The sequence below is a fragment of the Camellia sinensis genome, chromosome 2 (genome assembly GCF_055761805.1).
Source record: "Camellia sinensis isolate YWXY chromosome 2, ASM5576180v1, whole genome shotgun sequence".
NCBI lineage: Eukaryota > Viridiplantae > Streptophyta > Magnoliopsida > Ericales > Theaceae > Camellia > Camellia sinensis.
This window is the reverse complement of record NC_138962.1, coordinates 105,176,430-105,248,518: the sequence shown is the minus strand read 5'-3', so window position 1 is coordinate 105,248,518 and position 72,089 is coordinate 105,176,430. Positions and strand designations below refer to the sequence as shown.

The window sequence follows — 72,089 nt, the reverse complement described above, 5'->3', positions numbered from 1 at the left end:
CCAGTCCCGGGCAAGGCTCCGCCAGCTTTTGATACAGCAAGCCAGATCAGGAGACCACAAGGGCACCACACTAAGAGGCAATGGGGACTCGAACACAGGTTGAAAGTATTTTCATACCCTATCCATTGAACCCACCCCCAGGGGCACCAAAGCAATTCTTATATATATATATATATATTTTCTTTTCAACCTAAAGAGGATGTGAAATGTGGGGGAAATGGGAGTAAATTTATTTTTAAAAAAAGATGAATAACAATTAGATGTTAGAATAGTAGAGAGAGGAAATAATATGTATTGTATTCCATGAAATTGATCCTATACAATAGAAGACATGTATATATATAGGCTGAGAATGACTATTCAACTGGAAACTTAACTATGATAATACAAATATATCTAGGAAATCAATACCTAAATATCTATGAAACTATACAAGATAGGAAATAACATCAAGGCCTAAACAATGGCCATAAAAAGGGTCTTATTCTAGAATATTTGTGTACTATGTTTCAATACTCCCCCTCAAGCTGGCGTGAAGATATTTGATAAACACAGTTTGGCAATGAATGACTGAAGCAAAGATGGTCCCACGAACTTGGTAAACATGTTCGCTAACTGTTGTAAAGAAGAGACAAAGAATGGACTCACAATACCAATCCGAACATTTTCTCTAATGAAATGTATGTCAACCTCAATATGCTTGGTATGCTCGTGAAGCATAGAATCAGATGATAATATAATGGCAGACTTGTTATCAAAAAATAAAAAGGAATAAGCAGTCTCAGTAAAACCCAACTCTATCAAAATAGAGTGAAGCTAAAGAAGCTCACATGTTCCTTGTGCCATAGCTCGAGACTCAGCCTTTGCAGAAGACCCAGACACAATTGCTTACTTCTTACTTTTCCATGATATAAGATGATTACTATAGAAAGTACAGAAGCCAGAAGTGTTGATTATGGAAGTGTTTAAATTGATTTGATATAGCACTAAAATGTATATCGTTATCAATTGTGAAGTATAGAAGTGTTTCTATGTTATGTTGATACAGCACCAAAATGTGTATCGTTCGTACAGTATGGAAGTGGTTTACGTGTTATTGATACAGCATCAAAATGTGTACCCCTCACGAACTTCAAAAGTGTTTTAAAGATGAGTATTAACCTCATTAAGTTACTTGGTAAGTTTTGAGCCTTGTTGTCAAACTCAAGGTTGAAAAAGAAATGAGAAAGGAAATGTAACATGGACTTAAATGTCATGAAACAGGAATGTGATATAAGTGAGTGTATCGGTGTTGACCATCTATAAACTGTTAATCTTTTAGTCATTGTTCATAGCTGGTTTAGTGTATTTCTGCTGGGCTGTGGCTCACCCTTTATGGGACATCATTTTCAGGTACAGGTAGCATGTCACCTCCAAGGACATAGCTTGGGAGGCTAGAGGCAAACAGACTTTTTGGTTGTTTTGTTTCCTTTGATGTATTACATGTAAATTCAAGCCAAGGGCTTAATATGTATTGGTGAGTTAGCACTCTTCTTTTTTTTGTAACCAAGTGTTAACTTGGAAAACTGTAAGCCCGTAGGGCATTTGCTTTTGTTGTTAACATGTAATACTTCTGTAAAAACTACTCGGATTAATGGAAAGGTGGTTATTTTCTTATATCATTGCATGTCTAAAATGATGGGTTTTACATATTATTTTGAGGTCGTTACAAGCCAGATGTGGAACGTCGATCAGTTCTAGATCTCGCATAATTGGTATCAGTGAAACAAGAGAGTCCAGATTGAAGACCAGCTGTGAAAAACAGTCCCAAGCCAAGGGAAGTCTTCAAATACCTCAAAATATGATGAGTTGTGTCAAAATGCTCTATACGAGGTGCATACACAACACTAGCCGCAAATCTCAAGTCAGGTCTACTATTGGTCAATAAATGAGATGCCCTACAAGATGTTGATACATATCAGGGTCGTCCAACAACTCACCAGACTCTGATGTGAGCTTGACATTAGGATCCATAGGAGTAGAAACAGGTTTACACCCTAACATACCAGTATCCTTAAGCAAGTCAAGAGTATAGTTTCTTTGAGACAAAGAAATTCCCCGTTTTGAGAATGCAACCTCAATTCCCAAAAAATACTTGAGACTTCCTAGGTCCTTGATATCAAGAGTCTGACCCAAGTTCTCCTTTACTTGACCAATGCCTGTAGAGTCATCACTTGTGAGAATAATGTCATCTACATAAACCAAGAAGATGATACATTGTCCCATAGAATTACGCTTGATGAAACAAGTATAATCTGAATGACACTAAACAAAACCCATGGAGATGATAACAGAACCGACCAAACTATGCTCATGAAGACTGTTTCAGACCATATAGTGATTTGCGTAACCAACATACTAACCAACATACTTTCCTCGAATACTTCCCCTCAGCACAAAAATCTGGTGAAGGATCCATATAAATCGTCTCAAGTAGATCCCCATGAAGGAATGCATTCTTTACATCAAGCTGAGGAAGAGGCCAGGAATGAGATGCTGCAAGAGAGATGAGGAGACGCACAGAAGTAAGCTTGGCAACAGGGGCAAAGGTGGAGGCAAAATCCTTGCCAGGAATCTGTGTGAAACCTTTGGCCACCAAGCGGGCCTTGTAACGGTCAACTAAGCCATCTGCAAGATACTTGATAGTGAATACCCATTTGCAACCAACGATGCTTTCCCCAGGAGGTAAAGGTACAAGATCCCAAGTATGGTTCTATTCTAAGGCTACCATCTCAGTCTGCATAGCCATTACCCATTTTGGATTCTAAATGGCCTCTGACATAGAACGAGGAATAGACTCTGAGTCAAGTTTGCTAAGGAAAGAGCGATAAGAGTTGAAAACCCTGACATAGGAAAGATACTGGAAATGGGGATGATTAGTACTACTCAAATAACTCAAACGAGCTGAAGGGTGTCAAGCCCAAGGTGGGTTATGAAGAGGAGGTGGAGGAGATGGAGAAGAGTTATCGGACCCAGAGATCAAAGAGGCGGCAAGGAGCAGCTGAGAGCGTAGGCAACGAGAGTATACCTGTAGTGGGGGGGAAGGTTGAGGAGAAGGAAAGGGAACAACCTCAGCCTCAACCTCATCCAAAATTGGCACCGGACGAACACTAAAAGAAACGGGTGTATGAGCCTGCGAATGAGGGTTAGTTCCAAAGTACTGAACATCTTCACAAAAAGTAACATCCAAAGTATGATGGAAATGATGAGACACGAGATCATAGAATTTATACCCCTTGGATATGGAAGACTTCCCTAAGACAATACATCAAATGGACGTGTCATCTAATTTAGTGCGAGTGGGACTCTAATTTTGAACAAAATAGGTACACCCAAAGACACAAGGTAATATAGAAAACAGAGTTGTAGTGGGCATAAGAATATGGAATGAAGTGAGACCATGCAACACACGACTGGGTGTCCTATTAATGAGGTAAATAGTAGTGAGGACAACCATATGTCAATAAGATTGGGAACATGCATTCCCCGAAGAAGACAATGGACAACAGACATAATGTAACGGTTTTTTCATTCAACAACACCATTTTGTTCAAGGGTTCCAGGACAAGTAAGTTGTTGAAGAATACTAGTTTGATTAAGATAGGAACGAAATTCATTAGAAATATATTCCCCACCATTATCAAAATGGATATTCCTAACAATTGTCCGAAATTGAGTTTTAATCATTTGAAAAAATTGAACGAAAATTAAGAACACTTCGGACTTATGACGAAGAAAATAGACCCAAGTGCACCGAGTGTAATCATCAATAAAAGTTACATAATATCTATAACCAGAAAATGTAGTAACCGGGGAAGGCCCCCACATATTAGAATGTATAAGGTCAAAGACAGCAGAAGCACAAGTCATGTGAGGGATATAGCTAGTACGAGTATGTTTAGACAACTCACAAACCACGCAATGACATTTAAAATCTTTGCAAGCCTTATGAAAAGGGGAAAAAAGTGGACATAAATATTAAAAATTAACATGACCTATACGAGTATGTCAAAGTTATAAATTTTGAATATTAAAAACACAACACAAAGAAGCAGGAAAAACAGAGGCCTGAAAACTAGTTAAAGAAGGAGTAGAAGGCTCGTCTAGTGTGTCCCCAAAGTAGTAAAGCTCATCACGCTCATAGCCCTTGCCAAAAATCCTTTTCAAACTCAGGTCCTATAAAAAACAAGAAGAGGGTAAGAAGATAACAGTACAATTAAACTGTTTGGAAAGACGACTAACAGATAAGAGATTATATGCAAAATTGGAGACATGTAAAACAGATGACAAAGTAATGGTAGTAGATAAAGACATGGCACCCTTATGATGAACAAAAACTGAAGAACCATCAGCGAGGCAAACAGATTGGGCTATGGTAGTAGGGACTGGAGAAGAAAGAAGGAAAACTCACCCATCATATGATCAATAGCCCCAGAATCCAGAACCCATGGCGGATTAGCAGGCCAAACATGGAAAGTAGTAGATGTACCTATAGCAAGGGTGGCAGCAGTGGAAGGTGATGGGCCATGAGAACTAGCAAGGGATCCAAGCTGAGCCTAAAGCTGACCAATCTGAGTCTATGACTTCTACAAGTTAGGGATAGCAGAATGAGCAAGAGCAGGAGTAGCTTCTACTAAAACAGTTGTGCGAGGGGTACCTAGACCACGAGGACAAGTAGAACGTTGCCTCAACTCAGGATGAAGTTTGAAGCAGCGCGCCTTGACATGCCCAAAAGCGCCACAATGATGGCAAGTAATGGAACCCCAAGAACCCTAAAAGCCAAATTTGGTAGTAAGGGCCATCTGATCAGATAAAACTGGAGAGACTGAAGGAGAGCTCAGCTGAACGAAATACCAGCGACGCTCATAACTATCAATGGTAGCAAATGCCTCATAGAGGGACAACATAGGAGAGGTGTTTAAAATATGAGTTCGAAGAGATTCAAAATCAGAGTTTAAACCTATCAAAAACTGGTAAATGTGCTAGCAAGCAAGACGTTTGGTCACAAGAGAAGCAGCAGCGACTATTAAGTCAGTCAAGGGTTCATATTGAGCCAATTCTTCCTAATGAGCCTGAAGGTATAAAAGCCCAAAGCAAACTAGAAGGCGCGAGCAATATCCTGATAAAGCTCAAAGATACGAGCATCATTATGAGCATGGGCATACATCTGGGACAAGGCACGCCAGAGGCTAGGGACTGTGTCATAATAAATAAATAAAAAACATATGATAGATACGATCCTCCATAAAAGTAAACATCCAACCCAAAATAGTGCAATTATCAATATCCCACTGGGTCTATTTAGGATCAATCTCATCAGTCTGGGTAGTAGAAGATAAGAGCCAATGAGCTTTGCCCTTGCCCCCTAAATAGAGTTTAAGGGAATGGCTCCAAGCGGAAAAATGTTTCCTATTCAGCACCACACTCGTAATGCGATCAAGAGTGTGGTGAGAAAGAGAAAAATCAGAACTCATGGGAATAGGTTTAGTGGTCTTAGCAGAAGGAGCAGCAGGAGGTGTCTCATCAGTCATAGTGATAGGTATGAAAGACACACAAAGTCACAACAACACAATCCAAAAAATGAAAGCAAGAGACCGAAAAAAAACTCAACGTCCTATCCAATTAAATGCTACCAAATAAAGCCAGTAGCCCACTCCACAAACAAGAGGGAAAAAAATGCTCAACACATTAATTTGAAGCGCCCAAACAAGGAAAAATGGTATAACAAACCCTAAGGACAGAACCGAACCAGTCTCACTCACTTAAGAGACTGGTCGTCACTGACATAGCCCTCGGCAAGTATGACGATCCCACCACGTATAATGACTAGCATTTAATTAATTAAGGAGAGAGAGGCTGTCGGCTGGTGGATGGAGGTTGGAAAGGGGTTTCGATGGTGGCTAGTGAAGAGAGAGAGGGTGGCTAGGGTTTTTTAGGTTCTAATACCATTTTAGAATAGTAGAGAGAGAGGAAATAATATGTATTTTATTTCATGAAATCGATCATATACAATAGAAGGGATGTATATATAGGCTGAGAAAGAGTATCCTACTAGAAACCTAACTATGAAAATACAAATATATCTAGGAAATCAATATATAATATATCTAGGAAATTGTACAAGATAGGAAATAACATCAAGGCCTAAATAATGGCCATAAAAAGGGTCCTATTCTAGAGTATTCTATGTACTACATGAGATAGATATAAAATAGATAAAATAAATATAAATAAATAAATTAGGTTATCGTCTAAAAATTTCACCACCAATAATAATCCACCAATACCTCTCACTAAAATATTAAATACCTCAAAAATATGGGATTTCACAGGGTTAGTCCGTCCATGATATATACGAGGCTTTGATCCAAAAAAATTGAATTCTTTATGTTAAGTTTATTTCATGGTTACATTGGATGATTACATGATTTTGATCAGTCCAAATGAGTCTTTGATTTCATTTTACAATATATACAATGTGTGTAACAACCCCGACCTGTGATTAGCTTAAGATCTTTGATTAAGAGGCCTAATCAATAATTAAAATGAAATTCTGAATTAACTGGATGTGTATTGCATTATTTGTGTTTATATCTGTCTACTATAGGAATATCTGTCTATGTTTCCAAATCGATATGCGAATTGAAGGCCTTATCGACATCTGATCATGAAATTGACTTGGTTTATGTGTTATTTGAAATTTTTAGAACATTATGATAAGTTCAATTGAAATTCGATACGAAACTAAATAATTAGAATAAAATAATACTAATAGATTAGCCTTAACTCAACTTAATTAACTAATACTAATCAAGCCTTATATAAGGCTTATACAATACTCTTTAATCATCTCATCTTCACCACTTGAGCATCAAAAATGTGAGAGAGAGGGAGAGAGAGAGAGAGAGGGAAGAATTGAGCTCAACTAAGGAAACTTGCTAGAGAATTGAGGGAAACTCAAGAGGATAGTTAAAGAATTGTTCAACTTTGAGAAGATTAAGCTTTTACACTTGAGAATTCAAAGCTTGAGGTAGGAATTCACTCCTTTAGTTGTGCAGTTGTAACACTTAATGCATGAATTCAAGAGAGTTAGACAATTAAGCCAATAAATGAGCCTAGAAAGAAGGGTTAGAAAGATAACCATACATGCATGCAAATTCTCTCACATTTGAAGTTTAATCTTGAAGAATTCTCACATGCATGCATTGATCATAGCTCGGTTTTGGAAATTCATCAAGTTTTATACCATTTTACCTTGTGTGATCATGTTTTGGAAGGTTGAAGTTCATGTCAACCCATGCATGTTATGTTTTCTACATTTCAAGTTTGGTTTTGTACAATTGGCAAACTTTTGGGCTTAATTTTGCGGAATGGTTTGTAATTCTTCACATACTGTGGGTTTCTCAATGTTTCCTCAGGTTTTGGGCCCAAAAGGATGTGTTTTGTTGGTTTGAAATTAAGTTTTGAACTTGTATCAGCAATCTAGAAATTCCAGAATTTGCACCCTCCGCTCGAGCGGTAGAGTCTGAGCTCGAGCGGGGAATGCGAGCTCCCAGTACTTTTGTAGAGTTCGGGGGTTGGCTCGAGCAGCATAATATATGCTCTAGTGGCCACCCTTATTTTTGACCTTCAGCTCGAGCGACCAAAGTTGTGTTCAAACGTAAAATGAAAGCTCTCAAAAGTTTTACAGACTTTACAAACCGCTCAAGCAACCGAAGTTGCACTCGAGCGGAGACCTTTTTTACTCAGTCTTGCGCTCGAGCGCCTGTCGAGCGAAAAAATCATACAACCAATACTTTTGCAGACTTTGTGGACTGCTCGAGCGACAAAAGTTGCGCTCGAGCAGACTGCCCTGTTTTGAAAATTTGACTAAGTGTTCTAAGGCATATGTTTGGCATCCTCATTGTATCTTAGGCATTCGTAAGCCTTAATTAAGACATAGTAGTGAGGATAAAGATTAGAAACAGACCCAAACAAGAAAGAATTGAATTAAATGAATTCTAAATGTGTGTTTCAATGTGCATCTGTTCTGTGTTTGTGTAGGTCACGCGTCGTAGGATATCCGGTTATCTACTCTGTTTGTCTGCTTTATGCTATTAGAGTCAACTGTGAGTAATAACTTTGTAAAGCTATGTTCAATTTATAAGTATTTTCTGAATGATATAAGATGATCTGTTTTCTGAAATATTATTTTCTGTATGAATGAATAGTTGTCCAATGTTTCCAAAATATACTCATGGCATCATTAGCTTCAGATGACATCTATTATCTGTTCTATTATGTCCCAATTATGGGCCAACTATACGTCTCATGAGCCAATTATTATGGATCCTTCTATATACGTCCCATTTATGGGCCAACTCTATGTCTCATGAGCCAACGGTACTATCTTCGTGCACGTGAGTCAACTGTATGCCTTTATGGCCATCCTTTTATGGGTCAACTGTTTATGTTAGTGCTAATGGATGTACCACGTACAATTGATTGTAAACTCTGATTATGAATATGTTTCTGATTTTATTTCTGTTATGAATACTGATTTCTAAAAAAGGATATGAATTAAATTCTATTTTATGTATCTATTATGGACAACATTCATAAAATCCTTTACTCTATTATTATTCACTGGGCTTCCGCTCACTCTATTATCTATGTATGTAGGTGATCCGGTGCGTGACCAGGCTCAGTAATGGCAGCCTAAAGATCTATTTTGTCGACCAACCTTTGTACCCCCTGAGGAGGTTCCAGAAAGAGTCAAGTGGTCGAGTTTTGTTAACTTAAGTTTAAACTTTGTTTTCTTTTATTGTAATATAAACAAGATTCTGTTTGTCTTTCTACTGAGACAGTCCCATTTTGGTTTTATCTGTACATGATGTGACGTAAGACTTTGTTAATATGGCGTCACATATGTGTGTAAATAAAGTTTTAAATTTCTGCTCCATGTATGTATGCATAGCTCTATGGACTATGTATGTTTATATATATATATATATATATATGCTTCTGCAGCCGCCTTATTATGTGTTGATCTGTTCAGAGGCCTTTGGTAATCCCAGAAGTACTAGCCGGTTACGGCACTAAACCTATAGGGGTGGGTTTGGGTCGTGACAATGTGTATGTGTATATGTATCTGTTTCTGTTTGGGAAAAAACCGAGAATAAAGAATAGAGAACATAAAATAAAGAAGAGTAAAATTTTTAATTTCATCTTTCTCATTTTAATTTATTTTTTCTGATTTTGTTTCTCTCATATTCACCTTTTTCTCTTTTTATTATTGTAGCCTATATATATATATATATAGGAAAAATTAGTGAAACATCCCTCTTCAACTTTGTGTAGTAAGAGAGGTCCAAGATGCTTTTTTTATTAGCCAAGGTCCTTCAACATTTTCACAGAAAAAAATTGACTGAGAGAAATTTTGCTCGACTTAGAGAAATTTCACCTGACTCAGAGAAATTTCGGCCCCGACTCAGAGAAATTTCGATTTTCACAAAGAAATATCTCTGATTTCACAGAGAAGTCTAATTTTCTCTATAAAAATGTTGAGGGACTTTAACTATTATGAAAATATTATATGTCCTTTATCTTATAAAATCTTAATATCAGGTACCCTAAAAAAAATTCCCATATATATATATATATATATATATATTGTGCGTATGGATGTATATATATGTATTTGTTTTTGTGCAAAATAATTAAATGAAAATTGGATTAAAAAGTCAGAAATTAAATAAATAATTATAGGGTTTTTTTTCCCCTTTTGATGGGTGACTATTATGTTATTTAATTGAATTAATGTTTTTTTTTTTATGAAAAATTATTGTTGCTGAAGTTAGAGATTATGTGTAGAAGAGAAAAAGAGGGAAATAAAATAAGAGAAGCAAAAATTAGGTAGAAGGACAAAGGGCATCAAGCTAATTTTACATTATTTTTTAATGGTTTTAGAGTTGCATTTTAATTCAAAATCATAAAAGGGTTGTTTGCCTATTTTTGAACAATAGGGATAAAGTTCCGACCTTAAACCAAACTGAATTTTGCCCAATCTTAAATTATAGATCTCCAACATTTCTTTTTGCATATACTCCATTTCTTGGGTTAATTGTGTTGTCTTCTATCAGCAATAATAAAGTAATCAATAATATTATTAAAAAAATGTTAACAGGGATGAATTTAGAATTCTAACAATGGGGTGAATACTAACCAAAATTTGAAAAAAAAAAAAAAAATTATTGACTAAAACATCAATTTCTATTAGGACTAGGCATGGGATTATCTAACCCGCACAACCCGCCCTACCTGAATCGACCCGCACACATATGGGCGGTTTTGCAAATACAATAGCATCGGGTGCAGTTTGGATTCTGACTAATTTTCAGGTTGCGGCAGATTGTGGGTTGTAACCACACCCACCACAACCCGCCTGCTTTAACAAATTTTTTTTTTTTTTTTTGAATCTGGACCGTTCAAACAAACCAAAGTTAAATGTTGGTTAAGCTGGTTCATAATACGCTCTTGCCTTTTTCCTATTAATTACTGTATGGCAGACTTTTGGGGATGGAGAAAAATATATAAATAAAATGTTCTTTAAGAAATGGAGAAGGAAGGTGTTGCTTGATAATTTATGTACTGTGGTTTTTAAAAATATTTGTATATGTAGTAGCGTCTTTCGATTTGCACCTTATGAAATGATGCAAATATTTTCAAATTATTTGCTGATTATCCCACTTCATTTGTCCAGTATCCATTTATTCCATGTAAATGAAATTAAATATTTTATTCAGTTTTCTATGAATTCAAATTGGTAATATATATACAATCTGCTATATGATGTACAATGAATGGGATTGATGATCTAGTTTAGAATTTTGAAATATTTGCTTGTGTCAGTTTATGATTTAAATTAAGATTTTGAATGATTTGTTTGTGTTACAAATTGATTTTGTTGTGTTTTTAATTTTCTAATTTTTAATTCAATAATTATTAATGTTGGAGCATTTTAGAAAATGGAGGGAAAAGGACCCAAAATAAATATTTACAAAATGGGAAAAAAAAAAAAAAAAAGAGGCTCAAAAATAAATTTTTGAAGAAAAAAGTCCAATCCGCAAACCGCCCGCAACTGCCCACACATCCGTGAACTCTATCCACACAAACCGCAAACTGCACTGTTGACAGTTGCGGGTTGACTTTTCTCCAAACCGTATAAATGCAAGCTGATCCAAACCGATCCGCAAACCGTTCAAATCCGAACCGCAAACACCCCTAATTTCTAACAAAAAGAAAAAAAGAGTAAAAAATAATATGAAAAACATATATAAATAAGTATTCTTTTTTTATATTTTTTTGTTGAATTACAAAAGATGGCAATTTTAAGACATTTTTTTAATACCAGTTGTGAGAAACAAAACTATTTTTTTTAAAGATGTTATCTTTAGCCCAAACTATTAACTTTTGTACTTTGAACGTTATGTTTCATAGATATAGAATGCATGGATTGTGCAACTAATTAATTTTCCTTAAAACCTAGAGAGGGTGAATTGGTATAATTTAAAAATAATTAATAACTAATACTAATATATAACTGAGTGAATTCGTAGGGGGCAATCACTTCTAGATCCATCATTAATGTCTGTATATTTCTTACCATCAGGGTCGGCCTTGGATATAGGCCCACCAGGCCATGGCCTAGGACCCTTTAAAATAGACCCAAAAAAAGGGGTCCCTTTTATTATAATTTAGTATAATATATTAAGTATGTTTTAAGTCCCAAAAAAAATTTAAAAAAGTCCAAACTAACTTAAAATAAATTGACCCATTCAAAAATTGAAAGACCTATTCAAAAAAATTAGCATTGTTATCCATTGACAATAAACCCAAAAAAGGGCGCCCTCCTATTATAGTTTAGTGTAATATATTAGGTATCTTTGAAGTCCAAAAAAATTAAGGAAAGCCCAAACTAATTTAAAATAAATTGACTCATTAAAAAAATTGAAAGGCCCATTTAAAATAATTAGCATTGTTATCCATTGAAAATGATTTTACAAAAAAAGTAGATTATGCAAGTATGATTTATTTATTTACTTATAAAAATGTAAGAAGAGCAAGAATCAAGCGATACTTATTAGTTGTTGTAATGTAATACTAAGTATTTTTTGTGATTTTGACACAAATCTTTTGTCCTTTACCTTCAATATTTTTTTTTTCATTTAATGAAAAAAAAATGTGAAGGGCCCAAAAAATTTATCAGTTAATTATCAGTTTCGGACCCTGGAAATCTCAGAGCTGGCCTTGCTTACCGTGTCTTACAAGGCGTTGAAACCCATATATTTGTGAATTCTATAGCTTGGGAGAGAGGTAATGAGAAATATAGTACTACAAGCGATGCTCTAGTATTTTTTTTTTTTTTTTTGAAAAGCGACGAAGAATATTATTAAGCTTAAGTAAGAAAAAAGAAAGAGGACAAGATGCTCTACCATTATTTATAATATTATATGCTCTTTTTCTTTTGTCAATTGAATTTATTATTTTTTTAACACTTTACACTTTATTATTTAAGCAATGAGAATTCAATTCCTAAAATAATCTTAGGGAGTTTGAAAATTGAATGCTAATTCAAATGGTCGCATTCCATTTCATTTTATTTTTAAAACAAACATAGATAATATATATTCAATCTTAAATATCAAGTTAACAAACATGAATTGGGAGATATATTATCTAATACATATATCTTATTCATTATATATCCTAACTAAATCTCACATCATATTATATCCTCCATTTTATATCCAGTGAAATAAACAAGGCCTATAAGTATAAAAGTTCACAACTAGATTAATAAATAACTCCCGTCTTTTCTTCTCCTTATATTTAATTTTATTTTGATCTACTTATACGGAGCCCTTTTTTTAATATTTTATTTACCAAACACAAGTACTTTAAAAATAAAATTCTCGTATCCAAATAATTTAATTTTTTTTTTTGAAATTTAAAATATTTATGAGGTATTTTCAAAACACTGACTTCAAAGTTAAAGTAATATTAAAAAAAAAAACTTTTTTTTTTATAATAAATTAGTTTAGAAAAAAGGACATTATGAAACAACTTGGGATATAAGTTTACAACTTGAATTTAAAATTTTTATTTAAAAAAAAAAAAAAAATTGGAGTTCGGTAAGAAACTCTAGATATTAAGTCATATTTGTAGTTTCATTTTCTTTTTTCAGGAGTAAATTACACTAACCTGTCTTATAGTTTAGAAAATATACATAGAGTTTCACAAGTTTAACATAATATTGTTAGACACTTTTAAAGTTCACATAATATTTTGTCTTATTTTCATCATTAATTTGTTAGTTGTATAATGAAAAAATAATATTGTAATTTATTTTACTTTGAAATGTGTATTTTATCTTATTTTCTTTTGTATCAGTTTCAGGCACTTTAAAAGTGTCCAGAATCATATACCCTGCTTGCTAGAGAACAGAGAGAACCATATGCCCTGCTTGCTAGAGAGGGAGCGAGGGAGGACGGGCCCTGCTTGCTTTATACCCTGCCTTTCACCAACCAAAAAAATTATACAAAACGTTTGTCCAGAATCATATACCTTGCTTGCTAGGTACGGAGAGAGGGAGGGAGGGCCTTACTTGCTTTATACCCTGCTTGGTAGAGAACACAGAGAACCATCTAAAATCATATTCTTCATTCAATTAACTACCTACCAAACTTGTTTGAAACAGAAACTTGCAGAGTTCCAAAAATTTGCTCTTAACTCTCTCTCTCTCTCTCTCTCTCTCTCTCTCTCTCTCATATTGCTTTGTTTCATACATTCCTTCCTGGGCTCTTTCACAACAAAGACGAGTAGACATGGATGTGGTGGGGATCTTTATCTCTCCATTGCTTCAAGCTGTGATTGACAAGTTGTTGTCCCCTGATTTAATCAACTTGGCGCGTCGTGAGGGTGTCAACACTTCCATCAAGAAGCTGAAGAAGTCATTTGAAGATATAAACGATGTTCTTGCTGATGCAGAGGATAAGCAGATATCCGACAGGGCTGTCAATAAGTGGCTGAAAGAGCTCCAGCATTTGGCTTATGATGCGGACGATGTGCTGGACGAGTTTGCCACTGAAGCTCTACACAAGAAGCTGATCAGGGCAGAGACTAATGCTGATGTTGATGTTGGTGAGGCCAACACATGTAGGAAGGTACGACGATTCCTCCTTTCTACTTGTTGCACTGGTTTTACTCCAAGTACAATTTAATTCAATTTTGCAATTGAGTCCAAGTTGAAGGAGATCAATGGTCAGTTAATTGAAAAATCTAGAAATCCCCTAGATGTTGATTTGTGATTATGTATCAATTTTAAGCAGAATATAACAATCCCAATCAAACAATCAAGACAAAGAGACACAATGATTTAACGTGGAAAAAACCACAATTGGACACCTCCAACTGTGATCAAAAAACCACGGGCAACAGCCACAAGACAATCCACTAAGAAGAATTAAAGGAATTACACAGGTATACTCTCAATTACCTAGCGAATCCACAACGCCAAATTGAACCAACCTCTATGTGCCTCTTCCAACCCCATCTTCACCACGGAATTGTCTTTCTGATGAGCCACTCTAGATTCCACCACAGCTTCAGGCTCGAATTCTTCAGAATACACAACTGAAGAACAACACTCTCTTTTGTAGAACAAAACACAACCTTTGATGTACTCTCTTTAGAACATGAGTTGAATACTCAATAAAACATCAAAGAAAACTCACAAAGTATCCCCAGATATAAACCCTAGAAACCAAAAAGAAGATCTGGAGTAGTAATCCTAAAATCTGACCCAACACGCGAATTTATAGAATCTGTCCCGCGATCTCCGCTCGAGCGTCCAACAGCCCGCTCGAGCGTCTTCAGTAAAATCTGTGCGTGATATAACAGAGGTCTGCTCGAGCGCCAGAACGCCCGCTCGAGCGCAAAATCACACATCTCAGTATTTTTGCAGGCGACCAAAACTGCTGGAACCAGGGATTCTCTGCTCGAGCGCGGGTATGTCCGCTCGAGCGGACAGGCAATTTTGAATGCATTTTTGCATTTTGCTTCGGGGGCGCTGCCCCGGACCCGCCAAGGGGCGCTGCCCCCTGGACCCCCGTCATAATCAGCGAAGTGGCAATCTTGAAAGCATTAGCATCACAAACTTCTCTGAAAAACACAATTTGGGTTGGATTCGCATCTAAACAGTCATAGCCTCACTGAAATAAAAGTGCGAATAAAATTACAACTCAAAGGAGTTTTGTCAAACGGGATTGCCAAGAAATAAAACCTAACAAGTTACAAGATGTTACTACAAGAATTAAGGAACTTGGTTTGGTCAAAAAGGCTATTGGGGGGATGAAGTCTACAAATGTGTGGCAGAGACCAGAAACTACATATTTGGTGAAAGAGCCTTGTGTTTATGGCAGAGAAGAAAAGAAAAAACAGATTATTGAATTGCTTCTCAGAGATGCAGCAACTCAAAACAAAGTCGATGTCATTCCCATCGTGGGCATGGGTGGGGTTGGCAAGACTACTCTGGCTCAACTCATTTGCGATGATAATGGTGTCAAAAGCCATTTCGATCTGAAAGCGTGGGTTTGTGTATCTGACGAGTTTGACGTTAAGAGAATAACAAAGGCAATTTTGGATGAATTCAATCTTGATTCATGCAATTCGACAGAGTTAAATACCCTTCAACGTAAACTTGAGGACAAACTGGCAGGAAAAAAGTTTTTGCTTGTCCTAGATGATGTATGGAACTATAGAGATGAAGAGTGGAGTTCACTACAATCTCCGTTTCGAGCTGTAGCACATGGAAGTAAAATCATTGTGACAACGCGAATCACGACTGTTGCACGACAGGTGGGTACAATTGAACACCGCGATTTGAAAGAGTTATCACCTGATGATTGCTGGTCAATCTTTGCCCAACATGCATTCAAGAATATAAATATTAGTGAACATCCAGAATTGGAATCAATTGGTAGGCAAATTGTTGCTAAGTGCGGAGGCTTGCCACTGGCAGCAAGGGCTCTCGGTGGCTTATTACAATGTAACCAAAATGAGCATGAATGGAAAATGGTACTAACTAGCAATATATGGGATAAACCATACGAGGAAAGCCACATTCTCCCATCACTAAAATTGAGCTATCATCATCTCCCTTCCCATTTGAAGAGGTGCTTTGGTTATTGTGCAATTGTCCCAAAGGATTACGAATTTGGGAAGGATGAATTAGTCTTGTTATGGATGGCAGAAGGTTTAATTGAACACCCAGAAGGTGGAGAACAAATAGAAGATGTAGGCCGCAGGTATTTTCACGAATTGGTGTCTAGGTCATTTTTCCAATTGTCAAGGCATAATAAATTGCTATTCATAATGCATGACCTCATCAATGATTTGGCTCAAGCAGTTGCAGGGGACATCTGTTTTAGGTTGGAGAATAATTTAGAGGGCGGCAAGCAGAACAAGATTTCAAATAAAGCTCGACATTCATCTTATGTTGGTAGTGCATATGAAGGAATCAGAAAATTCAAAGCTTTCGATGATGCCAGATGCTTACGAACCTTCTTAAGGTTTTCGGCAATTGCATTCCACTACACAACAAGGTACTTGATTCATGATTTGTTGCCAATGTTAAAGTGCTTACGTGAGTTGCGTTTGTGTTGTTATGGGATTGATGAACTACCAGATTCCATTGGAGATCTAAAGCATCTACGGTACCTTGATGTATCCCATTCTCGAATTAGGATGTTACCTGATTCGGTGGTAACTCTCTACAATTTACAAGTCTTGTTTTTGAAATTTTGTGTTAAACTTGAGAAGTTGCCTCTAAACATGGGGAGGTTAGTGAACTTGCGCCACTTTGACATGACTGGCGTGCATATTCCATCATCAGAAGAGATGTCACTACACATAGGTAAATTAACTAATCTCCGAACATTGTCAAATTTTATGGTGGGTAAAGATCGTGGGCGTAAAATAGGAGAGTTGAAAAACCTATCACATATTCAAGGGGCAATACACATATCAAGAATGGAGAATGTCAGTGGTGTTAAGGATGCAGTGGATGCCAATTTAATGTCTAAGGAGGAGTTAAAAGAGTTATCACTAGAATGGAATGAATCTCATAGTTTACAGAATGACATAGTTGAGAGGGATGTGCTTGACGTGATGAGGCCTTTCAAATTTTTGGAACGACTCATCATCAGTGGGTATGGTAGTACAAAATTTCCAAACTGGGTTGGAGATGTTTCATTCTCTAAAATGGTATTCATGCGATTAGAAGGTAGTAAATATTGCACATCATTGCCACCACTTGGACAACTGCCCGTGCTTAAAGACCTTTACATTGAAGGAATGAGTACAATAAAGTACCTTGGTTGTGAGTTCTATGGGCAGCAGTGTGGTGCCAAACCTTTCCCCTCTCTAGAGAGACTGAGCTTTGAGTTTATGACAGAATGGGAGGATTGGTCTGCTTTTGAAACAGAGGGAGTTCAGCCGTTCAGTCATCTCAGTGAGCTTTCCATCATAAATTGTCCCAAACTTGTTGGAAGATTACCAAATGATCTTCCTTGTCTCAATTCTCTCAAAATTGATGGTTGTCCGCAGTTGTTGATTGATGTTTCGAGCCTCGTTCAGCCACCACTTGCATCCTTGTCAATGAATAATGTTATGCTCCCAAGCCTTCCAGCACTCTTAGGGATGAACACGATTGAACTTGGTTCCCTCACCTTGGATATTAGCCATGTTACAGTTCCCGACTCCCTCTGCGATCCAAGCACAATTGATGAAGAGTTACTGGCTACTGAAATGTCTAAGCATTTGACTTCAATAACTGCTTTTAGCATTTCTCATGTTGAAAAATTGGCATTCCTACCGACATGGTTTACTCGAGATTTGATGGGACTCGAGAAATTGGGCATTAGTAACTGCGAAGAACTCATAACATTGTGGCAGAATAAGGTGAGAACACAAGTATGTCTCCCCTCCCTCTGCCATTTGTAGATTTCTGATTGTCCCAAACTCGTTTGCTTGTTTGAAGAAGAGCAAGAAAAAGGAGGAGAAGGTTCGAAAGAGCAGCAACATGAGGGGCTGCCTTGCATGACGAGACTCGAGTATTTAACAATTGAAGAGTGTGGAATGCTGAAGAAACTGCCACAAGATCTGCACACATACACATCTCTTAGGGTGCTTAGAATCCGCAATTGTGCAAGTCTGATCTCTTTTCCAATGAAAGGTTTGCCATCTATGCTGAGAGAACTTGGGGTTTCAAGGTGTGATGCTTTGGAGTCCCTACCTGAGTTGATGACACTCAATAATCTGCAAGAGTTGGACGTTTCTGACTGTGCATCACTCACATATTTATTGTCAAGAGGTGGGCTACCATCCACACTAAAACAACTTGGGATTGGGTCGTGTAAAAATCTGGAGTCACTTTTTGCAGAGGAAGGGATCAAAATTGATTGTCCATCTCTTGAAACTATTCAAATTGGTGGTTGCAGGAGTCTCAAATCTTTACCAGAAGCCAATAATCTCAGGAATCTCAGTGAATTGCGGATAAGATGTTGTCCTAATCTGGAGCCCCTGTCACTTGGTGGTCGTGATGAGAACAACAACATCAACCAAGCCACTTCGCTTCAAAAGCTGTGTTTAGTTTATTGCAGAGCAGGAATGGTCTCCTACTTTGTGAAGGAAGGGAGTTTCCCCACCAACATCACTTCACTTGAAATCGGGAATTTGAGAGTGGGTCAACTTCCAGTTCCGCCTCCATCTCCATTAGAGTGGGGTTTGCACAAACTCTCTTCTCTTACAACACTCACACTTGATGGCGGAGGTTGGCCGTGGGGAGATACGGTGTCCTTTCCAGAAGAAGGGATGTTCCTGCCCACCTCTCTCATCAATTTGAACATCTGGAACTTCCCAAATCTGGAAAGACTCTCTTATGAGGAGTTTCAAAACCTCACCTCTCTTGAAAGACTTGAAATCTGGAGTTGCCCTAGGCTCGCGTCCTTTCCAGAACAAGGATTCCCTCCCTCGCTTTTGTTACTGTGGATCGTAGATTGTAATCCAATACTGAAACAGAAGTGTGAAAAGGGGAAAGAATATTGGTCCATCATCCAATACATTCCTTATGTAGAATTCTTCGAACTATAAGCAGCCACCTGCAAGGTACAAACAAACAAACACAAAATTTGTCCTACCATTTTTATTTATTTATTTGTATTCTCATTACCAATTTCAGATTTTTATCACAAATGTGGATTTATTTATATTTGCATCCTCTACTATCACAATATAAAAATTAAAAAAAGTAGAATTAAAAATAATAAATTTTAAATTTAAACTTTGAATTTTAAATTTGATCTTATACCTATCAAATAATTTATTTTAGTTTAACATTTAAATTTTTATCAAACAATTTTTCAACTTACAAACAAGCAAACACAAAATCTGTCATACCTATATTGGAGCATGTATATATTTTATATATTAAATTATTAAATAAATAATTATATTCTAAAAATTATTTTTTTCTATTTAGTTAGTTGTAATATATTTGTTAAAATATGAATTTTTGTTGGAGATTGATATCAACTACAAATTGTTTTTATTAAATATAAATAAATATTATGTAAATAGAAAGTACGATAATAAGTTTGAGTTGTTTTTCTTTTATTTCTTTAAGATTTGTATGCTTGAGAGATTCAATCTCACTTGAAAGGGAGTTTATTCCTAGAAATGAGCGAGTTTCTTGTTGGTTTCTTATTTGAAAGCGTGGAATTGCGTTTCTTAGTAAGCTATGAAGCATAGGTATTTCGAAAAGCATGTCGTACTTGTACCAAGTATTTACTGGCATATAGTATCTCGCATGATGCTTCTACATACGTACCAGGTACACAAAACATGTACCTAAAATTTTTCTTCTTAATTTTTGACATACCCAAGCGTACCTAGTATATACCCAAGCCGTACCGTACCTTAGTTGAAATAATATATTCTTTTACTACATAGATAAAACTCATTTCACTAGAATTCTTTTTTTATTTTTAGCTTTATGGTTGGTATGATTTTAAAATTAAACTATTGTTTGTAAATTATTTAATATATTGACACTTAATTTTGATTTATACGTTTATTTTTTGCATTAAATGTTAATTATATGTTGGATCTTAACAAATTAAACCATTTAATTAATTTCTACATTACTCTAAATTAAAAATAAATATTTTTTTTACAAGTGTACCAAGTCGTACCTGTACCTTACTTTCTTTGGATTTTACCATATCAACATACACGTATTGTACGAGTACCAGTATTCGTGCTCGTACCCGTGCGTCATACTTAGTAAGAAACATCACCAAATTAAGAGTTTCCTGCTACTATGGTTTGATCAACTCAAATTGATCATTTTGTGTCTTCGACTACATCTCCACATCAGCTCTAATAATTCTGATTTATAGCTTCTATTTTTCACCTGTATCAACACACAACAATGTTTTTACGTTCATTTCTTTTATTTTTCTTTCAAATATTTCCTTTTCCTTTTTTGTCTATATACCTCTGCTGCATGGATGAATTTCATTCTCATTTTTATTTTATTTTTACCCTGACTCTACTTACAGACATGTAGTTGTGACTTTGAATACTATGCTCTTTTCGTTGTTCAACTTGTAAAAGTGTATTTTTCTATATTTTCTCAGTTTTCTGTGAAAACAATATAGAAAATATGACTTGTTTGGTTTGTTTTGAAAACAATTTTTGAGAGCTCAAAACCCAAAATTTGTTGGGTTTACAATTTTCTCAAAATTATTTTCAATCACTTTTTCTATCTCTTCTCTCATCCTCTCACATCCTACACATCAATCAATCACTTTTTCTCTCACATCCATCTATGCAACTACAAAGAAATTTCAAATCATTCCAAACTACAAACCTACAAAACTAATTTCAAAATATACAACCAAATAAATTTTCAAATTTTGAAAACTCTTTTCAATCTTGTGTTTCAAAATTATTTTCAAAACTAAACCAAACGCAGCCTATGTGGACAGTTTAAATAGTGAATCCCACTAACTATTGTTGTTGTCACCCTTCTGCTCTCCAGGGCTTTGTTGTTGTGGAAACAAACTTTAGGATGTATTCATACTTACTGTCTAAGCTGCATTGTGAGATTTTGTGCCTCTTTTCAAGGTATGCCAAAATTATGCTTGATAAAAGACTTTGGCTGCTTTGATTTAACTCAATGCTTCTTGGCTTTGGGGAGAGCTACAATTTTGAATGCAATGGGTCGCTATTTTTTGAGTTTTAGAATTGTCATGAGTTTTTTTTTTTTTTTTTTTATAAATTTCTTTTCAGAATATATTCATATACTATTGTCCAGTCATGGCGAAAGCTCTCATAAGTAATAAAGGAGCAAGAGATATATGAAGAAAATTGAGAATAAAGTCCTTTCCTGAGACTACAATTGTAAACACCTCCCTATTGCACATTGTCATGTAAGACTTTTGATCATTAAGACTTCATTGCCATGCAAGAAGGGATTTTTTTCTTTTTTAGTATCAAGTTGTATTTTTAAACCATCCTGCTTGCATGCTGGATTACATTTGACAATTACAAAGCCACACGTAATCTTGTCAAAATCCATGTGGGCAATCTGTTCTAGTAGTTGGAGGGATTTAGGCTTCCTTTATTAAAGGGGAGTTGAGAAGCCATCTACCCTACTTGGAGTATTATTTAGAATTCAAATCCAAGGCAAATATTCAAAAAAATATAGGAAACTATTAGAAATTGGCATACCGTATAGAGTTTTTGTGTTTGTTTGTTTAAATTTACTTGTTGATTTGTTTAGACTTATCATGAAGTGGGCGATATGGAAAACAATAAGAAGAAAACATAAGGGGAAGTTCATCTAATAGTGACAAATAGTTCTCTAATCTTTGATAAAATCGGGTTCTTTTCCAGATGGGGTTGACCAAAGACTAAAGTATCTTAGCAGACACTAGCGAGAAATCCTCGCTACTTTGCCACTCCAAAAATCTTCCGACAAACTCCAAAACATGAAATATTAAAAATTGTTTGCAATGAGAGTCTTAGCTTTAGATATATTTATTCTACTAGATCATAGGCTCTTTAAAAAATAGTCGATTATTTATTCTACTAGATCATAGGCCAACTGCAAGGTACAAACAAACAAACACAACATCTGTCATACCATTTTTATTTATTTATTTTCTCATTACCAATATCATCTCAGATTTTATCACAACTCAGAGTTTAGTATCTACTTCTTTTGGATCGTAAGAGAGTTTTAGTTTGTTGTGAATGTTGAAATTACCAATACATTACTAATTAATTATTATTAAACACACTGCTCTGTTTTTCAATTCATTCTTTGTTTTTTCCTTTCAAATATTTCCTTTTCTCTTAATTTTCATTCTCATTTGTTATTTTATCTTGTATTATTCATAGGTGCTGATGGAAAAAGTGCCCTGTTCGTTTGGAAAAGAGTTTGGTTATGACTTTTGAAAAGAGGTTTGAATTGTGTGTTATGAATTTTAAAAATAGTTTTTGAATTGAGTTTTGAGTTGTGTGTTTAGTTATGAGTTTTGAATTTTTTTTATTAGAATCACAATTCCAAAAGTAAACCAAACGCAACCTATTTTTCTATAAAATGTTTTCTCTACAAAATGATCTCCTATGTTTGATTGCAACTTGAAACTAATGTACTAGTGGTTGCATTAGCAGTGGCATTAGTTGGAGTGGGGGGGTGGCGGCAACAATGGTGGTGGTGGTGGTAGTGTGGTAGTGTTGGCAAGACTTTAGACCAAAAAATGTTTTACACTCCGGGAAAAAATGTGACAAACATTTTTCCATAGAAAACATTTTTCCATAAAGGATTTTTCACTCAAAAGGCTTATTTTTTATTGACCATTGAAAACATTTTCCATTTAACTTTCATTTTCTATCATACTAACCGCCAAAAATGTGACAAACATTTTTCGAAAAAGCATTTTCGGCCAAAACAAACAAAGCATAAGAGATGAATTTTTTCTAGGTTTAGCAAATATTCTGTCAAAGGGGTGGCTATTGATGATTGTTTGGTTTCAAGTTTATGTATCAAGTTTGTTCCGCAGTTTTTACTCACCCTGAGCTCAATTCATGCATAATCAACTGCCATTTTTCTAAAATTCTACTTGTTCCCACATTAATTCATCCATGTTTAAGTAAACAATAGAATCCTTGCACTTTTGTTCTACAAGTACCTGAATGGAAGCAAAAATTTTACTTCTGCACCATGTTTCAGTCATATTTCGAGTTTGCATTTTTGTTAGGACCATAAGAGAATCTTTATTTTACTATTGTGCATTTAAAATGCATTCCATCTCATTCTGAAAAAAAAAAAAAAATGATGTACAAGCTTTGAACTTTATAAATCTGGTTTTTTGAAGTCTATTGAGAAGTATAGCATCACTTTTTGATACTCTTCACAACAGTAACTCACTCAAACATAATTCTTCTATTGTTACAATCATTATAATTTCGAGTTGTTTCAGGTTCTAGCTTTAGTAAATTTGAAATTTACTGATGATAAGCTTATGCATAAATTTTGAGTTTTAAATTTTAGGGTCGTGCTTAGAATGAATAGCTGGCAGATTAAAGAATTTTATTATCCTTAAAAGACAACAATGCTTCTCTCCCAAACCGTATAAGTGACAATCTCTAAAGATGTGGAGCTTATCAATCATCCAAAATCTTAGTCACTATGTTCATGGTCTTCCATGCTCACCTATGGATGACAATCAAAATCTACTCTGTAGGTTGTGATGGTTCACTTTTACTTTGGGAATACATTAGTTCTCTAATTCATCCTTGTCACCAACTCACGCAAAAATATTTTTTTTCCAGGTTCTTCATTCACAATCTGAGCTAGACACTGCCTTTTCTCTTGATCTTTCATTTTTCCTGTACTGCTGCTTCAATTCCAGGTAATTGGCAGACAAAATTTCCTTTGTCTTTAATTTCATTATGTTATCTATTTGTAGTCCATACCATGGCTTCTAGTTTAATTTCAATAGAGTTAGAATTATGTATTCCACTTTTACAATTTTTTGGACTTAGTTGGGACACGAAAATTTGGTGTGTCGCATTTATGCAGAACATATAGCAGTGCCAGAGACAGCATAATGTATCATATCCATGGCAGCATGGAATATATTTTGGGAAAATTAATCTATTACATCAACAATGGAAATGTGACATATGATTTATTAGCTAGCTTCATAATGTTTCCAATGGCTACAAAATAAATGGTTCAGCAATTTGTATTAGTTCAAGTTATTTGTTCTTTTTTGAAATTGCCAAGACAAGAGCTAATGAGTGGTTCCATTTCACTTGGAATGCTGATATTGTTTTTCATCTGCTTCATGAGTACGTTCGCCTACTCCACCAAATACAAATACACCTCCATGAGCGTCGAGAATATTTTTAACCCTAAAGAGGACAACTTCCTCAGTCTGTTAAAACCTGCAGTTGTAGCTTGTAAAACTGTGCTTTTCAGTATTTTTTCAATGTTTTGTTGAAAATTTAAATAGAAAAATGTACTGACTATTGTCATTACCTTTTTGTTCTCAGTGCTTTGTTGTTGTGGAAACAAACTTTAGGATGTATGCACGCTCATCATCTAAACTGCACTGCAAGTCTTTGTGCCTCTTCTCAAGGTATGCCAGAAATTTGCATCATAAGTACTTTGGATAATGTAGAAAACTCTCGTAGGTAATAAAGGAATAAGAGATAGGAAAAAAAAAATCAAAAAAGGAGATAATTGAGAAGAAGTCCTTTCCATGATTGAAAAAACCTCCCTCCAGCACACTCCTAGGCAAGACTTTTGATCATTTAAATTTCCAGACCTTACAAAAATCACTTTGTGTTTTTGAGCCTTTCTCCTTGCATGCTATTTTACATTAGACAGTTAGGAAGCCACCTTGTCTGGCCAAAATCCATGTGGGCAATCCATAGTTAATAGAGTAGCTAAGACTTTACAATAATAGTTAATAAAATGATGAAGTTTGGTCCTTTTTCCTTTAAGTGAGCTTGAGTTTGGTTGCTAATTTCAATTTATTTGTTATTAAGCAAATTCGCTTGGCTTCTCATCTCTACTACAATTGTGTTCATGTATATTACTTTGAACCTCTTATCAACTTATGGTTTTGTTTCCTTACATTGCAGGTAGCTGTTGAGGATGCTTGAGGCTCTGCACAACAATATGGAGGTTTGTCATGGGAAAACTTAAAAAAACAAAAAAATGCTAGTGCAGGCAGAAATACCCATGCACATCTAACAATTCCCTCGCCATCAAGGCAATAGATTTTGTGTGCAATCTCCAAGAAAGGGTTTGAAGGGATTTGAATGTCTGGTGTGTGATGATTTGGAAAGTTTGACGGATTCCACGCTGATGTAAAGTTTTCTCCCTTATTGATGAAAGCACTGGTGTCAGGAATGGAATGAAGCTCTCATCACATGGTGTTTTTTGGATTTTGAAGCTGAGTTGATATGTAAAATCCCTTTTTGCCCAAGACTTGCTAATGACATACTGTTTGGCACTTTACTAAAAATGGCCTTCTTTTTTTTCTCTTAATCAACATATTATTGGGAGATGGATTTGCAAAGAAGAGAAACACGGGTCAGTTCTTCAGATGGTAAGCAGCAGATCGTAGCCACCTAAAAAGGAATGAGTTTTTAATGGGCAATGAAAATGTTTGGGTGGAAAATCTATTTGAATATCCTTCATTTTCAATGAAACTTGAGTATGTGCAAAGTAATTCAATTTGATGACTGCTAACTTGTACATTAGTGGCAAATTAGAGATGTTTTTGGTGGTTTGAGTAAGCTTACAATGTGATTGACAATGTTAGCATTGTAGTCATTCACTTCCACACCCAACACAATTTGTGGATCAATGCAGTTCTTGGCCCTTTTTAAGTCTCTTGACACATCTTCATTTGTAGCTCTGCTTAGGTAGCTGATTTATTAGAATTTGACTTTCTTCTAGTCTTTGCCACAATGGACTCAGTGTTCACATGGTATTCACTTTTCAAGAGCATTCTTGAGAGACAAGTATGTTTTGTTACTTGCTCATATAAATGATGTAGAAGCACAATTACTTGAACAAAGTTCTGATCCTGTATTCAATTTAGTTGATGTTCTGAGGCAAAATGCTAGTTTGGCACTTGGAACATAATACCTACTTGCCCCCCCTCCCTCCCCAAAAAAATAAAAAATAAAAAAAATTCCTATTGAATGAAGTATAAAATTGTCTAAAGGAAAAAGACGAAATATGTATACGTGGACATACATAATATATATGTGTGTGTGTGTGTGTATTCAAAGCCTTAATCTCATTTATCTCTTCTAATTTCTTCCCATTATTGTCATAATGGCTGATAATATTATTCCTCAGTCTATGGCTATCAACTTTAATTTTATTTTGGCATTGTAGTTGTGGAATGATTCTTTTGCAACATACGGATTAATATAATGTTGAAGTGCCTCTTGTTTTCCTATGGCTATATGGAGAGTTAAAACACGTGGATCTAATTTAGTTTCTCTTTGGTTCTAATGACTCTCAAACTAAAGTTAAAGTTAGAGTAGTGTTTTTTGTTCAATTTCCCGAGTCGAGTCTTTTAATTTTAATATTCATTCTCAACACTCAGAGAATCTAATACTTGTTGAATTTTGAAAAATCTTCTTGATATACCATGCTTCATCCAAAAATTCATGAATTTGATAAGTTTTCTCAATTTAATTTCGGGCATTTAAAGTAACGACGGGAAACATTAGGACAATGATATTTAAAAACTTTAACGCACTAGGTATTATTAACTAGTATACTCGTTAACTTGCTGGTTTTTTTTCTTTTTTCTTGTTTTTTAGTCCAAGTAAATCAAAACCCTTTGGCATTAAGGTCTTCCGTATGTAGTTCAACAAGGCAACCATTGAACTCATGTATTGCAGCTCATCAAGATTGCTATTTCCAGCGTTTCACTTTGAAACTTTAAGGTTGTGTTTAAATTAAGAATTCTAAGATTATGTGGATGGGGAGAAAAATAGATAGGGAAGGGAAAAAATTTAGCTTCTATTTCATACATTTTTTCCCTTATTTTTTTTCTTTCCTTCCACAAGTCTCCCAAAAATCCTTGATCCAAACGCACTCTAAGAATATCCTCATCCCAAGTTGGGGTAGCAATCATGTCATGTCATGTCGTGTCATCACGGGTTCGTGTCTAAAACACCCAACACTAACATGATACACTAAAATGATCCATTTAATTAAACGTGTCAAATATCATAACATTGACCTAACCTACTTGAGGTCGTGTCAATCCGAACATGACACGGCTAACATGATTAGTATTAGAATTTATTTTAGATTATAAGCAGTTAGTACAACCTAATTCAAGCAAACTTGTTTTAAATCACATACAAGGGTAACTTATTTAAATATTTACACCCACAACATAATATATAGAAGAAAATACATTAAAGTGTGAATAACTTAAAGTAATTGCACTTATATGGAGATCCAAGTTAGAGCAATGTGAGAAGTGTATCCCATGCCACATATTTCACGTGCAGCTCGTTACTCTTGTATCACTTTCATTGGTTTTGTATGTTGGTAAGGTGATTGTGGGGGGAGCCATCACATTTGTCTTGATTTATGCAGTTTATGCATTTGTTGTTGCTGCGAATGAGATTTTGAGGAAACATGCTCGGAGGTTGAAATTGGTTGTTGTTACATTGTTGTTTCTTGTCAAAGGAAGTGCATTCTCTCAAGGGAACCAAGAGGATGACTCTATCTATAGTACGTTGCTTGACATGGACATAGAAAGTGATACAATCGTGTCCCGTAATGCATTGCTTCAGTAGATGTGGGTGTCAAATGTCGCAATATATTCAAATCAGTCAGCTAAGGTCTCTGACAATGAAAGTCTTGTGTGGGGTTGGATTGATGATGGCATAGAAACTGAGCACTCGTCATTCTCATGTTCTAAACTAAGTTCGATAACGGAGTTGCCTTTAAAAGTGCCACGCCGGTTGACAATTCCTCTAGTTGAGGAGGAATCTTAGTCAAAGGTCTCTACATTGTAGGCAGTGCTTCACTTGCTCCCATTCTTTTGGTATTTCTCTGGAGGACTCAAGACTCTAGGTTCTAAAAGCAGAAAGGTTGCTTATATGCTTAGTGTTTCCATTGGTTGTGCACTCAGTTTTCTTGCATTTCGGTACGCTAGATCACACCGCCCACCTTAGAAGTTTTTACTTCCATTGGTTTTGGGTGGATTTTTGATGAGTAGTGTTTGGTTCTACATGATTGCAAATGAGTTTGTTGCTCTGTTGGTAGGATTGGGTGTAATTCTAGGGGTTAATCCATCAATCCTTGGATTAACTGTATTGGCATAGGGCAACTCGATGGGTGATTTAGTGTCAAATGTTTCATTGGCAATGAATGGTGGGGATGGTATGTAGATCGCCTTGTCTGGATGCTATGCAAGTCTGATGTTCAACACACTTGGTTTGGGGATCTCAATGTTGCTTGGAGCCTGATCAGAGAAACCTGGCTTGTACATTGTTCCACAAGACAGAAGCCTCTTCTATACTATGAGATTTCTCATCTCAGGACCTATCTGGGCACTTGTTGTTTTACCAAGGAATGATATGCGTCCTACCCGGAAGCTTGGAATGGGCCTCATTGCCCTGTACTTGATATTTCTCCCTATTAGGGTAATCAGGGCCATAAGAATCATATCATCGGCTGGTCTAAGTTAACATTTGATGTAGTGAATATTTAGGAAAAGCAGGTTAACTACAAATATTTTTGAAGAAGATGATGTGTATTTTGTCTTATCTATTATTGTCATCTTGAAGTTGTTTCTCACCAAGGACTAGGAGGAGAAAAAAAACTCATGATCATGATCAGTTACTGTACCTGCAAGTTGGAAATGAGTAATCAATTGTTGTACAGTTAAATTCACTACAAGAAAAAAAAGGGTATGGCAACGCTTTTGTATGCTTTATTCTGATTTATAATTGCTTGTTTTGTACAAAGATAAGGTGATATATTTTGAATTTACAATCATCTGCTTTTATTTTGTGATTTCCCTGTTTTAGTATAATTTGAAAATCAAACCAAACATGAAATTTGAAAATCAAATTTGAACATTAGAGGTAAGTAGTGTTCTGTTAAAATTCTGTTAGTTTCACTAAAATTGCAAGTGCAATCTTTCTCTACTTTTAGGATTTTTGTAGGTTAATTAATGACTTCATTTTCATATCAGAAAATGCTTATGCTAGAGAACAGATTCTTCTTATTTGGAAATTGGATTGGTTGCTTAATTATTATTTGGGGGCGGAGGGGGGGGGGGACTTTTTTGGGTGGTTAAAATTAGTTGGATTTTTGTTTGTTAGGTAAGTAGTTGATATTGTATTATTGATGAAATTTTTTGTTACTTCTTTGAGTGGTTATATATCTGTTTGTGATTAATTAGTCACTATTATTTGTATAGTGTAGGCACCTGAATTTCATATTAGGTGCAAAATCAAACTTCAAATTATAGTAGTGTTCTTTTGGCTTCCATTTCTGGTAAGTGTTATTCTTTTGTATTATAGTAGTGTTTATGTTTATTTGTATTATCTTCAATGCCTGCTTGCTCACTTTGATCTTCTCTCATCACTCAAAATTTTGAATGAAATTTGTGATTTGAATATGTATATATATAAGCAGTTATGAAGTTAATAATCCAGATCTGAGTATATATTGCAGATATGAAGGGGTATGAGTTTTGGAGTGGCCCCTTGAATGAGTTTTGGTTTTGATTAGCCTTGGATCTATTATATTGACTAAGTGTAACTTTTTCCAGTGATGAAATTGGAGGACAAGCAAAGTTAGAAGGGTCAATAGTGTCCTTGGTTCAATGAGGTGTGTATATTTTGCAGTGTTTAATTGATTTATTTATACATATATAGCTGATTTTTTCTTGTTGCATTTCAAAATGGCAATTTTAATAAATTTGCACTAGCTTATAGATGGGTTAGTTCAAAAGCTTGAAGTTCCGTAAATTCTATTAAAAAAAATTAAACTAAACAACATTTACTTTGTTTGGTTTTGAGTGATTTTGAATTTTCAAAAACAGCTCGAGTTTTTTTATTTTGTCTATTTTTTTTCTTTTTAGACGTACCTAACCTATATACATCTAAAAAGTAAAATATTTGTAATTTTTTTAAAAAAATTCAACAAATACAATATATATATACTGATTTTTAATTTTTTTTTTTATGTAAGTGAATTTTTAAAATATTTTTCATAAATATTTTACTTTTGAAATGTGTCTAAGTATCTAGATTAAGTGAATCTACAAAGTAAAATAATTACATAAATATTTAAAAAGTTCACTAAAAATAAAAAATAAAAATTCAAAAACTATTTTTAATAATTGTTAATCAAATAGAGTGATTTAAATTCTCAAAACAATAAATTGTGGATCTGTATTTGATGGAGTCTCTTAACTTTTTGATGAGAGTAATTTATATTAAACAAAATATTGATAAGATAACTAATGTTTTTTTAAAAAAACTTTTGATAGTTTGACGGGTTCCTCGAACCCCATCAGTTACTATGCGGAGTTGACTCTGAACAAGATACGTCTCCACTATTTGGCAACGATGGTGGACATTGATCACATCGACAACTACGATTGAGGTGGCGCTGCTCTAGTCACCCTTTATATATACGCGAGTGTTGTCATACGTAGGTGAGAGATGACCATCAAAGGGCATTAGAGATGATGGGAGAGAATTTGCAAAAGTCTACATTGAAACAAACACATGACACGCACTTTGATCAGCTGCCCGCTATGAACCATCAGTGACAAAAGTCTACACCTAGTAATCTGTCACATTAGAGAGAGAATTTCCAAGCATACAGATATCACCATTATTATAAACATCAGCAGTAGATGTTAAGGTATTAAAGCCTGCTCTAAACATGGGAATGATCTTCAAGTAACGTTAGAGGTGAGCTCTTGAGCAAGAAGATTTGCTTGTAATTGTGTCATATTCATGCCTTTAAACACATAACTATTTCTCTGACGCAAAATGGCCCAAAGAATAGCAATGGATTGGACAATAATTTCATGATCCCAAACCTTCTTCATCTATTGTTTGAACCAATCCAGAAAAAAACATGGAATTTCCTCTAAAAAAATTCAAGCCTAATGAAGAAGCTCGCCAAACCAGTTGAGAATACTGGCATTCAAAGAAATAGTGATCCAAAGTCTCTATCCCTTTATCACATCATGGACAACTAGGCTTAGTGGAAACTTCTCCGATATAACACCTATCGGACTGAAAAGATACAATAAAGCCACTTCTATAAAAAAGCGTCCACTTAGGAGGTTGTCTAAGATTCTACAATCACTTTCAAATGAGATCACCAGATTGGTGACGTGTACCCCTACGTATAAATAAAAAGAGGATTAATTAACTTACCATATAAATAAAAAGCGCGCTGCATATAAATAAAAAGCCTTAATGATGTATTGGTCAAATTTAGTAAAGCTGAAATAATTTGATCTCACGAAGGCACGACCGGTAAATGAATAACCCTAATATAATCTATGCACTCCAGTGGAAAGAATACTCGTAGACGATCGATCCTCCAAGCATGATTTGGAGTATCAATGAAGTGAGATAGATTCAAGCATGTTGGATTATGAATAGTTGAAATCCATTGATCCTCCAAAGAGGATTAATTAACTTACCATCCCCTACCACCCATCTTATCTCCGGATTTAACAAGTCTCTTCCTCATAAATTCATTTCCATCCCCATGAAGCATTGCTCTTGACAGTATCCATAAGAAAAGATTGAGACGAACAATATTTCCCTGACAAAACCTTGGAGAATAGAGATTTAGGGTCAATCAAAATCCTCCACACATGTTTGGCTAGAAGTGCTTAATTAAAAAAACTTAAATATAATCATCCCTTGGTCTACTAATTATAAACGCCAAAAACATTTGATAATTATAATTAGCAGACCGATGAATGACTTAAAACTGAGCTTTTTATTTAGTTTTTGTGAATTATAATATGTTAAATAGTCTTCAGTCTCTAATCTAAACATCAATGAACTATTTTTGTATTTTTATTTCTGTGTTTCAATTTATATATGTAATTCATGGTTGGGATGCATATTTAATATAATCTTTTGAAAATCAAAATAACATTTCAACTAAAATCACAAGAAAAGGGCATGTTTTACAAGACAAATCAGTTCTTTTGATAACTAATGAAAATGATAAAAACATGGACTTCAGAACTTTTAATGAAATAAAAGTGAGAATTTTACTAAACAATTATGCTTATGATAATTAATTTTCACTGAATTAAATTTTTTTAAATTGAAAAATGATGGTAATTTAAAGGGGAAATATCATTATAATGTCAGTACAAAAAATATTTTCAATTTAGCAGTTAAAGTTAATTAAATTTTCTTTTGATATTGCAAGGTTTCCACTAAATTAATTTTTTTTTCCAACTATTCATTAAAATGGCATTTCCCTTGTTTAGTTGGAGTTGGAGTAATTACTACATAAACTTATGAAAGTTGGAGAGGGAGCTCAACAATCAATTAAGAATCAACAAATACAGGATCTCAATCTACCTACTGCGTAGAAAAGAACTACCCAAAACACGCCACTTAAAAAAAAAAATTAAAATAAATAAATAAAACTTCAACCCTTCATCCATTCCACAAAAATACCACTGCATCAGCAGAGCATTACACTGCTACTAAATCAGCACCTCATAATTAAACCCTAAATCAACACCTCATAATTTACACACAAATCAACAAGGAAGTTCCTCTCCAAGCTCCAATTTGCATATCCAGTATTCTCTCTCTAATAATAAAAATTCCTGGACAAAACAAAACAAAATTATCAGCAAAATCAATGGTATTTAATTGTTGTATCAACCAAAATAACGACTAGTTACAATACAAAAATGGATTATTTGTGGGACCTATATAATTCTCAAACTCATGAAAAATAAAACACCTTTAATCATTCAGGCGAATTTCTAACACAGTAAGATTATGGCTTAATTATAGTTTTAGTTCCCAAATATGAGTAAATTGGAACAATTGTTATACATTGGGGACCCAATTGACACAATTTAAACATTAAGAACCAAATTTTTGTACATTAAGGACCAAATTGACACAATTTAAGTATTGAGGACCAAAATGACAACACTTTTTGGAGACCAAAAATGTAATTAAGCCTAAAGATTATAGTAAGGCCCTAATCTTGGCAACTTTACCAGAAACCAAAAAAATAATAATAATAAAAAAGGGTGGATGGACAAAATTTAGGAGGGCAACACTATTGCCAAGGAAAAAATTATGTTGACAAAACTGCCATCCAAGTCAATTCTCCTGTGAGGGAAGGTCAACTATGACTACGAAGAAGAATGAAAAGAGAAAATGTGATAATAGCCACCCCAAGCAAGTAAAGACTCGTTATCTAGATAATAGATTACCTGCAATTGTTGCTGACTAAATAAATGGAGAAACCCAGTTTCAGGCGATGCAACTAGTTCAATGAGCTCATCATGGCTTTCAGGTGGATTGCCCGACTCCACGAGCGAAACAGAAACCTGTGAATTTAGCACGAAACAAAAACTAAAAACTACTATTCTTTACTACAGATCCTTTGTTCCTCTTACAAATTTCCTTGAGATTGCAAAGAAAAATATATATTATTTTTAAAAGGAAGAAATTGGCAAAATGGTAGAACGTTACATGGTAAACCAACCAATTTGAAGAAACACAAAAGGACTTCCGGCTTCCAGAAAACAACTTTACCTGCATACATCTAAGAGTAACTTCTGGAATGCAACACCTTCGACAAAGGCCCCTCACGATGTATGTAGCTGGGCCTTCCGGGGAACCATCTTTGCTTGAATACCAGGCATCTAATTGTAAGATCTCCACTGTTACACCAGCTTGAAATCGAACAAGCTCTCCTGCATTCATACATTATATAACACAAAAGAAAGTCGTTTTAAACAATACACAACCTATAACTAGCGGCTCACATCCAGGTTTCGCATTGTGTTTACATCTCCATTTACTAAATACCATGTAGGACAGGACATGTGATGTCAAACAGCTCCTAGTAATTCCTGTTGGATACCTTGCATTAGACTTTACCCAATCCGAATATAGAACTGAATTGTATTTGAGCAAATTTAGACAAGGACATGAAGGTATTGGCCAATTTGTGACAGAAGAGCCAACAATCCAACTGCCAATATCCGTTTTTCAAGCAACGTGCAGAAAGGGCCAAGAAACTTTTGTAGACTTTCAAATTAGCATGTTCCACTATATCTTCCGTCATCCTTTGTATTTTAGTTACTTGTAAATTCTATTCAACACATAAACATGGCATGATTTTTTTGGAAACAAAAAAGTATTTAATTAAAGCCACAAGCTTGCAACTCTGTATAAATGTTCATATATACATATAACAAGCTTTTATTTTTTCAAGGTGTGTTTGGATGTCCCCTCAAATTTGATTAGTTCTATTGCAATCATGTGGAATCTAAAGTAAAAGTTGATCACCTAAAAAACTGAGCCATCAAGTAAAATAGGAGTCTTCAACCAATACCAGTTATCAGATTTAAGTTCCAAAATAATGAATTTTGAAAGGATAATGCAGTTACAACCATCCCTTACCTTTAAAGCCAGCAGCAATCACTGTAGCAAGAATACCACCATCATTAAGTTCATGTGGACCAAGTCCATCACCGTCTGTTGCCAAGCAGCGAAGAACAACCTCAATGCAGTAATTGTCTGTTGATGAGATAGAGACGCTCACCTTCCCATCAAGGAAAAATGTCAGAGACAAAAGATGTGTGTGTGTATATATATATAGAGAGAGAGAGAGACCTAACTTAAAAAGCTTATCTGATGAAAAATAGTTGGCAGAAGCAAATTTTAGATATTACATAATTATATCCTACATTACCTCATTAAACTTTGTAGATTATGCAGGACTTAAGTATCAAGTGATTCATAAACAAATCAATAGATATTTAATGGTATTGTTTCAGGAACTGAAAGGTTTAATTTGAGTTGTGGTCAAAGTTTTTAGAGGCGAATGTGTAACTTGAGGTTTTTTTTTTCTTTTTTCTGGCACCAGGCTGTCCGGGTCAAAGCCCGACTAATTCCTAGGGGTGCACACTCCCTCGGCAAGGAGTTTTCCGCAAGTGGACCACGGTTAATTCAAGGGTTTTCCTAAGAGGTTTCCATCCTTGAACCTTGGAAGGAGCACACCCCCCAGACCCAAGGCCTTGCCAACAAGCCAACCCCTTGGGGTTTAACTCGAGGGGACGTGAAAGCCTTAAGGCGTTGAGGCATAAGCATTCAAAATTTAAATTTTAATATTTAGTTATTAAATCAAATATTTTAAATTACTAAATAAATAAATAAAATTATTAAAATATAAAAGTGTAAATACTTTTCTCCACAAGGCATTAAACATTTCATTGTAGAGAAGGAAACCTGCCTTCATTAAAAGTGAAATTAATATTCTTAGCTTTAGTGATTGAACTTCTCACTTGAACATTAACTCTGTTTTTTCTTGATTGATCATTTCCTCTTATAGAATATAGTTGCAAAAACGGTTCTTTTTATTTTTTGCCTTTTTATGTTTGTTTCATCTACTAGATTAAGTTTACCAATAGCCTAGGGGAACTTCTTCTTATGCCCTCATATGCTTATGCGCAAAAAATGTACAAGGCTCACCTAAGGTGCATGCCATAGACTGTGATGCGCAACCCTTTGGAAAACGTAGTGTAAAAATCAAAACCTTGATACGTTTTACCTTAGCCTCAAGGCGAGGTAAACATCAAGGCGAGCCTCAATAAAGCCTTTTAATATTTTGGTTGTTGTGAGAAACCCAAGAAGTAAGGATCCAAACAACACAGGAAGTTCCAAATAATTAGGATACAATCACAGCCGAGTCCTGGCTAATTATCTATTTAATATGAAATTAAAAACAAATTATTCATTTTTTTACATAGCAAAATTTCTATTTACTATATGAAAATAATAACAAATAGTTTATGTTCTACATATAAACGTTGAAAATAATTAGGAAGAGAACTTAATGTTTTACTTTTAGAAGTCACAATTCACAAACAATTTTGAAGTTGTAAAGGTTCAAGGTTCTAAATATTAAAAAATCCAACTGATCAATAAATATGTAAATCCATACTACTCATTATTCTCTGAACTTTTCAAAAAACCTCAGGTTCACACTATATGCATCATATTCTATGAAGCACGGACACTTCATCTGATCTAACATATCAGTGTCTAATACGTCTGGGACACAAACATGTTCGGAGATGCGGCAGATACGTGTTAGACACACCCTCTCCTGTGTCCCATTTTTTTCACTTCTTTTGGTTGTTGGACACACCTCTGACATTCTCTGGACATGCGTGTCCCTTTCTGGAACAATCCTTGGACAAGACGATGGGCCCCAAAAAAAAAAAATCACTGATTTTGTTCATTCAGCCTACAGGAACCCTAGATCTATGATTCAAAGAAAAAGTAGAACTAATCATATCAGCATAACTACAATTAATGTTAAAAAAAGGAAAAGGCAAAAAAAAAAGAAACGTACTTACCTGGGTTCAGCTTTGTCTTCTTCAACACATCTTTACTTTTTTATTAGGGTTTGTAATCTTTACATCTCACCAAACGGGCTAGGTTGCAAAACTCTCTTTTCTGTTGGTATGTAGTACACCTATTATGGGATTTGTTGGGTGTTCTATTCTACATTTCCATCTATCCAATTCATTACGCAAGGCTTTGTCTTTGGATCTTAGTTGCGCAAAGCGGGGGCGAGGGAGAGAGAGCATATAGAAGTTTCTAAGGTAGGAAATGCCTATGGAAGCGTATATATATTTCATATATTAAACGCATAAATATATTATAACAATTAATTTTCTACATAGACATAAAATATGAATAAGAATTTGTGATTGACGTCAATTATAAATTATTATTGTCAAGTATGAATACACATTATATAAATAGAAAGTACTATCATTAGTTTAAGTTGTTTTTCTTTTGTTTCTTTGATATTTGTACATTTTTCGTTTCTATCTCAGTTGAGAGCAAGTTTCTTCCTTGATGGAAGGGAGTTTCTTACTTGGGAGCACATAAACATGTTTCTCAATAAGAAGCGTCACCTAAGTAGAAGTTTTTTGCTACTCAGATTTGGATATCATCAAGCCCATCATTTCAAAGGAGGATGCATGGAAAAAAAATATTGCAAACAAAAAAATAAATAAATAAACAAATAGTTTATTATTAAATAAAAAATATCCAATAAAAATGAAAAAAAAACAACTCAATATTAATTTAGTATTTTCGAAATTCATGAATATTGTAATATATATTGCATATAAAATATATAAAAATGTCTCTTTCACGTGTCCATCGGCATGTCGTGTCTTGCTTTTTTTAAGATTGTTGTGTTGGCAAATCCGAATCATGTTGTATATTTGTCACGTGTCAAGTGTCTGTGTCCACGCTTCTTTAGATCATAATAGATGGACCTAATCATGGATAAAGAGTAGTGACCTTCGGAAAATAGTGCACCTTAACACTACGAGACTATCCCACTAAAAATAATGCAATCAAATTTGGCATATAGATCCTTAAGGCATAATGAAGCACAAAAGTGTAAAGCTATCCTCAAATTACCAAAAACTAATATACCATTTCATTTGGCTCCCATCCCTCTGAATCATATGACAGGACGAAAGGAAGCAACATACCATGAGCTGGCGATTTAAGACAACTTCCTAGCTTACTGAAGAATAAAGGGCACTCAGTAGTGTTGCACACGACGTGGCATCCGGGCACATACATTCACCAGAAGGCAGACAAAGCATTGCAATGGCATGCAATTCTAGGAACAAAGGTTCTACTGATTCATAAACATGATCTTCAGTGGGAACCAACCATGGATTTTCTTTTCCTAGTGTGGGTACTTGCATCAAGCTCAATAGGTGGCAAGCCCCACGGTGCCACATCACCAAAACCCCACCTACGTGGCAGACCAATAAGGCACCACGTTTGACATGTCGTATGTCTGATACATGGCGAGCCCTATGGGCGCCATGTGCCAAGGCAACCAAAACTATATGCTTAGCCTAAGAGGGAGCATATATACAAGCCCAAATATATCTAGCTATGAATAGCCCTGCAACAGGCAGCACCATAGCCCCGCAGGGCCCATGGTCCTTCATACCTCGCTGTAAGGCCAAACAACAATACAATCAGCCCCGGCTCACTTGGACTTGGATTGATAAACAATGGCTCCTGCGGCCCATTCTCCTACTTGGTCACTTGGAAACGAGCCCTTGGCTCTCTTAAACACTAAGGTGGGCCCTGGCCCATTTATCTACTTGATGCCTGGGTTGGGAGCAGGACCCAGGCACTACTGCTCGGGATCATCAGAGGATACTGGACTGGCGGCTGAGGTCATGGGATCGTCGAGATGGTTGACTTCTTGCTAAGACAACACTATCTCGACCAGGCTTGGAGAAGAGGCAACAATCACCTTACGTTCATGTCATCCGATGCATATACGAAACGTTACTTTCTGCCTGCCATGAAACGTTGCTCTCCGCCTGCCGGCAAGCCACAGACGGCAGAAGGGCTTATATCACTTCTGGCAGAGTTGAGGAGAATGAGCCACCTGTCTAACAGTTTCCTTGGGCTCCAATACTCCTACGGCCTATATAACGTATCGTATATGCAGCGAGAAACAACAACAATACAACCAAGTCTCATGCTTAAACACCCTCTCATATTTTACATTAGTGTTCAAAGGTCTATCACTGCCAACCTCTCCCTCTCCAAGCTTGCCTTGACCTCCTCCTCTCCACCTCCAGTGATCTCAGGCCATTAAAGTGCCCGCCATCTTTCCGGACTACCTCTAACCACACCTCTCACCCACATTATACTCTGCTGGGGAAGAGTGGTGCTCGCTTCACATGGCGCCCAAAAAGAACACTGGAACTAGAATAGAGACATCCCAAGGTGGCGGTAGGGAGACCCTGGCGGAGACCTCGGAACACAACTCCGGCGGCTCTCCAGAAGAACAATCCTCCGAACCGGTCATAGCGGACCAACTACGTGCGTTGACTGAGAGCGTCACTTTTCTTCAACAGAACCAACAACTCTTAATGGACGCCCTACTAGCCTTACAAAGGGCACCTACAGTTCCATCGTCGTCCAACCCTCTTGTAGCATCATAAAATGGTGCTCCGCCATTAGCCCAGAATGGCTCGGAGGCCAACCTCGCTACGCAAAACAACTTGCAAACCCAAACGGGACGACAAACGGTCACCCCGCTCCCTCCGTCAGCTCCCAGCCAAATACCCCCACCGCAAGTTGGATCCGTTAGCGGAGCTCCCGTCTCAGTGACTTCCACTGGCTCTCTTGCTCTCCCAGTGGATCAGAACCCTTCCCAGCTATTAACATTGGAAGTAGTAAAAGAACACATACACAGTCTACTTCAGACAAACAAAGGCCACATCCCTGCCTCCCCAGAATTGGACCTCCGTCCCCCTTACCCTATTCACATCGCGAGTCTTCCATATCCGGCGGGATATACAGTACCCAAGTTTGTTCGCTTCAACGGACGAAAAGGGAACGCCAGGGAGCATGTTTCACGCTTTCTTGACGCCCTTGGAGCTCACCGAGAGAACCGAAACCTCCGCATGAGGGAATTCTCCAAATCCCTCACAGATCGAGCATTCTCGTGGTATGCTAACCTCGCTGCTGGCTCTATTTCTTCATGGGAAGACTTGGTAAAAAAGTTTTATATCAAGTTCTTCTACGTTGAAGAAAGGTTAACCACCCTTCATCTTATGAGGGAAGCACAGCGACTTGGGGAGGACATCCTCGGTTACGTCCGCCGTTTCAGGGAAAAAGCAATAGACATTCAAGACCCGATGGAAGAGCACCAATTGCTGTCATTGTGCATTGAAGGAATGCTCACGACTTATAAACTCCAGCTGGTTAACCACCACATCTCTGACTTTTTCGCTTTATGTGCTGCGGCCCAAAACATAAGTGAAACAGTAAGATCAGGGGCACGAATGACAGCACCACAACCCCACTCATGGCGACCAACAGCACCTCAACCTTCCCCATGGAGGCTTAACCGACGCAACCACGCTGTGTATGTAGCCAAGGGCTCCTCTTAGGGAAGAGAAGACCCGCAGGCAAAAAAGAGAAAGTTCGATCAAATTCCCCCGCCATTACCTATCTCAGTGAATGAGGCACAAGCACTCCTCAATGCCTGGGTAGAAGATGGAAAAGTTCACCTCCCCGAGCCAAGGCAACCTGTTAACAAAAAGGATCAAGCGCGGGCAGACTATTGCATATACCATTGTTCCGTTAAACATCCTACTACGAAATGTTGGGCACTCAGATCGCTAGTTCGAAAAATGATGTCTGAAGACGCTTTGGAGCTACCTCGCCAAACAGAAGATGTCTTGAAAGATCCTCTCCTGCGCCATAAGGATAAAGGCAAGACGGTCATGATGCTTTCACATTATGACGAGACGGAAGAGCCAATGGTGTGCGAGCTCTCTGAACTCCCAGCTCCCACTTGTCCGGACTTTGAAACTAGACGTGTGATAGCACTTAAGAAATCGACAAAGTTCAAGTGGTTCTTCGACCAATTCGGCCTGTCTAAAGCAACACGCTTTGAAGCCACCAAGGCCTTTTTAAGACTTGCAGAGCAGAATGGTGAAACGTGCATGAGTGTAAGCGGATCAGTAAGGAAAGTATTTCGGGAAAGTATTTCGGGATAACTCCTTGGCAATAACCTTTACCGAGGCCGACAAACAAGTACCATTTCCACATAACCGCCTCCTCTACGTCCCAGTATTCATCAATGGGATGGAGTTTCAAAGAGGATTCATGGATGGAGGAGCTTCACTCAATGTGATGCCTTATTCTACTTTCCAGGCAGCTGGGATCCCACAAAAGCACTTAGTTAGACAACCCATCTCCATCACCGGTTTTGGAAGCCAAAAAATTAAAACCATAGGTCATGTCCAGTTAGACTTAGCAGTGGGACCGATTCACTCTACTACTAAGTTTCATGTTATAGAAGCAAAGACGACCTATCAAGCTCTCCTAGGGAGAACTTGGCTTCACAGATATGCTGCGATTCCGTCCACCTACCATCAATGTGTCAAAGCAATCTACAACAATGAGGTAGTAGCCATAGCTGGCTCTCAAAAGCCTTTTCGAGTAGATGAAGCTCACATGGCAGATGCAGTATTTTACAATCATGTCGATGAAGATGAACCTCCCCTGCCACTTCGAGGAACTCCTATACCTGACTGGGATGACCTCTCTGAAGAAGGTTCATCACACCTCGTAGAAAGACATTCACCAAATCTGAGCCCTCAAGAAAGCTCCCTAAAGTCACCAGGTTTCAAACAAAAGATGGTAGAGTGATATACCGTTTATGACGGTGCGAGGGGTTAGCAAATGTTACCAATGCCGACCCCCAGCTAGACGACGTAGCAATTGTCCATCGTGAACTAAGTGGAGAAGATCACTGTTGCTACACCTTGTCTGCGCAGGCCCAACGCCCGCCAATGGAAAAGAATAAAAAAAATAGAGACAAGAAGAGCAGAAAGAGAAAAAAAACTGTGGCTTTTCCAGCAACGGATAAACACCCTGACAAATCCCATTGTCCTGAGGTAACTCATTTGGATGGAGCCGAAGGCTCAAAAGTTAAACCCCTCAAGGCAGCCATTTCATCTCCTAACCAAGTCCCCGCCAAGCAAGATGGATTGCAAGAAGTCCGACCTGCTCTGGAGTGTTTACAGGATGGTCCTAGGCCCTAAAAACAAGAACCGGAAGAAATCAACATAGCCTCTGAAGGAGAACCCAGGCGTCCTATCTTCATTTGCAAAGATCTCCCAGTAGAACAAAGGAGGCCCCTCATCGAGTTGATCAGAAAATATTCAGACATTTTCGCATGGACATATGAAGAAATGCCAGGATTAGACAAAGATGTTACCATGCACCGTCTGAACGTCATCCCCCTGTCTCGCCCAGTCAAGCAAGGAGTAAGATTTTATAAGCCCGAGGTGGAGCTCAACATCAAGGACGAAGTGGTGAAGCTGCTTGAAGCAGGGTTTATTAAACCCATCCAACATCCCACCTGGCTTTCTAGTATCGTCCCAGTTATCAAAAAGAATGGTCAAATTCGAGTGTGTCTCGATTTCAGAGATCTAAACAAATCTTGCCCCAAAGATGAGTTCCCACTCCCAAACATAGATACCTTGATTGATTCAGCGGCGGGGCACCATATGTTCTCATTCATGGATGGCTTCAACGGCTATAACCAGATCAAGATGGCCCCAGAGGATGCCCCAAAGACGGCGTTTCGCACTCCTATAGGTAACTTTTTCTATATTGTATAGCCTTTTTGATTAAAAAACGCGGGAGCAACATACCAGAGAGCTATGACAGCCATCTTTCATGACATGCTGCACAAATCCTTGGAATGTTACATTGATGATTTGGTAGTGAAATCCAAGGAGGAGACCAGTCACCTTAGAGACCTTCAAAGAGTCTTTGAACGCTGTAAGAAATACAGACTCAGAATGAACCCGCTTAAATGCGCATTCGGAGTCACTGCCGGCAAGTTCCTTGGCTGTATCGTTCATCGCCATGGGATAGACCCCGACCCAGCAAAGGTCGCCGCCATCACAAATATGCCACGACCAACCAATCTAGACGAGTTGAGAACCTTCCTTGGTCGGGCATCTTACTTGAGACGGTTCATCCCAGCTATGGCCGAAATAACACAACCCTTCAATTCATTACTAAAGAAGGACGTCAAGTTCATTTGGAATGAGGAGCACCAACAAGCATTCGAAGGAGTGAAGTCAGCTTTAATTTCCCCCCTCTCCATGACTCCTCCTCAGCCGGCAAGGCCCTTACTCCTCTACATCACTTCCACGCCGAAATCAGTAGGAGCTCTGCTCGCCCAGGAAATTGACGGACTCGAACGACCCGTGTACTTCATAAGTAGAGTCGTCCAAGGAGCTGAGATTCGGTATTCCCCCATTGAGAGGCACTGCCTCGCCCTAGTCTTTACCGCTAAAAAGCTCCGCCATTACCTTCTTTCTTACCCCATCTATCTCATGACCAGAAGCGATCCCATCCGCTTTCTCCTCACTAGACCAGCGCTTTCCGGCAGGCCAGCTCGCTGGCTCCTATCACTAGCAAAATATGACATCACTTGCAAAGCTCCCAAGGCCATCAAGAGTCAAGCGCTTGCCGACCTCTTGGCTCATTTCCCTAGTGGAGAACATGAACCGCCTTCGGATGAATTGCCAGGAGATGAGTTCCAAGCAGCCGAAGTAAACACCGAAGGAGAATGGAGCTTGAGTTTCGATGGATCGTCCACCTCTAAAGGAGGAGGAACTGGAATAGTCCTTATTTCCCCAAATCAAACCGAAGTCAATTTGTCATATAAACTGGATTTTAAATGCTCTAACAACGAGGCAGAATACGAAGCCTTGATATTAGGGCTTATGGCAGCACTCGACCTAGGAGTAAGTCTCCTATGTATCAAAGGCGACTCTAATTTGGTGGTTAAGCAGATCAATGGAGACTATGCTATCAAAGAGCCGCCTTTAGCCTCGTACAGAACCATTGTCCAAAGGTTGACAGACAAATTCGACATGGTAAGGATAGAATACGCTCCTCGCTCCAACAATCGACACCCAAACGCCCTCGCTACCTTGGTTTCTAAAGTAGAATTTGCGAAAGAATCAACTAAGACAGAAGTACTGCAGCGCTCCATGCCGTGCTCAGTAACAACTATTTTTCCTGAAAAAGAACCCGCCGACTAGAGAGCCCCAATCATCGATGAGCTCCGCGCCCCCTCAGGTAAACTACCTTTGTGCGAAATCAAACACTTCACGATTTACCAAGGAGTCCTCTACTACAGAGGGCCTGGGGGTCTGCTAGCACGATGCATAGACTTTCCCGAAGCCAAGTCTAAGCTAGAAGGGGTTCACAATCGTTCTTGCGGAACAGAAGATGTGAGCCTCTACAGGAGGCTATAACGACAGGGATATTATTGGCCTACTATGGCCAAAGAAGCAAACGACCTTCAGGGAAAATGCACCAAATGCCAGGAATTCCCTCCAAAAGCTGAATGCAATTTCGCAGAAATCACCTCCGACTGGCATCAGGTGTATATAGATTACCTCAAAGAAGCATCATTGCCGCTAGATCGCTCTGCAGCTGCAATAATCAAGAAGCGAGCTTCGAAATTTTTTTTGCAAGAAGGGCAACTTTTCAGGCATGGCTTTGACAGGAAGCCTTTACGTTGCTTATCGGGAGCAGAAATCCATAAAGTTTTAGAACTTGCTCATGGGTCGGAGCACCAAGGCGGAGCCAAGCTATTCTAACATCTTTTGCATATAGGTTATTATTGGCCCACCATGGAAGCGGGCGCCAAAATATATGCCAAACCCTGCAAACCTTGTTAACTCCATGGTAACCTTATTCATGCACCAGCCACCGATCTGCATAGTTCGAGCTCACCATGGCCTTTCCACACATTAGCTATGGATCTTATTGCCCCATCTCTCCACCGTCAAAGGGACACATATGGATCGTAGCGGCTACGAAGACTTACACTAAGTGGGTAGAAGCCATCCCCCTGAAGAAGGCAACAGGAGCCGCTGTCTCCAATTTCATTCGAGAATTCATTATATGTCATTTTGGTATTCCTAGAGTAATCCTGTTGGATAATGGGACCCCTTTTGTCAACCGCCAAGTGGGGAAACTCTTAGTCTCCTACGACATCACACACCATAAATCCCCTTACTACCCCCAGGGCAATGGACAAGCTGAAGCAACCAACAAAATACTCCTTAGAATCCTTTCAAGGACTCTCAAGGATTATCAAAGGGACTGGGCACATGTGCTTCCAATGGCGCTCTGGGCATACAGAACTTCCAAAAGAAGACCAACTCAAATGACCCCATTTTCGTTGGTATATGGCACGGAAGCCGTCCTTCCAGTGGAAATCGCCATACCCTCAGCTCGCATGGCCCTCCGAAGTGGAACCAGCCCATACTCCAAACCATCAGATTTAGAAGTCCTTGATGAAAGAAGGGACAAGGCCCAGACTAATCTTAGAGTTCACCAGAGCCGTATAGCTAGAGCTTATGATACTTTGGTACATCCAAGACAGTTCCAAGAAGGTGATTTAGTATTACGGGCTGCACCTCATGTCATGAGGGGAACATCGACCCACAAGTTCACACCCAAGTGGCAGGGTCCTTATGTAGTAAGGGAAGTCAATGAAAATGGCTATTACAGAATTTCCGAGCCTGACTCGCATACCCTCCTGAGCCCTATCAATGCGAAATGGTTGAAGGCTTACCATCCTTAGAAATTACCCATTACTATATAATGTACTACACCAAGATGTATTGTGCCCATTTGGGCTTCTTCAATGAATATCGTCCTTTTTCACACTTATTTTAGCTATAATCACAAATAATAAAAGATGACGCTTTAACTCTAAAGTCAGCTCCATTTAGTGGTTGAAAATTTTCAATTACAAAAAAAGAAAGGAAGACCCAAATCTCCAACATACAAAAAAAGTTTTAGGCTATAAAGCTATCATATACTATAAAGCTATCATATGCTACAAAGCTATGATCCAACTAAGTCAAGACTCTGGAACCCTGATCTTCTTCTTCTTCTTCACCCGCCAATCTTGCTTCAAGAATCGCTTTCTTTTCTCTCAAGTTAGAAGTTGCCAATTCTGCTTCATTCAAAGCTTTATGTGCTCGCTCAAAAGATAGCTTGCGTTCCTCCTCCACTCGTACAGCAACAACCAAAGCCTTATCTACCTCGCCTAGCTCAGCCTCAATCATCCTCCTCCTGACCTTGGATTCGAGAAGAGATAACCAATCATCCAACCAACCCACCTCCAATCTGTTAATCCATCCATCCCGAAATTCGCCCAAAACAGCACGTTGGGCCAACACCTCATCAAAAGAAGCTGTCTCTGGGGATAACTTGTAAAGCTCCTTAAGGAATCTCCAAAACCATCCAAAAAATAAGTCCGAAGGTAAGAGCTACCCAAGTGCATGAAAGTGGTCGGTTTATAATGAAGAACAAAGAGCAGTTGAGGAATTAACTCTGCTTTTACCCCGACAAACAACACAGCTGGATCCAGTAGCTTTTCCTTTCCATCGATCCCTTTAAGAACCACACTGCCACGGGGAAGATGAATAGGAGAAAAATCTCCATCAGTAGCATGAATGAGGGAATAATCTCCATCAATAGCTGGTAGTGACTGTTTTTGAAGGCTACTCCCAATATCACTTGCATCCTTTTGAATAAAGCCAAACAACTCGCGTACGAGCACACCACCCAAGTCTGAACCAGCTGAAACAATAGGCGCGTTGACCCCAACTTCGGAGCTCGAAGGAATGGTGAGCACATTACTCTCCAGGCTCGCAGAGTTCGTAAAAGCATGCAAAGAAATGGGCGCAGAAGAACCAATGCCGCATGACAAGCTCACGGATGTACTGGCACCTCTAACTCATGAGCTAAGCACATCGCTATGTAAAAAATTACAACCACCTTCAAACAAGCGAGCAATAGGGACACCACCTCCAATCTTGGCCGGCAAAGGAACCAATGCATCCCTAGAATTTGGTGTATCCAACAAAGAAGGCCTAGCACTAACCATGTCACATCCAATATCGTCTTCAACATCGTCTTCAACATCATCCCTTGCCCCCATAACCTCAAGACTCTGATCCGAACCCTCTTCATCATCCTCTGAATTTTCTACATCGTCCTCAACACCTATGGGCAAGACTTTATGCCGCGCCAATTTTATCTGACACGCGCCAGCCGACCCCTGTAAACAATACAGGTATTTTAATACAAACGTATTGGAAACGCCAAAGACTCACAAATAATTCCAAAATACAAAATATGAGTTTACCTGTGACGAATCAATGGTGTCAGTCGAGCAACCCCTCGCTTGGCGGGCAACCCTGGTTTTAGTAGGCGGATATATACCTCTAATCTTTGGAGGTACTCTTCCAGGAACTGGAACAAGAATGGAGGAAGGGGGTGGCCTTTTACGCTTGGCACTAGAAGGTCGGTCAGGAGAAACTATTTGGGTTTGTTCCAAAGCAATAGTCACCTTAGATAAGCGAGCCAGTGGGCTGAGTTCCCCCCTATCTGCAGCTGACAAGCCCCGCTCTCCGCGAGCCATACATAACTCAGGGTCATCAGACGGAATGAGCTCAACATGGACGGGATCAAGATCACTACTCAAGAAAGCCCGAAATAATGCAAGATTGAATCTCTAATACTTCTTCCAACTAGGGGTGGTTCTGCCAATTCTACCCGTACTTGCTAGCACAACTCGCCCCCGACGCCTTAATTCTTCTGAAAGAAAATAGTATACATATAATTGAATACAGTCGGCGGCCGAAGGTGCAGGAGAAGGAAGATGTTGAGGAACCCCTTGGTCCAAACCAAACTGTCGAGCAACCCTCAAAGGATTATAGGCCACCACACCGTATGTGCCATCCAGAAAATAAGGTAAATACCCAGAAACGGTGCTAAGAACCATCACTGAATCCGCATCTCCCAAATAAGACACACCCAGCTCGAGAACAAGCTCGCAATCATCTAGGCGGTAGGCAACGGTAGAAGATACTCCACAAACTGGTATGACATAAGGACGAGCAACAAACTTGTCCTCAAAATCAAAAATGCTGGCCAAACTCCCCTGTACACATCCCTCAGCCCACCTAGCAGAACGCGGCTCCCTTTCTTCAATGGAAAACACCTTTGGCATAGGGGCTAAGCTAGGAAATCTCTCATACAAAAACAACTGCAGAAAGGTAGTAGGGAGGAAGCTGGTAACATCGTATCGTCCTTTGGAACGATCAATACCCTCCTGATACATATCTAACCTCCTATACAGCCCCCCCAGAAATAAAGGAGCCAATGGAATCGGACGGCCGGAAGCAAGAATGGCAGCAAGAGAAAAGAGGTCATGGCAGATACCGTCTTGGGGTCTACCAATCAAGACGTACCGCAACAGCCAATATGTAATGAAAACAGCTAAATGCTCAATACTCCCCTACTTGTCCCCTTCCATCCCTGGACCTATGAAGCCATCCTCCGCATTTCCTTGCACCTGATGGCTAAGATCTCGAAACCAGTACCAAAGCCATCCCCCGAAAGTGTTTTTTGGTCGTTTTCGTGATCGAGATGTTACTAACACTTTATTTTGATAACGACTCAATAACTTCCCTGCCGGTGCCACGGCCTCCTCCAATCTCCCAACAATAGCCATCTGGCTAAGGGACAAACTATCTACGCTAGGGTTCACCGATCCAAGATGCTCTAACCCCGTCAAAACAACTACATCCTCTAGAGTAGGGGTCGTCTCGCCCCACTGTGCAATAAAAGTATGAGAACTTGAACTCCAACGTGACAATGCGAACTCCAGCCAAGATGGCTCCCGCCTAATCCGCATACACTGAGAAATGGCAGTGGCAATCTTAGCTCCAGCAAGCACCTCACAATATGAGGGATGTCGAAAGATAGCTACGCTCCAGACATCAAAGTCATCTTTGGGCCCCGTATAATCCTCAAAAGCTGGAAAAGAATACGGATAAGTGCCCCTCTCCACATGAAAACGTTACTCTGGAGGAACAAAAGCTTCAACCCCTTTTTCTGGCTCAACCCCACCAAGAAGGAAATCAGTCGAATCAGTCGGGACCCCGCTATTGTCATCAAATAAATCCACCCTCGCCCAAAACAAATCCATGGCACCAAAGAAAGGTGCCCTACACCAATATTCCACTGGAGGGACGTTTGGAGGATCCGTGTCCTTCTTGGCCTTAAAAAGATTTTTCTTGGATTTACCCTCTTTTGACTTGGAAATGCCAGAAGAACCTACTAGTGATTGTTGCGCGCTGCGACGGGACACAACACTTTCCCCTTTTACTTTAGCCATATTACAAAAGCTCGCCTTTCCTGCATCAACACAAGATTCACAAATCAGAAATGTCATTCACTTTTGAGGTGCATTTTTTTCAAAAAAAAAAAATTGCAAGTCATCTTCCCCTCGCTGAGGCACTATTTTGAATTAGGCCTTTCCCTCACAATTCACCTCTCCCTCGCCTTCCACATATGTTTCTATCCCTCGCTTAAAAAAAAAAAAAAAACCATATTTTGGATAGCCCCTTTTCCTTCATTATTTTATTTTCAAAAAAAAAAAAAAAAAAAAACTCTTTCCCTCGCTAAGGCTAAGGCACTATTTCGGTATAGCCCCTTTCCCTCGCACAACCAAACCCATATTTTGGATAGCCCCTTTTCCTTCATTATTTTATTTTCGAAAAAATAAAATAAAATAAAATAAAATTTTGAGTTAAACACAAAACTCATATTTTGAAAATAATCCCCTCCCCTCGCATCACAAAACTCATATTTTGAAACACTCCTTTCCCTCGCATAACAAAACTCCTATTTTGAGATACCTCTCTCCCTCGCTAAGGCTAATCCCATATTTTGGATAGCCCCCTTCCCTCGCATAACAAAACCCATATTTTGGGATAGCCCCTTTTCCTTCATTATTTTATTTTCGAAAAAAAAAAAAAATTTTTGAGTTAAACCTCTTCCCCTCGCTAGGCCTCTATCCCTCGCATGCCTCTATCCCTCGCATGAAGTATACCTTCATTCCAATTCCCCTTTCTCTCGCTTTCCACATATGTTTCTATCCCTCGCAAATTTTCTAACTATTTCCACCGAAAAAAAAAAACCCTATTTTAAGATAGCCCCTTTCCCTCGCATAACAAAACCCATATGTTGGATAGCCCCTTCCCCTCGCACCCTTCCCCAAAAAAAAACCATATTTTGGATAGCCCCTTTTCCTTCATTGTTTTATTTTCAAAAAAAACAAAAAAAAACTCTTTCCCTCGCTAAGGCTAAGGCACTATTTCGGTATAGCCCCTTTCCCTCGCACAACCAAACCCATATTTTGGATAGCCCCTTTTCCTTCATTATTTTATTTTCGAAAAAAAAAAAAATTTGAGTTAAACACAAAACTCACATTTTGAAAATAATCACCTCCCTTTGCATCACAAAACTCATATTTTGAAACACTCCTTCCCTTCGCATAACAAAACTCCCATTTTGAGATACCTCTCTCCCTCGCTAAGGCTAAACCCATATTTTGGATAGCCCCCTTCCCTCGCATAACAAAACCCATATTTTGGGATAGCCCCTTTTCCTTCATTATTTTATTTTCGAAAAAAAAAAAAAAAAAATTGAGTTAAACCTCTTCCCCTCGCTAGGCCTCTATCCCTCGCATGCCTCTATCCCTCGCATGAAGTATACCTTCGTTCCAATTCCCCTTTCTCTCGCTTTGCACATATGTTTCTATCCCTCGCAAATTTTCTAACTATTTCCATCCAAAAAAAAAAAAAAAAACATATTTTGAGAAAGCCTCTCTCCTTCGCATAACAAAACCCATATATTGGATAGCCCCTTCCCCTCGCATAACCCTTCCCATAAAAATAAAAAAAAAAAAACCATATTTTGAGATAGCCTCTCTGCCTCGCATAACAAAACCCATATGTTGGATAGCCCCTTCCCCTCGCATAACCCGTCCCAAAAAAAAAAAAAAAAAACCATATTTTGAGATAGCCTCTCTCCCTCGCATAACAAAACCCATATGTTGGATAGCCCCTTCCCCTCGCATAACCCTTCCTATCAAAAAAAAAAAAAAAAAGACCATATTTTAAGATAGCCCATTTCCCTAGCATATCAAAACTCATATTTTGAGATACCCCTTTCCCTCGCATAACAAAACAAAACCCATATTTTGGGATAGCCCCTTTCCCTCGCATAACCAAATCCCCCCTCACTTCATCTTTCTTTCACGAAATTCTTTTTTGTAAAACAAAAATAAATAAATTAATTAATTAATTTTTTTTTGCTCCTTCCTCGACTCATTTTCTTATACTTCCCGAATTTGTTTCATGGGCTTCATCTTTATAGCTCTCTTTTATTTACAGTCCTCTATTACCTCATCAATTTAAAAATAAAATAAAATTAAATAGCCCCTTCATTATTTCATTTATTTACCTTATTTTTATATTTCTCCGAATTCCTTTAGAGCTTCCCTCGGTTCAACTTTTCTGTTTACAACCTATAAATCATAAAACAATAAAACTTCATAACTCTCAATACAATCCTAAAATTTTGCCATATAGCTCTCCCACATTTATTCTAACAGTTTATTTTTATTTTTCTAAGCATACATCTCTCAGTATTCGTTATTAATAACTTTCCAACCTTTTCACCCTTTACCTAATTAACATTTTATTATAGACCTCTCCAATTCTCCACAACACAACCCTTTTTTTTTATTGATTTGCCTCATGCTAAAAAAAATATATAATAATAATAATAATAATAATAATAATAATCATAATAATAATAATAATAATAATAATAATAAAATATAAAAATAAAAATAAAAAATAACAAAAAAAAATATTTTTATTCCGTGGCTCACCTCTATTTTTCAAACAGCCTCCTATTTTCCACAAAACAACACTATACATATATATATATATATATGAATCTATATATGAAAACATACATCAAATTCAACTGAGCAACACACATACCTTTCAAGCTCGCGGCAGCGCCAATCGCGATGAGCTACGCCAGTGCTCGCGGATCTTCTTCTTCCCCTTCCTGGTTCGTTGCTCAAGATTCACCCATAGCAATTTCCCTTAGAAACCTAACTTTACCGAATCAAACAAGATCGAACCCAGCCTTTCCTGCCGATGGCTCACACACAGGTTCTTCGATCAAGTCCCAAACAGAACCCAGCCCTAGCAGCCAAACCAGAATTAGAACTCAACTTCCGACAGCCCAACCGCTTGCTTCGCAGCCCATCCGCGACACAGCATTTTTCTTCCCTCCTTTATCTCCCTGCCCGACTCGTCCCTTTTCCCCTTTCGCGACTTCGAAGTTCAGTTCCCCAACCTGCAACCAACAACACAAAACTCTAGCCACTCTCCTATACCCAAAATCCTAACCTCCACTATCGCAATCTGCTTCAGTCCCAGACAGCATGCAAATCGCCTCACCACTGCTACACCACTCCACACTCTCGCGACCCACCGATGACAACCTCTTGCTCTCTCTAAAAGCTTGAATACAGCAAACGCAGCCCACCAACTTTAGAGAGAGGAGGAGAGGGAGTATAGAAACCCAGAAATCAACCTGAGAGACTGTGGAACCCCTTTTTTTTTTTAAAAAAACGGTACATTAATCAAAACACAAAAACGAAAACCCAGCTACGGGTAACCAAGTTTATAACACACCCTTCTGTACAATGGGTAAAAGGAACAAACAGAGATCCTGATTCAAAAAAAAAAAAGTATATATATCTATATATATCTGTATATATATAGAGTCCTTATTTCTCTAAAACGGCAAGCTCACTTTTGGAATGGTTCGAACAAGTTCAAGTTATACCCAGAATATACACACAAGTTTGTATACAGGTATACTGTACATTCCCAAGGAAAATCCTTAAACCAATCAAAAAATTCTCTTTGCCTGTTACAAATAAAAAAACCAGACTACAACAAGACTCTCCAAAAAGCTATTACACGCTGCCATGGCAGCTCCCATCAGTAGCCTTTAATGGTCTGCTCTAAAGCTACAACTCCAATTGATGAGTTGTCCTCTCCATAGATCGCTCCTTCCTAACAAAAGCTGCAAAAGTCAATAAATTCACCCCCTCTTTCCCGTCTTTATAAGAGAGCACAAATACAAGACAACAACACACAAAGCGCAGGCAAATTCATATCTAATTGCTAACACTCCCCTTTCAACCCATCCTCTCTAAATGGCTTCCCGCGGCCAGGGGCACCGAGATAACTCCGTTTGGCGGCCGGTGAACAAGGCTCCAAACCTAAGAGGTCCAAGCTATAGAGCTTCAAGCTCCAGCTCTAGAGCTTCGAGCTCCACTCCTACTCACCGCCGCCGCCCTGTGTGTGAGTTCTTTCGAAAGATGGTCTCCAAGCCTCCATGGCAATTCCAAGATCAACTATTCGATTCCCCTTGGATCCAACACCCAATATCTGCTCATACAATAGTAGAGGTGCCGGAAGAATTCCGGGGTAAAATAAGAGGATGGTACAAGGCACTAACCATTCCAGAACTTTACACAATACCACTGTCCCATACTTGGTTTTTGCTAAACCAAGAAATCAACCTCACTCTCCAGGGATCCACCTGCCAGGCAAATCAGGTGTTAGTCCCACATTTCGAGAGGATTCGTATCAACATCCTCTGGCAAAGACCGACAGAGAGAGATCTAGACCACCACATCTCCATCATGTCAGCGCCATTGGAAAACCCAAATGAAGATTTGGGACTTGGATGGGACATAGATAGCCATACAGATCTCAACATAGGAGAAGAGAGCGTTTCCCACAGTGCTCAGCCAAACATCCCGCTCAACATTCCACTTAACATCCTCTTCTTCAACACTGAGGGTGTCGCTCGCCCCAACTTCCTCCAACACTACATGCACCTACATTCTAGCAAACGCTTCCACCTCGTCATCATCACAAACACAAAAAAAAAGAAGGAAGCGAGGCCCAGTTCATGAGCCAAATCATGGGCTTTCCTAACACCAAGACCATTGCCCCCCCTCCTAGTGGCATGGAAAGGGTGAGAGGCGGAATCTGGTGCCTATGGAACGAAGCCGAAATCTCCTGTGAAGTAGTGGAAATTCCCCGGAATCAAGCCATCGCCCAACAAGCCCACATCTTTATCCGGCCAGCTCGCACCGGATGAAATTTAAAATGTAAACTCTCCATGAGCAATCCAAATGCCCCCATTATATCAAAAGCCTAATTTTAGACGACTCTATCTGAATACTTGTCTGCATGAGTTAATATTTTTCAAAACTTTTTAACATAGTCATGTACAAATACTCTCATTAGTTATAAGAGCATCTGTACAGGGGGGCATTATTGTGGGTACTTGCATCAAGCTCAATAGGTGGCAAGCTCCACGGTGCCACATCACCAAAACCCCACCTACGTGGCAGACCAATAAGGCACCACGTTTGACATGTCGTATGTCTGATACATGGCGAGCCCTATGGGCTCCATGTGCCAAAGCAACCAAAACTATATGCTTAGCCTAAGAGGGAGCATATATACAAGCCCAAATATATCTAGCTATGAAGAGCCCTGCAACAGGCAGCACCATGGCCCCGCAGGGCCCATGGTCCTTCATTCCTCGCTCCAAGGCCAAACAACAATACAATCAGCCCCCGGCTCACTTGGACTTGGATTGATAAACAATGGCTCCTGCGGCCCATTCTCCTACTTGGTCACTTGGAAACGAGCCATTGGCTCTCTTAAACACTAAGGTGGGCCCTGGCCCATTTATCTACCTGATGCTTGGGTTGGGAGCAGGACCCAGGCACTACTGCTCGGGATCATCAGAGGATACTGGACTGGCGGCTGAGGTCATGGGATCGTCGAGATGGTTGTCTTCTTGCTAAGACAACTCTATCTCGACCAGGCTTGGAGAAGAGGCAACAATGACCTTACGTTCATGTCATCCGATGCATATACGAAACGTTACTTTCTGCCTGCCATGAAACGTTGCTCTCCGCCTGCCGGCAAGCCACAGACGGCAGAAGGGCTTATATCACTTCTGGCAGAGTTGAGGAGAACGAGCCACGGTCTAACAGTTTCCTTGGGCTCCAATACTCCTGCGGCCTATATAACGTATCGTATATGCAACGAGAAACAACAACAATACAACCAAGTCTCTTGCTTAAACACCCTCTCATATTTTACATTAGTGTTCAAAGGTCTATCACTGCCAACCTCTCCCTCTCCAAGCTTGCCTTGACCTCCTCCTCTCCACCTCCGGTGATCTCAAGCCATTGAAGTGCCCGCCATCTTCCCAGACTACCTCTAACCACACCTCTCACCCACACCTAGAAAATAAAATACATCAATAAATTCAAACCTAAAAGCTCACAAGTAGAAGAACATAAAATGATGTGACTAAGTCAACAATCCGTAATAAAAACTAAACAAATAAACATGGTGGCTAATCCAAAGATCTCTACGTGCAATGTTTGTAGCATATAGGTAAATCAACTCACTTAAGAGCAGTGAAAATGATGAATTTAGTGTTTCCTTAGCTCTGCAATCGCTCTTTGCTTTTCCTCAACTGACAATTCAAGGGGAGAAACTTCCATATTCTCTAACTCAACTTTCAGCTAGTAGCGATAAGTTGCATCACAGGAGTAGTACTCGCTCTAATTTAATGAAACATTGTACAAACTTGCAGTCTTAGAAGTGATAATATGTCGAGGCCAAAAGAAAAGCACAAACAACATTGAGTGCAATGAACAAGTACAGATCTAAATAAACCATACCCAGTCCTGGAACTCTCTTAGGTTCTCAGAAACATCATGATCCTCAGTAGAAAGAAGAGTTTCAGTTGGCTGTTTCAAAGGTTCAGCAAGAAAACTTTGCAATGTGTGTGCACCTATGGGCATTGCGGGCACCCTCCACATGGAAATAAGAGCAAACTCCCTGAACAGTATGTTGCTACAAACAATGAAAGATCAGTATTTAGCAAGCCAACAAGATGAGAACAAGAAAATAGGTAGGTAAGAAAAATAGTAAAGTAATTAGTCAAGCATGTACAAGAATAATGCAAGAAGAGACCACAGTAGCAGACAATGGGAGAAACTAGACAAATTCAAACCACAAATAGATGGTAGAGCTTAATCAAAGGAACAAGAAAAACATGTTCAGAACCTAGAAGCACCAGCAATAAAGACAATATCACAAATGTAATTGCTTCCAATTTTAAATCAAGTAAAGAATAAAAATAAAAATCACTAAGTTCTCATTATTCACTGAAAAAGGGCACTTTTTACATGATTTGTGGACATGTATACAAGTATCGAATGTCAATACTGGAACCAAATGTATGATATGGAAAACCCCACAATTCAGGACACGGGGAAATGGACTCATATTTGTATTCATCTAAGTTCCATTACCCTTGTACTAAATACACTCCTGTAACTTAGAAGACAGCAGATGGGTAAAGAAAGTTTATAATTGGGTGAGGCCAAAGCCAGTTAGCTGGTGTTGGTTCGACCTATTGAAAGTATTAGGCTATGAAGCACGGACACAGACACACATGCGGACACGGACATGGGACACGGTAATTTCTAAAAAATGGGGACACGGACACGGCAAGAGACACGACAAATTTTTAATTTTTTTATAAATATTTTTATTTTAATATACATTAATTATTTTATTTATTTATTATATTTTTTAAATAATGTGTTCTAATTAATTTATTTTATTTTATGTTACATACATGTGTTTATTTATTTTTTTATTAATATGTATAAGTATATATTATCTTATAATATGTATTATATATTATCTTATAAGTATATTATATGTTATATAATAACTATTATATAATATATAATAATAATAGTTATCCTTAAAATTGAAATTCATGTTATGATGTCCAACCATTAACTCTTAGACCAATTATAATATAATAGTTATATATATGTGTGTGTGAGTCAAGAAGATAGAGACGAGAGAGAGAGAGAGAGAGAGGGAGAGAGAGAGAGAGAGAGAGAGAAGCAAGAGAGCGATCGATCGCGATCACAATCGCGAGGGAGAGAGAAGGCGAGAGAGAGAGAGAGCTCTGAGAAGTCGAATTGACGGGCTTTGGATCGTCGAAGTCAAAGGGAGTTGAAGTGGACTGGATGATTGAAGTCGAAGGGCTATCGCTAGTCGAAATGGACTGGATGGAGGTCGATTGGCTCGAGATCGAAGTCATGAGAGAGCAAGAGAGAGAGCGAGGCTTATGGTGCCGACCAGGTTTGCACTCCTTTTCTCTTTCATTTAATCTTCTCACTGACCATGTCCCATGGCGTGTCCAGATTTGGACATGCGTGTCCTCGCCGTGTCTCTGCCGTGTCCCTTGCAAAAAAATAAATTAAATTAAAGGGACACGCCATATGGCGTGTCCCGTACGTGTCCCCGGCGTGTCCCCGTATCCAACACCGCCACGGCTTCCATTTTGGCGTGTCCATGCTTCATAGTTATTAGGAGAAAGTGATTTTGTTAAGTTTGATCCGTGTTCCATTTTTTGAGATCACCATATCCCGTGTCCATGTTCATCCTTCTTAAGTGCAATTAAGCATATAAAAAACAAATATGGGGATCATTCCGAAGTATTTACAATTCATTTAAAGCTTCAATAATTACTTGAGTACATGGGCGTACGGACCACTTGTTTCCAAGTTGAATCCGAGGTTATGCAAAAAAGCCTCTTTTTGAGCATGGTGTTTTATTTTTGAACTCAACTTCCAGTTACAGCCAATAAAGCACCAATAGGAGGGGGAAAAAATAAGAATTTCACTCTAATAGACGCATCCTTTGAAGACTCAAGAACTCTAGTACAAGAAAGGAAAGGAAAACCTTTTCTTTTACTGTCATGTACACGTGTTCAATTGTTACACGTGTTCAATTGTTACAAGAAAATGTAGGTTCCACCATAACTATTTTCTTTAAGAAACTAGTTTTCCTCAATCCTTTCCTATAAAAAGTACAAGATTCAACATCGAGGAAAAGTTAAAATTATTTTTCTACATAAATTTTCTTTTAAACTGAATAAATAACGGGAAAATGAATTATTTCTATTTTATTTTCCTTTCCTTTTCGTTAAACCATTTTCTCTCAAGAAACATTTTCGTGTAACAATATATGCTTGGCATCAAGTTGTTGAAGGGGGCTAGTCTTTTTTGACTTTTTCTTTACTGTTTGTATTAAAATAAGACTTCAAAAGACAAATTTTCTGCATTTCAAGTGGATTCAGAGCCTCATAGACAGATCTACCTTTACAAACTTCACTTTCTAGAGTTATTGCCAGGTGTTTCACATATAACATATTTTTCCAACCAAAGAATTTTTTTTCACATATTGCAAGCCCTTTAGTGTAAAGCTACTATTAAAATGTCTTTGTGAGAATTTTTTTTTTTTTTTGATAAGTAAGCAAATATTATTAAGAAAGCATCAAGATGATGCAACCAATACAAAAAAACCACCCCATAAAGGAGAACCAATAAAACAAGGGCTGACCAATCACCTCATCTAAAAAATCTAAAAACACAAATAAATCCGGATCTACCCTACCCTCCAACCAACTATACAAAACTAGAAGAAGATGACTTTGTAACCAAGAAACACTATGAGAAACCTCGAAGAAGGTACGTCTATTCCGCTCCAACCAAAGCAACCACATCAAACAGAACGGAGCCAATAACCAAGCTCGTCGCCGCCGCCGGCCAAGATGAACGCCCCGCCAAGCCCAAAGGTACATCTTTGTGAGAATATATTGTATATATTCTATATTAGGCATACTTCTGATTGTATATATTAGGCTTGATTTAGGCATGGTTGTAATTACGTTATCTTAGGTATGATTGTGATTATGTAATCTTTGTATTTTCTTTTTAGTTTTAGGAGTTAGGGATTATATATATTGAGGTCTTGATGTAACTATATATACAATTGAATATACAAATTTCTCATAAAACCAATAGTCTTGACATATAAAATCTTAAAATTCCTTTACAAATAATAATGGATCCACTATGGAGAAAACAAGAACCAAAACATTTCAAATACCATCATTTCCAAACATGGTTATTGAGAAGTTGGCAATGAGTAAACCAAATGGAAAAAAAGGCTTCAGCGGGAAAAAAAGGTTAGCATCCATTACATTGGCAAGTTGAAAATGAACTGAGAAATACGTAGGCGTAGAAGTTATTAAGGATGGGATGTTGGGGTTAATAATAGGGTTGTCATTATACCCGCTAACCCGCATAAATCATCTGACCCAGACAGCCTCATGATGTTAGAGACGATTTCGAAGCAGGTGAATGATAGGCTGCAGTTTTCTAATATATTATTTCACGAGTTTGTGGTCGGAAATGGATACAAAAAATACACACCAGACCAAATAAATATAATTATATAGCATTTTATATTGGTGGCCTTGGAAGTACACTCTTGTCAGTCTGAGCTCTCTATGATAGACTGCTACGCTTTCTCATAACCATTCAATTTCTCTCATAAACCCAAAGACTTCCACAAAAAACAAAGATACTTTCTCTATCTCTCACTCACTCTCGGTCTCTCTCACTTTCTCCCATTTTTCTTCATAACCATTCAATGTTTTTCTCTAATAAACCCTAAGAGTCTTTTCTAGAAAACTAAAAAGACTCTCTATCTCTCAGTCTCTCTTCACTCTATAGGTCACTCACACTGTTTTTTCTTCTCTCCATTGGAGTCTAAGAAATATTCTCTCTCTCTCTCTCTCTCTCTCTCTCTTCCCTCTTTTTTCCCCCATTTCCTTCATCCACTCTCTCCTACACGGATCTGTAAATATATATATATATATATATATAAATATAAGTTTTAAGGTGTATTGTTTTGAAATTTGAATTTCATTTTTTATAATTTTTTTTTCTACTCTTTCTCTATCTTTGTTGGATCTTCAAAATCGACTAAACTAATAATCAAACCGAGGTCTATGATTCGGTTGATTTCAAACAGTATATCAACTGATAGAGAGTGACTAATTTCCTCACCCGATGGTGTCGGTTCAGCTGATGAGCTAAGGGTAACCCGACCCGACTCGACACGACTCAACTCGTGAACACTCGTAGTTAATATAGCATGCGTACAGGGGACAAAAGAAGACTCACAATTCCACCAGCCATGGGTTATGGGACTTGAAATTTTGGTCAAGTAGTACCATAACGAATTTTGACGTTGAGAACTTATACCACCCTGACATGTGGCGAGCCCTATGAGCACCGCGACATTATCACCATACCTCTGCATGGCAAAGCTCCGAGACCCAACGATGTCCTCACAAGACAAATTGAGGTTGTATGCCGAGCATAAGTAGGGACATATACCCACCAACTAGGATGCTTAGCTCACAAGAGTAGGTGCCGCCCTAACAGGAAAGCGCTCCAAAGTGAATGAGTCAAAGTATGAAGAGCACAATGCATGGTTGGGAGCCTGTGGCAGAGCCAAGTTCACCGCTTAGCCATAACCTGCTTGATAACATCATGGCTCTAGAGCACCTAGTTTGCCTAGAGCCTACGTTGACCATTGTCCTTTGTACCTCATTCTTACTAGGAACACTCGAGAATTACTATCTCGACTCAGTCAACATAACCTAGTCCTCAGCTTGCCTATGTCTCCCTTATGCACTCCCTATGTCTCCCTAGGCATTCACTGCTTGAGATCATTTAAGGATTATAGATTGGAGGCTAGGATCAAGGGTTCGTCAAGGTTGCCTGGCTACCCTAAGAAAACAACTCCACCTTGACTAGGCTTAACGAGAAGGGACGTTGACCTTTCACTCTCGACTGCTACATGCCTTGATACACCTCCCAAGATATCATACCTACCCATCCAACTCCTATGATGGCCTAAACAGTGAGTAATTTAGGCTTTAACAGTTAAATTAAAAGCTAATAGGTAAAGGAAGGGATTAAAGTTGATTTGGGGTTGATTGGATAGGGCTTTGAGGTTGAAAAGTGCACTTTTCAAAGGCTGTAAATAGTAACCTGATAATAATAACCAGGGTTTGGGTGTAAAGAAGAAGAAAGAGAAGAAGAAGAAGAAGAAGAAGATAGGTTTAAGAATCCCTTCGTTATTATTGGGTTACTAAGAAAGCTTTCTTAGTTATTATCAAACCCTAACTGATTTTGGAGCTTTCATGGTCCACAAGAAAGCTTCAAAGCACTGAAATATTTTTAACATATCAACTCCATTAAATATAAGCATTAGATGACTTTATATAGAACTAGGAGAGTTCCTAAACCAACAAGAACCAAAAAACTACTTTTGACCTCCAAAACCAATTTAAGACCAAATAAGAAGTATAAATATAAACCAATTAAATAACTGGACCCACAAGAGAACTCATGGACAACCCCTACAGCCCATGTTAGCAAATTTGAAATTGCTAAAATACCTCTTGACTTAAAAATACTAGAAAACAAAAAAATAATCATAAAATAAGACTCTAATAATACTATAAACATAATTATATAAGATTCCTGTACGTTTCTCTTTGAAATCACGCCAATATCTAAATATCATCACTTCTTTGAATTTAGCCTTCCTTGAGCCTCTTATATTTTGCGTCACCACCTCTGATACCTGATACCTAATACCTACAACCGTTGAGTTGGTAGATGTATATTGATTTAACCCTAACATTTGAGATAATCCTCCCTCTTTTTTGTGCATGTAGAAAAGTATCCATGTAAATAGAAGAGACATGTTGCAATTTTTATGGGACCAAATACAAACAGAAGTACTTGCATATCAAACATATATATACCTGTGTAACAGTGGTCAGAGGAGAAGTTTGGCACTAGAAGCCTGAGCATCATTAATAGTGGAGGGAGGTGTAAAGCAGAGCCATTGTATGACCATAGCCTTTTGAAGACTCTGCAACCGATGTTGCTCAGCAACATCAGACGATTTATCATATTTTCCAGGTTTGATTTCCCGAGATCTTGACAGAACCCTATTAGAGTAGATTGCAAATGAACTCCCCAGTTATGAAAACAATACTATTCAATTCACCCTGTCTCAAACAATAAACTTAAGGTCAAGGAAATAGATAAAAACCTCTCAACAATTTCTTCGAAACTGCCTTTTGAATCATCTCCAGGAGAAAATGGTAAGTACTCAATAGCAGAAAGGAAGATTTTATATTTGACATGCACACTGGCCAAAGAAAAAGCAACAAGTTACCACATTAAAATCAAACTCACAACTTCATATTTAAGAATCTTCTTATAATCTTTCTGTGTATCCAGGATAGTTGGTAGCACAGCATTCTCCCTCCCAGTTCTACATACAATTTGTTGTTTCTCTTGAAAAGGGAAATCAGAAGCACGTTTATCATGAACACAAGTGATCATGAGAGAACTTCTGTCACACGGCTAGTGGGACATTTTACAGCAAATGAACAAAGAGAACAGTTATCAAACTGTTCACGGTACAGTACCCATAGGCCAATGAAATAAAGAAGCCAAGGCTCCTCATTTCAAAAGAAACAACCATACCGCTCTTTAGTGACAACATGGATAATCTTATTGACATAGTTTAGTTGAGAAAACCTAGTCACAGTAACATTATCACTGCATTTCCCTTTGTATTGCAATTATATTTGTTCACAGAATATATCTATCAATATATAACAATACAAATGCAAATAAACAAGTTGAACAGATGAACTTCAGCAATATCTTAACATACGTAGTTTTATCTTCTTTTTTCCTTTTCTTTTGCGGCACGACCGCACATAGCTTACAATACATACAGAAGACTAAATGTACACTATTTTGCAAACATAATGAGCATGTTTAGAAACAAAAAAATGTATACAAGCCTAATTTTATATCCCATTTTGTTAATATCTAGGACTGAGTATTTTTTTCAGATGTGTTACTGAAAGAAGAGATTTTCTAGAAAATATTATAGTTTGGAAGAAAACAGTATTGGTCTTTGTAATGGTCCTCTGTCCTCCATTTGTGGCTATGTGAAATATTATATCCAACTTCTATATTTTTAGATTTTTTCTCTGAATTTCGTACAATGACACATAATGAATTTGATAGTTGTAACTAGGATAATCAATATTGAATCATCATAGTAATACTCATAAACATGAACCTTTAATGTATGCTCCATCATCTTCATTATTAATGTAGGTTTAGGGCCACCGCTAGTTACAATTTTTTTGTCATGATTATGGGAAAGTTATTTTGAATCAGACTTGTTTGTTTAACCTAGTTGTAGCTTTGTAATCATTACATTGCATGAAAAGAAAAAAATCGAAACAAAATTTAGAAAAAAAATATTAAAATTAATAAATTTTATATTAATTGTAACATAACATAAAATATATCCCATTTTGTTAATATCTAGGGAGGAAAAAGGACCATTACAAAGACAAATACTGTTTTATTCCAAACTATAATATTTTCTATTTCAGTAACACATACGAAAAAAATACTCAGTCCTGGGTTGAAATTACCACCTCCAACACCGTCTTTAGTTTTATTTAGGGTTAATTAGAATGCAGGGTGTAGGACCAAAAAAAAAATAACAAAACACAGGGGAGTTGCACCCCTCCATTTGTGTAAATTTTTTTTACTATCCCACTGTTTGATGATTCCCCCAATAACAAACAGTTTTTTTTTTTTTTTTTTGATAAATAATTCCCCCAATAATAAATAGTGAAGCACAATTGAGGCACCTGTAAATTGTGCACAAGCCTAAAGAAGCATCAACTCCCTCCCAGCCAAAAAGGTTAAAAAAAAGACTAAATAAATCAAACATAAAGGAAAAGGAAAGAATAAGTTGGAGAACTATACACAAAACAAATCTTACAAACTTTTCTAACTCACCTTTTATATCATTGAAGTGAGTCCAGTTTCCACAGTTTCATTATTGTACAGTTAGCAAGAAAAATTTGTAAGATTTGTTAGTTTGGATAGCATTTTTCCAAAAGTAATAAAGAGACGAAACCAATTTCAGTTCTGCCATGAAAAAACACCTGCTGTTCAGCCTTAACTCCATCATGTGCACAAAGAGGTCAATGCAACGATGATGTGCAAGTTGAGAAGCATAAATGCCAACCAACTCTTCGCAGTGCGTTGAAAATAGAAATATCGCATACCTGGAAAATTAGAAATTGTATTTCCCAGTTAATGGTTGCACATAATGTCTCCCAATGCATGGCAATACCAAGCTAATGTAAACAATTGTATCCGACTTTGTTTAACATATACCAAATCATATAACGGAAAAAAAAACATAACCTTGGTCATTCTTCACAAGGCAAGTAAGCCATCCTATCTACGGATGTCACACATTTCAGGGGTATGAAGCCATGTCTCATCCAAGAGATCCTCAAATGAATCAACTTGACCACATGGATGCCATCATGTCCTTTCTAATGGACTAGCAGAAAATTACTGGTACAAATTATAGATTTTAAAGACCAGGGTCTTGCAAACAAAAAGAGCAAATACAGACCAATAAATTTCAAACTGAAATCCATTACAACAATTGATATTTGGTTTTCTATACAATAGGTCACTTGTGGGTTGTAACTTGTGTTTAATAATGCTAATTAGCTTTAATACAGTTACTCTCTAAAGAAACCAACTTGATTCTATGCTTTAAAACTGTGACTCTTTCATTTTTAATAAATCATTAAGTATCATCAGTTGTTACTTGTTAGCTTGAGTGCTTTCTCCTACCGCTGGTGCAAGTATCTTACTTATCAAAAACGAATATGAAGACGAAATGTTCTACTGTATCATCTTTATATGTGCTTTCAAATGATAATTGCAAATGAACATGACATAGCTGGACTCTCTACCTTGATAACTCTGAGGACAAACAACAAAACAAAAGGCACAAATCAAAATAATAGACACATGTAAAATACTATTGTCCAACTCTAACCATGTTAAAAAGACAACTCCACTGTGACAATCAATTATTTTAGGTATTACAATCTATTGATCTGTAACAATGATTAATAAGCATGGGTCAGAAACGCTTACATATGAAGAATGAGGTCACCAACAGTCATGATCTACTCTCTGAAAGCATCCTTCATTTGTTCCACAAGTATCTAAGAACAAGAACCAAGTGTGCACCAAAACGAATCATCTGAGGATCACCATGAGGCCTGAGAGAAAGCAAAAAGCACATCCAGCTCAATGACATGAGTATCCCATGCTCAGGCGGATGAATGTTTATAATAACAAATAGTGTTTAAGCAAACACGGATGCATGCATGCATGTGCACGGTATGTTCTTCACTTTTATTTCATTAAAAAAAAATGGAATTTATAACATAATAGTGAAGAACAAGTTCCAAACATGGTCCATAGTGAAACAGAATGCTACTTGGAATGCCAGTAAGAAACATCAACAGAGTTATTTTTAAGATGTTTTCCTTTTAAGCATTTGGCAGTATTTCAGCCACCTAAACGTGGTCTAGCTTTCAAATGGATCAACACAAAGCTGTGAATGACGACTTCGATTTATATATCTATTTCGTTAATCACAACAAGAATATAACAAACACAACAGGTGGCCACAACTTGGAAGGACCATAACAAGTTATACGCACACGAACATCAAAAAGAAAACAAAGGTTTGTATCTAGAAACAAGACTCTAACTTTAAATGCAGATAGAAAGTACAAATTCGCCTGAAGACGTTTTCCTCATCTTCAGATGGTGATATCATGACCATATAACGTCTAGCAGATGCGGTATATCCCCCATCATAAGATTCATCTGGACATCAATGATCAGTAAGAGAAGACTGGCCAATGACATGTTATTCAAACTGAGGAAACTAAAACAATTGCCACATTTGCTGATGTATACAGAAAAGCAAAAAAATCTTTCTATAGTAGAAAGCAAAAAAGACCAAGCACAGATACTTTATTTTTATTAAAATTAAACAGAGCAAGCAAACATGCAGCGCAAGGACTTTGAAAAAAGAGAAGTGAGGGAGAGAAAAAGAATAAAACAAATAGTGGTGCTCTAAACTTGTTTCTTGGTACTCCCTCCGTCCCAAAATATTAATCTCTTATTCCATTTTTCATTGTCCCAAAATATTAGGCCCTTTTCAAAAATCAAGGACAAAAATAATATGAATTTCCTATTTTGCCATTCTTTTAAATTCATTATAGAAAGAACAATCATGACAATTGATATTCCCTAAAAAATGTACTATCAAAGGGTAATTTTGGAAAATCAATTTTTTTTTAAAGTGCAATAATTGTACTACCAAAAAAAGTTGAATTTCCCAAAAGGGACTATTATTTTGGGATGGAGGGAGTACAATATACACAAGAACCAAACCAAACTAAGCCTTGTGTCCCAACACAATACACACAAGAAGCAGAAAAATATATGTAATTCATCAACAGGTTACACGGATGTCATGATTCATGATATGGTGTATAGGAACCTACATTAGGTTTTTTTTTTTTTAAATAAAAAATAAAAAAACTACCAAAAGTGAAATTCCTCCATTCTATAGGGGAATACATACAGAGGCGAGAAAGGAGATACAGAAGTAATCCAATGAATGCACAATAGACCAACTGCGCTAAACGGATAATCAGCAAAATATTGTAAAGGCAGTATGATACCAATGAGTTGCTAGCAACAAGTTCGTCACCAATAAGGGAATTTTGGTCATGACAGAAAACCCTTTGCTTTTTCTCATCCAAATTGAGAACTAAATTCTATTAAGCTATAGAGTACAAAACACCCCATAAATGACAGGACCAAATAACACATTAGAATTGTGCTCTTTCTGCACCCAATTACTCAACTCACTTCAACAAAAATTTTCCCTACTACATGTGGTTGGATATATGGTCATTTCCCCTAGCTGGCAATATTTTAAGTCATGTCCTCAGATAATTCTAATTCAATTATGTCTTTTGCCCATCTCCTCCTGGGCCTTTTACTTATTTTACCACTCAATGTGGATCAAATAAGTCCTCCTTACATGTGCGTATGTGGTCCAGGTTACACATGCTTATATAATGCACATTAGTTTCATACCCATGCAATGTGGGACTCCTGCTTCATACCATCTCAAACGGCCTTTTTCCATTTTATCATAAGTTGGTGCCACTGTTAACTTAGGAGTGTTCAAAACGCCAAATCACCCAGCCTACCCAATGCGATCACATTACGGATGGTTTCGCCAATCCTATTATCAGCAACAGTTGAGATTCTCAAAATTTATTTGAATTTGAGTCGGACATTGAGGCAAATTTATTTTTTCTCAAAATGCCTTATAAGGTATAGCAATCCAACCAACTCTAATTCCTTCTATGAGCCACATTTTCCTCAATCTTTATGAATAATTGACTCAAAACATCAGAAATTGACCACTCTTGGGTACCACTTACCCCACCTCAAGTGTTACTTGATCTTTACCTTTATTTCTAAGTTCGCTAAAATTGCATTCCAAATAATTTGTTTTGGTCCTATTTAACCTAAAACCTTTAGATTCAATAGTGTCCCCCACAATTTTAACCTAAGAGTTTACCCCACTTATTTGTCAACTAAATCATATTATTTGCATACTATCCCGTGCATGTTGAACATCAAATGTGTCCTGACAAGTTTGGTCACCAAGTCAGCAACGACCGTGAAGTTTCTTTATATCCAATTAACTTCGGAATATGCATAATTTGTGTAGAATAGAACTCATAATCTACTACTCAACATGTCTAAATATTTTTCCTACATAGAGATATTGATTGGTCTAAATATTGCTAATTTGGTTCTTACTATGTAATTGTGCAACGTATTAGTTTTCATGCATGTTTAGGAGGTGAGAGCCAGTCAAGCAGGTGGACAGTTACTAGAATTATCAGCAAGTTAAATTCCTTGAGCCTGTGTTTGGATCATAGATATGGGTAGGAGTTTGGAAAGAGAAAGGGAAAAATGTGAGTGAAATGTGACTATATTTCATTCACATTTCACTAACATGTACCCTTTCACTTTTCCTTTCCAAATCCCTACCCAAATCCATGATCCAATCACAGTCTAAAATAAACTTTGATGATTGAAACTAGCAAATAGGTGGGTTGATCCGTACATTACTGTAACACAATCCCTTTTTAGGCAATCCATCAAACAAGTTAACTGTCAACAAGACATCGTTTCCAACAAGTCATAACCACCCTTATTTATAATGGAACAGGTGGCCTGTGAGACATCATTTTAGAGCTCAAAACCAATTCGTATAAAGAAGCTGCATTTGAATATTCAAGTATGCTAAAGTCTTCCGCTAAGAAGATGCTCTTACTTCAATTTGCCGGTGCTGCTCCTTGCATTCTTGAGTAATAGCTTCATGTACTGAGTCACTAAATCATGCAGAAAATAGAATTATCAAATACTAATATATCCCACCAAAAAATCGTAATAAATTGACGACGTATACCTTGAATGGAGTTTCTGAAGAAGCGCAGACAGATGCCGAGGTTGCTGATTCAGAACTTGTAGTGGCCAATTTTCTGGCCCAACTGTAGATGGAGAAACACTGTCTCCTTGTCCATGGCTTCTGTCAATTGCATCTTCATAAGTTTTAAATTGATCCATTCCACCTGGTGGCAAGCGGGCTAGTTCAAGATCCACCTGAACATCAAGCCATGACTTGGCCATCACCCAACATGCTGACTGCAAAAGCATTCGAATTTAATTTCCAAGATAACTATAAACTACAGAAGTAACAGGGCAAGAAAATGAGAAGAAATGAAGATCAACGCAACTAAAACTCCCAAGAAATATTGCAAAGGGAGCAGCTAAACCTCAAGATTTGAGCCATTTAAACAAATTATGTATTTAAACTATGAATCAGAATTCACTACCTCAAGCTCTAAACTTAACACACTGCTTATTCACAGAACTTGATTACGTTGTCTACTAGTATAGTATGAGAAAGTATTCATGACAATGGAGAGCAACAAGCATAAACAACAATACAGCGTGGTTGTTGTGAAGGCAAATGTGTGGCTTGATCGTTATTTTTCTCCCTTCAAAAGGTGGGTGTTTATTGGAATGGTACTCTATAGACGTCATAATGGATAAAATAACACTACTCTATTATCCAGTCACGGCCAAGTGTAGCTTGTCAAGAGAGGGCCTTGGAAGTTTCTTACCCCTTCGCAGAAGGTGCTTCTTGTAAAGTATAAGCTTCTAGTTCTAAAGTATCTCCCTACAACCAGAGCAGAAGTTAAATAAAATTGTGTTTTGTTGAAAATTATTGAAAACCTCAACATGGTTTGAAGATTGGGATTAGATAAGATGTTGGTCAAGTGGGTATCAAATAGGATTGCGAAGAACTACGATATAAAGAGGTACCTTAGAAGTTGCATAGCTGAGCTTTTATCTTTTCTGTATAATCTCAATATACATAAGTTGAGCCTTGAGGCTGTGAACCAAGCTATTATTGCAAAAATTGTTGAATACAACCACCAAGAAAACTTGGAAGTTTCAAATAGCATTTTGTGTGCTTGGTAGTTGTGGTTAAGTGAGGTTAGAGGTGGTCGGTTGTGAACCTTTGGGAAAATGACGGGCACTTTAGTGGCTTGAGAGCACTGGAGGTGGAGGAAGAGAAGACCTAAGTAGGCCTAGAGATGATGGGGGCGCATAGTGAGACCTAGAACACTTAGAGCGTGTTTGGTACGAAGGAATGGAATGAGTGTGGGAATGGAATGCAAGGTTGAATAGAATGGAATGTTCATTCCCATTCCATTATTTGGTTGCCAACATGAAATGACATAGAAATATAATGATAATGACATAGAATAGAATATTTTTATTTTTTCGATTTTATTTATTATTATTATTATTATTATTATTATTATTATTATAACAAGCTAGTAACAAACAAGTTAAAAATTCATATAGATTATGATAGTTGTGGAAGGGATGGGGTCAGTGGTGGTATTGGTGGCGGCATCGGTGGTCATGATAGTATTGGTATTATGATGATGGTGGTGGTAGGTCACTATGACGGTAGTGGGGTAAGCTAGTGTTGTGGTGTTTGTGGAGGTGGTGGTGTTGGTTGTGGCGGCGACAATGGTGGTGGCAGGTAGTGGTAGTAGAGTGGTGGTTCTCACGATAAAGGTAATGTGATTTTTGTAAAAATGGTGATAGTGGTGGTAAGGTAATGGTTGTGGCGGTGACGATGGTGGTGGTGGTCGGTAGCAGTAGCAGAGTGGTGGTTTTGCAATAATGGTGGTGGTTGTATGCTTTTTGTTAAAGTGGCGGTAAGGTAATGGTTTTAGCAGCAGAGGCAGTGGTGATGATAGAAGCGGAGGTAGTAGGGTAGTGATTCTAGCGATGGTGGTAGTGATTGTGGAGGTGGTAGTTGTAGCGGTGGTAGTTGTGGTGGCATCGGCGGCGGCGGCGATGGCGGTAGTAGGGTGGCAGTGGTGGTGGTTGTGGAGGTAGTGGTAGTGGTTATGGTGGTGTGTTTGTGGTGATGCGGTGGTTGTGGTGGTGATGTGGTGCTTGTAATTGTGGCATCGATGGTGGTGGTGATAATGTAGTAATGGTAGTAGTGATTGTGATGGTGGCAACAATAGGGTGGTGGTCGTGGCGATGGCAGTAGTAGTAATGGTGGTGGCATTGATGGAAAGGAGTGGTAGTAGAAAGGAATGGTGGTAGTAGCTAATTGATAATGTTTTGTAGTGATTCTATGATCGAATGGAATGACTATTCCTTAAGTTAGAGAAAGGAATAGGCATTCTCACATGCAAGGTTTTAAAAAGCAGCCGCAACCGTTACGTAACGGTTGTAATGGTTACTGCCACCCATTACGGCCGCTTTTGCAGTGTGATTAAGATTCACAGGTGTGTCAGCCGTAGCGGCTGCCGTAGCGATCGTAACGGTGCCGTAACGACCTGTTACACACCGTTACGTAATGGTTCTGAACTGCTTCTTTCGAAGAAAAAGAACACACAAAAAAACTGAAAATAGGGGAAGAAGAGGGAAGATAAAGAGAGAAAATGGAGGAGTAAGAGATAGAGATAGAGAGAGAGAAGAGGGAAGATGAAGAACAAGTTATTGATTTCTTGAAGCTGTAAGACCTATGTTATTCTATTCAGCTGCTATCACTCAACCATTTTGTTTGTGTGTGTCTATCTATATATTGTTTGAAAATAATAATAATAAGTGTGGTCATTATCTATTTAGCTTGGTTAAAATATGTATGTATATATATATATATATATTTAGACTCTTATTTATTCTCTTACTTTTGTCATTATTTATCTTATATATAATAGTTAGTGATTGATCTTTTGTATAATATAAAGTCATTAATTATCAAAATAAAATATAAAAAACTCAGTTTATAGTGATTTAAAAATATGAAATATATTGGATCATACTTTAAAATTTATAAAAATTGATCAATATTTATTTTAAACCCAATAAATATGATCATGGAAAAAAAATAAACGTATCAGTAAGTTTTTTTCAAATTGTACGAAAAATAAAAAAATTCATTGTTTCGGTTACCACAACCGTTACGCTACGGCCTTTACACCCCACAACTGCAACCGCACCACCGCTACCGTTACGGCGACCGCAACCGCTTTTCAGAATCTTGGTGACATAAAAAAATAGACAAAGTCATCTCACCATCGTGCTACTTCATTGCCCTTCTACAACTACATTTAAACAGTTATTCAACTAGATAACAATATGATAGGTCAACAACTAATTCTCCTTTCATTACAGCAGTTCAAGAAAACTAAATTACAAAGATTAACTATTTGCAATATCAACCACCTCTTATATCAGTTTACTACATAATTTTTAGGATTAATTTCAGTTTTATCCCGTAAACTATTGCCGTTTTTTTCTATTTCACCCCTAAACTATCAATTTATCTAGTTAATCCCTAAAAATTTGATTTCAGTTCATATGGTCCAATTAGAGACAGCCCATCCAAATCAATAATAAGGGAAACCTAATCCACTAGGCAAAAAGATAATTTTACAGTTTAGACAACCTAATAGTGGGTTTGGCAATAGTTTTTTTATTGGCCTTT

General features: G+C 37.6%; 4 protein-coding genes across 7 annotated transcripts; 2 read left to right on the top strand and 2 right to left on the bottom strand.

The window, feature by feature from the left end:
- Positions 1-13,904: 13,904 nt before the first annotated feature.
- On the top strand, positions 13,905-14,300 carry LOC145817281 (putative disease resistance RPP13-like protein 1). The gene has a single exon (XM_082912732.1). The coding sequence runs from the start codon at positions 13,905-13,907 to the stop codon at positions 14,298-14,300; it is 396 nt and encodes a 131-aa protein (XP_082768858.1).
- Positions 14,301-15,374: 1,074 nt separating this feature from the next.
- Positions 15,375-16,651, top strand: LOC145820256 (putative disease resistance protein RGA3). The gene is made up of 2 exons (XM_082915367.1): positions 15,375-16,385; positions 16,487-16,651. The coding sequence occupies exons 1-2, from the start codon at positions 15,430-15,432 to the stop codon at positions 16,506-16,508; spliced, it is 978 nt and encodes a 325-aa protein (XP_082771493.1). The 5' UTR covers positions 15,375-15,429; the 3' UTR covers positions 16,509-16,651.
- A 16,051-nt stretch (positions 16,652-32,702) lies between these two features.
- On the bottom strand, positions 32,703-38,185 carry LOC145820253 (nuclear pore complex protein NUP107-like). Of its 2 annotated transcripts, none has more exons than XM_082915354.1 (5): positions 37,986-38,185; positions 34,867-35,008; positions 33,994-34,154; positions 33,669-33,785; positions 32,703-33,044 (listed from the first exon to the last, which is right to left on the bottom strand). In XM_082915354.1, exons 1-5 carry the CDS (start codon positions 37,986-37,988, stop codon positions 32,976-32,978), a joined length of 492 nt encoding a protein of 163 aa, XP_082771480.1. In that variant the 5' UTR covers positions 37,989-38,185; the 3' UTR covers positions 32,703-32,975. The 2 variants fall into 2 exon arrangements, with proteins under 2 accessions (XP_082771480.1, XP_082771481.1); XM_082915355.1 differs by having other exon boundaries at positions 33,994-34,103.
- A 17,319-nt stretch (positions 38,186-55,504) lies between these two features.
- Positions 55,505-68,684, bottom strand: LOC145788815 (nuclear pore complex protein NUP107-like). Of its 3 annotated transcripts, XR_014361467.1 has the most exons (8): positions 68,469-68,684; positions 68,334-68,391; positions 65,045-65,172; positions 64,027-64,149; positions 62,091-62,189; positions 61,798-61,986; positions 55,760-55,934; positions 55,505-55,639 (listed from the first exon to the last, which is right to left on the bottom strand). XR_014361467.1 is itself a non-coding variant. In XM_082915356.1 (7 exons), the coding sequence occupies exons 3-6, from the start codon at positions 65,071-65,073 to the stop codon at positions 61,812-61,814; spliced, it is 426 nt and encodes a 141-aa protein (XP_082771482.1). In that variant the 5' UTR covers positions 65,074-65,172; positions 68,334-68,391; positions 68,469-68,684; the 3' UTR covers positions 55,703-55,934; positions 61,798-61,811. The 3 variants fall into 3 exon arrangements, 2 of the variants coding, with proteins under 2 accessions (XP_082771483.1, XP_082771482.1); XM_082915356.1 differs by lacking the exon at positions 55,505-55,639 and having other exon boundaries at positions 55,703-55,934; XM_082915357.1 differs by lacking the exons at positions 61,798-61,986; positions 62,091-62,189.
- Positions 68,685-72,089: the final 3,405 nt, after the last annotated feature.

What these genes read in the sequence shown, in the direction of transcription:
- LOC145817281 (XM_082912732.1), top strand. Translation starts at nt 13,905, where the DNA reads ATGGATGTGGTGGGGATCTTTATCTCTCCATTGCTTCAAGCTGTGATT.
- LOC145820253 (XM_082915354.1), bottom strand. An exon ending in GATTGCTGCTGGCTTTAAAG is followed by an intron (nt 34,155 to 34,866) that starts GTAAGGGATGGT and finishes GTATGAATGCAG; the next exon opens with GAGAGCTTGTTCGATTTCAA. An exon ending in TTAGTCAGCAACAATTGCAG is followed by an intron (nt 33,045 to 33,668) that starts GTAATCTATTAT and finishes TGTTTTGTCCAG; the next exon opens with GAATTTTTATTATTAGAGAG.
- LOC145788815 (XM_082915356.1), bottom strand. Translation starts at nt 65,073, where the DNA reads ATGACTGTTGGTGACCTCATTCTTCATAT. An exon ending in GAGTTAAGGCTGAACAGCAG is followed by an intron (nt 62,190 to 64,026) that starts GTGTTTTTTCAT and finishes TTCTTTGGCCAG; the next exon opens with TGTGCATGTCAAATATAAAA. An exon ending in TTCGAAGAAATTGTTGAGAG is followed by an intron (nt 61,987 to 62,090) that starts GTTTTTATCTAT and finishes CTACTCTAATAG; the next exon opens with GGTTCTGTCAAGATCTCGGG.
- LOC145820256 (XM_082915367.1), top strand. Translation starts at nt 15,430, where the DNA reads ATGAAGTCTACAAATGTGTGGCAGAGACCAGAAACTACATATTTGGTG. An exon ending in ATAGAAGATGTAGGCCGCAG is followed by an intron (nt 16,386 to 16,486) that starts GTATTTTCACGA and finishes TGGCTCAAGCAG; the next exon opens with TTGCAGGGGACATCTGTTTT.